At 44.0% G+C, this 72,089-nt stretch overlaps 2 protein-coding genes across 2 annotated transcripts; one reads left to right on the top strand and one right to left on the bottom strand.

Moving 5' to 3' along the window:
- Positions 1–47,991: 47,991 nt before the first annotated feature.
- On the top strand, positions 47,992–55,272 carry htra4 (HtrA serine peptidase 4; the record flags this gene model as incomplete). The annotated part of the gene is made up of 9 exons (XM_080531536.1): positions 47,992–48,406; positions 51,100–51,199; positions 51,370–51,574; positions 52,668–52,862; positions 53,075–53,107; positions 53,764–53,878; positions 54,041–54,098; positions 54,278–54,373; positions 55,107–55,272. 9 exons carry the CDS (start codon positions 47,992–47,994, stop codon positions 55,270–55,272), a joined length of 1,383 nt encoding a protein of 460 aa, XP_080387662.1.
- Positions 55,273–55,872: 600 nt separating this feature from the next.
- Positions 55,873–59,091, bottom strand: tm2d2 (TM2 domain containing 2). The gene is made up of 4 exons (XM_080532182.1): positions 58,631–59,091; positions 58,357–58,444; positions 58,012–58,127; positions 55,873–57,162 (listed from the first exon to the last, which is right to left on the bottom strand). Exons 1-4 carry the CDS (start codon positions 58,891–58,893, stop codon positions 56,949–56,951), a joined length of 681 nt encoding a protein of 226 aa, XP_080388308.1. The 5' UTR covers positions 58,894–59,091; the 3' UTR covers positions 55,873–56,948.
- Positions 59,092–72,089: the final 12,998 nt, after the last annotated feature.

Raw genomic sequence — 72,089 nt, 5'->3', positions numbered from 1 at the left:
CCACAATGTATCTATGTAATATTGTCATGCCTTAGTCTTAGTGTATAATATTGCAGACCTTGCTTTTAAGGGCAGCTTTGCCTATTCCAATTTGAAATTGAACAATTCCATAAATCACAGTCAAATCAAAACATTCAACTGCCCTTTTGATCTTATTCTTTATGTTTTGACAACACAACCATAATGAACACTATCATTCAACAGTGAGGAAGTACAGTATATGACACAGATGTGCTCAAAGGATTGTACTGAAGAGATGCACCTGTCTAACCATAAAGCCTCTCCATAACATTTCTGACTACTACTCTCAGACTGACCTCGGATTGTTGTTTGAGCTGAATCCATGGGGAAAAGGCCAATTGTATTCTGGCCTGTGTTCTCTGGAAACATGGGGGAGCATGATTACATTTATGAGTAGTGGCCTGGGTGCACACACGTTCTTGCATAGCCTTTCAAACACCCCAGCCAGTGACGTCTGATCTACCCACCGGAGAGCGAGACATTGGGAATGTTTCACCGTGTTTGGTTTATGGATTGCAATTCGGAGATATTGTTCTGCCTTGTTTTTGCATAACCTTCGCAAGCCGCAGACAAGAGGATTGAAATAGCAATGCTGAAATAGCATTGTTTGGTGTTCTAGCGTCACATCGCAGACTGAATAAAAAGATAAGGTGTTCAAATGGCAATGTATCTTTTTTTAGCCAAGAACTCAGCAAAAAAGTGTGCCCTCTATTTAGTGCAGATGCTGTTTCCTCAGCACAACCTCCTTAATGGATCCTTCGAATTGTACTTACTTTACCGTATAGGCAGACACACATAAACCTGCAGGTTCGCTTTACCTGCACATCTGTAGGTTTGATTTACCTGCACATCAGGTTTCAGGCGTTAAGGCAGATTTGCTTTACCTGCACGGAAACAGGAGACAGGAGGACCTTAGTCTTCCTAAAGTCCACCATCATCTCCTTTGTCTTGCTGATGTTGAGTAGCAGGTGGTTCTGCTCACACCACTCCAAAAAACTGTCCACCAGTCCGCTGTACTCGGTCTCTTGGCCTCTACTGACACATTCCACAATAGCAGAGTCGTCCGAGAACGTCTTCTGCAGATGGCAAGTATCTGTGTTGTGCCTGAAGTCTGAGATATAGTGGGTGAAGAGGAAGGGAGCCAGAACTCTCCCCTGGGGGATGCCAGTGCTGCTCACCATTGACACACATCCCTGGCCTGTTGGTCAGGTGGTTTGTAATCCAAGAAACAATGGGGGATCCTCAGCAGCTTATCCACAAGTAGTAAGGGCTGTATGGTGTTAAATGCACTGGAGAAGTCAAATAACATTACCCTCACAGTGCTGCCAGCCTGATGATGGCATCATCCACACCAATGTCTGCCTGGTAGGCAAGACAAGACTTGTCCAGTACCTGAGCAGGGCAAGAGGTCGTGCGAGGGTCATTGCCTGCCTGTAGCTATGGTGTCGATGGGCAGAGTGATGCAGGGCGCTGAGGGGTTGTGAAGTGAGGAAATTGTGGGATTGGAGGAGGAGGTAAATGGAGGGGACATGTGAATGGAGTCAGAGGGGCTGGAGAGAGAGAGGGAAGGAAGAGGGTGCTGGATGGAACAAAGGGGTCGGTGCCCCAAGCAGGTTTGTTTTACCTCCATGTGTGTAGGTTTCAGTAACCTTCAAAGCATGTTTAATTTACCTGCACCTCCGCAGGTTTGCTTAACCTGTAAAACAGCAGGTTTACTAAACCTGCTTTACAACCTTTGCTTTATGTGCAACAACCTTGTAACCTGGAAATAGCAAATATAGGCAGACCCCCCCATTAACATATATTCTGCAGGTTTGCTTCACCTGCACATTTGCAGGTTTTATTTGCCTGCACCTCGTTTGCTTTTCCTGCAACTCACTGCTTTTGAAGCCTACTCCTCAATTTGATGTGCTTTGAATCTTCAGAATGGAAACCTGATTCAACTATATATACACTTATCCATGTGAAATGAGAAATGGGCCAAAGAATGGGCCATCAATAATTGTTGCTTTCTCCATAGAGAAGCATTGCCTGCAGCACTTAGAGAACAAATGCCTGTTTGTGGGTTGGATTGAGCTAGCAAACCGCCCTTTCACACAATCTATTACAAACGTATGCTTAGTTACCACTCAGTCTGTCCCTGCAGTTACTTGTCAATTCCTAGCCACTTCCTGTGCACATAAGAAGTTGAGATTCAACACATGGCATCCCTATAAATTCACAATAGATTGTGTGAAAGGATGGTTTGCTAGCTCAATCCACCACGCAGACAGGCATGGGTTCTCCAAGTGCTGCAGGCAGCGGTTCTCTATGGGAAGGCGGCGGTTCTCTATTGGGTGACCATTGGCCCTCTTTTCCCAGTGAAATGTTAACTAAGTATACACTCGATACACGGGAGAGTCTGCTGAGTGTGTACACAGTTAGTTCTATGTACATAGTTGAATCAGGTTTCTGGCCTCAGCCGTTGTGAATATGTGGTTCAATACACATGGAGTTGAGGGGCAGGCTTCAAAAGAGGCCTACTTAGTTGTCACCATGGTCAGTGACTTCCAGGTGAAGCAGACCTACAGAATACAGGTCTATGGGCGTATGACTATTCATGCTATTTGCAGGTTACATTCATGATGTTGTTACACATAAAGCAATTTGTAAAACCTGCTATTTTACAGGGGTCTCAAACCTGCTGTGGGTCAGGTGCCTCACACCTGTTGTGTGGGTCATGTGACTCAAACCTGCTGTGTGGGTCATGTGACTCAAACCTGCTGTGGGTCATGTGACTCAAACCTGCTGTGTGGGTCATGTGACTCAAACCTGCTGTGTGGGTCATGTGACTCAAACCTGCTGTGAGGGTCAGGTGACTCAAACCTGCTGTGGGTCATGTGACTCAAACCTGCTGTGTGGGTCATGTGACTCAAACCTGCTGTGTGGGTCATGTGACTCAAACCTGCTGTGTGGGTCATGTGACTCAAACCTGCTGTGGGTCATGTGACTCAAACCTGCTGTGGGTCAGGTGACTCAAACCTGCTGTGGGTCAGGTGACTCAAACCTGCAGAGGTGCAGGTAAATTAAACATGCTTTGAAGGTTAATGAAACCTACGCACATGCATTAAAACAAACCTGCTATAGGCTGCTTCTTTTTTTGTTTGTTAATGGTATATTTGTATTTGTACTAGCATAGCAGTATTGCAATTGAGGACGACTTATGTTACAGAGACAATTGTTGATAGTGTATGTATCGGTATGCTTGTATGGATTTGTGTGTGGATATGCAATTCACAATGAGTGTAATTGTGTATGAATCTCCTTTAACCTGTTAAGTTGTGTGTTCTATGTGTTTTGAATGGAGAAAAAAAAAGGCATGCAGGCATGCAGTTGAAGCAAATTTGCTTGCTTAAAGGGAGTGGATGTGCAAGTAAACCTGCTACCTCTTTATATCCACGGACCCTCATGGGGATCCGAAGTGATATAAAGAGTTTACCTCGATCAATTCTCTTCATCGATATCACATTTTTTTCACAACTTTGCATGCTATACGATGCCACCATTTTTTTCCAGAGACGGTAAACACGGCCTAAGTCACATCCAGTTTTCTCCAACTGGAGAATGTGTCATGTCCGGTTTCAACGCCAAATTTCCATACCATTGGTCGGCCAACTCAAAAAAATCCCCCCCCCCAAAAAAATAAGATCTGATACATGAGAAAGGTCAAAGGTCAAAGATGGTGCCAACATATCTCCAAATGGCCTAAACATATAGGTGTCCGCCTAAACATACCTGTACTAAAACAGGTACAAAGTTGCATTTGCTCACATTACTAGCATCAACTTTGGCACAAGTACTAATAAGACCCTGGAGTACTGATTCCTAGATGATTTGGGCTTGGTTATCAGGTTTCCAAGGTGATATTCACTGTAAAAGCTGTTGTTTTTTTAGGCGGAGACTGAATTTGAGATGTTTTATAATGTTCTAGCTCTATTTACTCTGACACAGTAACATAGATTTCGATTCTGACACTTCTACAGCCACCCCACAGGTGTTAGCTTTCATTTGATAACAAGATCATTATGAAGGCCCTTGTGATTGTGGAGATATTCTATATTCACTGTGGGCATGTCATTTCGAGCAGAAAACCAGAAAAATGAGCAGCTTTTTGGAACCTGATGTGCAGGTTTTCTGCAGGTTTATGGAGTCTGCCTATCCGTGCAGTTTGCAGGTTACATTCATGAGGTTACATTGGTTCCCTAGCAATCCAGTAATAAAGTAATATCTAATCAGATATGCTTCATCACATACAGGCCTCCATTAAATCACATTTAGAGAATCCCCCGCTGTACAACTAAATGGCTCTTAGGAATAATTGTTACCATGTCTTACAAATTTAAGAAATACGTTTAGTTGGTTCCTCTTGACTAATGGGACTATTAGTATCTACTTTTAGTAGATCTCCAGGCAGTAGGCAGCCAGTACAGCATCTCCTGGAGGAATGGGACAGTCGTCCTCTCCTCAACTCACTGGCAGCTTTACACGTCTCACAACTTAACACTAGAAGAGCCGTGAGGGGTCACGGTGACCCCTGTGAGTAGAAAAAAATTCTATCTTTGCACTCGATCAAATTTCAGGACCCTCCTTTCATGACTTTTCCTAGATATGTGCGTTCTACCACCCAGTATCCTTACATTTTCAAAATCTCTTCAGGATAAGCTAGTATAAAGCTGTTTTGCAGTTTTTCTGTGTAGGAGGCAGGCTAAAAAAAGAAGCGCCCTCTAGTGATGTGTGTAATCTGTGTGTAAATAGCAGATTTAGATTCTAAAAAGGGGGTCTATTTGACCCCCAAGGCAGCTCTACTAGTAGGTAAAATAGGCACGGCTGTTGTAGTGTTCATGTAACACCATGTAATACTGTCAAGACATTCTCACACTGAGGAAGTCTGTCTGTGGAAGATTATATAGTGTGGTATATACCTATACTCAGAGAGGATGTACAGTGGATTACAGTTTAACTCCTTTTCTAATTGCTTAGGTGTTTACGTGGCACGATTATGAACCGTATGTTGGTCAAAATAGATGGATTTATATGCTAATGAAATCCTGTGTTTTTAAATTGAAATTAATGATGTGTGTATGACATCAATCTCAACAATGGAACAGACTAGATAACCTAAGCTGCTTCTGTCATTTATCAAAATGACTTAATTAGCTTAAGTATCATAATTAGTCATTTGACAGATGAAGTGGATATAAAATATGTGTTCAATATTTGTGTATCACCCAAATAAGTCTCATCCATATTTCTAACACTGAACTAGTCAAGTTATTCTGGGGAGAGCACCAACTGATATTGGCTTTTTATTGTATTTTCTGTAGGCTTTTGACATTTCAGAGAAAGCAAGCAATGATTGAAAAGGCTCAAATGTACTAAGACACATATCAACAGGCAACTGAAGACCAACATCAAAAGTGCATATTTCTTGAGAATGTACACTGAACATCAAAGACAGTGACTCACTAAAAGAGAAATTATTCTTTGGCCTCTCTATAGATTCCCTTGTGTTGATCAAAGATACAAGCAAGTTCTCATATTACATACATAAAAGAAATGGGTATATTTTTCTTCTTGCTTTTGTGAGCGTTGGTGAAATCTCAGCACCTAAAGCCTTGGAGATTTACCCAAGTAAAGAAGAATAATACATACAGTATTCTACCCTGCATTACATAAACAATCCTAGATATCGTCCTCAGTATCAAATGATAATGATAATACCGTCAACCTTACCTCTTGTATCAATAACATGAAACAACTCAAAATATGCAAACATCTGATCTCATTCATGCACAATATCAACATTATACATGAATCCCTCAAAGTTAGTTGAATAATGGGAAATCTTGAAATGTCTTTCACAGTTTAATAATCTCATATAAGGAGGTAATAATGATGATGAAGGGATACACTTAGACTTAACATATCACACATGATCATAAGACCAAAGAAATAAATCATTATCCCTCCAAAGCGGAATGAGACCGTTGGGTTCTCTCTAAGATTTAAGAGTATTTTTTTCTGAGTGGGGCAGTCCCACTCATATTTTTCATTTTATTGGACAGATATAGTGAAGACAAACAGGAAAGTAAGGAGGAGAGAGGAGAGAGGGCATGTCAGCAGGGCATGGGCAAGATTCGAACCCATACCGACATGGGCATATGTGTGCACTGTCGACCGCAGTGCTAGACCACTGGACCACCCCAAGCCACTCGCTTTGAGATTCGGATGAACCAAGCCAAACGGATTTCCGAGATGATTTAAAAATCGATTATAAAAAAATAAAAAAAGGGGGGGGAAAGTGGCAACTCCCTTGTTATCACGTCAGTGAATGTGCTGTTTACTATTTACTCGCATGCAGGGAAATATGGACGAGCTTGAATGTGACAGAATCTGAAATTCCCCAGCCCCTCTCAAGGTCTCATTTCACAGTCAGCTGCCGGGGAGCGCAGGAACGTGAAGACGGATCGTCTCTCAACAGCCTTTGGGGAAACGGCTACAGGGTTTGTGCCCCATGTAATTTATCTGAATTCAGTCAGACTAAATTGGATGGAAGCTTTATCCCTTCACAATGTATCTAAAAGACTAAAAGAAAAACACCCCAAAACTCCAACAGTGAAGTCAATTTACTCTCAAGTACCATACCATTAAAAGCAACAGAGAATGAATTAAAGCTCAGAATGAATTACCCCACCCCTTGATTGTGAAGAGAGCTTGTTGTGGATGTGTTGGATGACCTGTCACACTACAGTATTCATATGCTCAATCACAACAGCAATGATCCATATGTACTGTAGCTGCTACAAGTCACAGGCTCTCCAGAAGAGATCATAGCCTTGCTAACTATTGGATAACTCTCCATAGTCTTACAACTGGGAGAGAACACAGAGCACCAATGTGCTTTAGATTAGATTAGATTCAACTTTGTCATTGCAGAGTACAAGTACCAGACAACGAAATGCAGTTTAGCATCTAACCAGAAGTGCAAATAGTGAAAACACAATATAAAACATGACCGTGATAGGTACAGTATGGCAAGTAGAGTAGTTTATACAGTTATGAGCTAGGCCTATAGGTGTGAAGCAAGGCTGCGTGATGTCAGGCTTTTTGTTCCTACTAGTTGTAGACTGGATAATGAGGAGAACACTGAGTGGAGGAAAGACAGGGATCAGGTGGCAAATGATGAACATGTTAGAAGATCTAGATTATGCAGATGATATAGTATTGTTAGCAGAATCATGGAGTCATGCACAACAAAAGCTTGACCGTCTGAATGAATATGGTCTACAAACAGGGCTAAGGATCAATGCAAACAAAACGGAATCGATGAGGATGAACGCCAAGAAAAGCACAGCCTTCACAGTGTATGAGAAAGATCTCAAGGACGTCAACACCTTCACATATCTCGGTGCAACAATGACAACGTCAGGTGGTGCTTCTGAAGACATGAAGATTCGTATAGGAAAAGCAAGGAACGCCTACCATCGTTTAAAGAAGTTGTGGAACAGCAGTCAGTATCGGAGGAAGACCAAGATGAAAATCTTTCAGTCAAATGTAATCTCAGTGTTGTTATATGGTTGTGAGACATGGAAGATGACAGCGGCTGACGAACAGTGCCTAGACACATTTGTCCACAAATGCCTAAGAAGGATGCTGAGAATATTCTGGCCTACACGGGTGTCAAACGAAGAAGTGAGAAAACTTGCTGGTATAGAGTTGGTAAGCACGCAGATCAGTAAGAGAAGATGGAAGTACATCGGCCACGTGTTGAGGAAAAGCCCGGATGACCATCAACGCATAGCCCTCAGATGGACCCCTGATGGACGAAGAAAAAGGGGACGCCCCAAAGAAACCTGGAGAAGAACCGTCGAGAGGGAGCGTGACATGCTGGGTCTAAGATCCTGGGAGGCGGCGGCTGCTGTGGCGAGGGACAGAGACCGGTGGCGTAAACTCGTTGGAGGCCCTACTCTTCACACCCGAAGAAAAAGGACCTAAGTCAAGTCAAGAGCTAGGCCTATGTACAGTTAAGGTAAGCTATGTGGTAGGATGTATAAATAGAGGCAATATCAAAAAGATCAATGTACAATATGTGGTATGTTTACTAGTGGTGTTTCAACAGCAGTTGCATCATGAAGTAAACAAAAAAACAAAACAAAAAAGTGAAGGAGTGATTCATTAATAATAATAATAATAATAATAATATTCAATAGCACAGTACTTGTACTAATTAGAGGCTTGTCAAATATGAATGGCCATCCAACTCATGCAGCGCAGTACATGTAACACAGTGTACATGTAACACAGGGTACATGTAACACAGGGTACATGTAACACAGTACATGTAACAGTGTACATGTAACAGTGTACATGTAAAAAAGGGTACATGTAATACAGGGTACATGTAATACAGTGTACATGTAACACAGGGTACATGTAACACAGGGTACATGTAATACAGTGTCTATGTAACACAGGGTACATGTAACACAGTACATGTAACAGTGTACATGTAACACAGGGTACATGTAACACAGGGTACTTGTAATACAGTGTACATGTAACACAGGGTACATGTAACAGTGTACATGTAACACAGTGTACATGTAACACAGGGTACATGTAATACAGTATTAAAAACATGATCTTCAGTGTTAGCATAATGACATTTACATTTAACAACATGTTGACAGCTTCTCATTTGTAAGCAAGAAAATCCATCAACTATTAAAAACAGCAGTTGCATTTCGATGGCCGTGTGGGAAATCTGAGTGGAGTGTGATTCCCCTGACACAGCCCTAATGAGAGGCCTGCTCCACTCTTAACTGAGCTTGATCTACATAACCATTTATAAATTGAAGTTGTTTTGTGTGTGATTTGTGTATCCCTTAGTCAAAACACCACTGGTTTTCCTGATCTACATATTGATTCCTGTCTGGTGTGTGAGCAGGTTAATTAAATATGAATAGTTAGGCAGATACATAATATAGAGCATGGAGGACAGAGGAGAAGAGACAGTCCTTTAGGTGTTACAATAGCAGTCAACAAAGCGGGATATTTGCTGAATTTATTGAACGTAACAGTGGGCTTTATTTGAGAGCCCTATTTTCTGAACTCATACATTTAGAACAATTGGTACTCTGATACTAATTGGCCCATAGAGCAGTGCTTGAGTCAGTTAATCTAATAGTAGCAGTGAGTGTAATTAATATGCAATTATGGGAAGATAATGGTTTTATCCAGTACTTGTAAGTTCCTACTTAATACAGATTATAAATAATGGTGTTTGGTATTTAATTTTATTGATTTAACATGTATGTATTCAGCGAAACACATTCAGACCAAGGTAGCTGTTTACAAATCCGATATAAAAGAAAATATACACAAATCAAGCATAGATATATACTGAATATAATAGTGGTGGGCACCAATATGGATAATTCAATATGATTTGGATATTAGTCGAGATCGATAAAACAATGGGATATCGCAATATCACTTCCTTTCAACTCTATCCTGTATGGCGGGCTAGGACACGTGACTGAACTGGCAACTTCCACTGTGAAACAAAGCCAATAACAGCCTGACAGTAGAGAGAAAATCTAAGTTGATCTCCATGAGATCAAAATAAGACTGCCCTCATGTTATTCATACTAGACCTAGGTATTGTAAAATTGGACATTGCTAGAAGCACTAAGACACTAAGCAAACCAGAGCAGGAGGCTATTCCACGAACGTTGATTAGTATATCGGCGATAAAAATAAATCCTGCGATCAGGCAACTCGGGATTGGAATTCAAGCCTCAGGTGATTCCTCAAACGAGGATCAGGCTTGTGTCATGAGTGTTCACAGAACACCGGCTTAGAAATCCTCGATATGGGCGCGTGCACGCAGACATAAAGAGCCCCGAAGAGTCAAACTGTCGAAATGAAGATTGATCTTTATGAAGACGACAAATAAGATGTAAAATAGTGTAATAATGCCGCAATTAACAAGGCGAGGGAAATGGTTTGGCAAGAAATTGCTGACCGATTAAATGCGTAGGTCATACTAGCCCCAGTTATTGTTATATGTTCATAGTTTAATAAATGAATATGTACTACTGTGGTGATACCAGCAGCAGGCTACAAAGTGTCATATCGTCACGATGGCCTGGCCTTGTGGTAGGCCTATTGGCCGCTGCCATGGTATTTATTCGTCATTTTAAGACGGTGGTTCAAATCCCTCTTCAGACACACTTTTTATTGCATTTCATTGTGAATCTCATCTAAAAAAGTATATAGGCTATAAAATGATGGTGCAGGCTAATTTACAATAACTGACACGATTACAATGGTGTTTGAAGCCTTTCTGAGTAGTAAATTATGTTCTTCTAACTGGACCCTGGATTTGGCATAGATTTTTTTTCTTATGATTACTGATGGATAGATATATATATATATATATATATATATATATTGTAAATCGATTTGCATGAAGGCTTCGGTTAAATGTAAAAACGTCAAGTTAAATAAAGTCTCGAACCCGCAGCCTTTGGAACTATAGCTGGCTGCCTTAACCCCTGCGCCAGCCACATCACTAAAATGACAGTAATGCAAGTTGATAGACATACATTTTTTATTTGATTTTTTACACTTTTTAATGTATTTATCTATCGATCTATCTATCTATCACACTTTCAAAATATCAAGTTATCTATCTATCTATCTCATGTGAAGTGGGAACTAATATTTCCTAAAAGACACTTGAGGAACTGTCGTTCGGGATGTAGTTTCCGCCTGTGAGCCTTTTTTGACGCACGCATTACCTGCTCGGGACCAGAATTACTCAGAAGGATTGGTTGCATAGCAACCAAGCAGCGAATTATTTGAGCCACATTGATGGAACCGACCGCAAGCTTATTTAAACCTGGATCAGAGTTAATCGCCTGGATCAGAGTTAATCTCACTTAGTGGAACAGGCCCCAGCTCTATCACAATCAGTTGTATATATACACATTCTTCCATACACACTGTCCTAAACCATGTTGCAAAGAGGGGTCCCAGCTTTCTAGCAAGCCCAAATGTGATGCGCTCTAGTGTTTTGGTCCGCATGTCAGCAACAAATCAAAGTGTTGGGACTTGAAACACAGTGTTGAAACACAGAAATACATTTCAACGTTGTTGACAATCACAACACAGACTCTCGTCAAGCCAAAATACTGCAACTGCAATGGATTGGGTGAGTAATCCCCACTGCTACCAAGTTAACTATAACACTACTTTACTGTGTTAGTTGACTAGCCACGTGTCATTGACTTTCAACAACGCGGAAATGTATTCACATTTTTCGAAAGATCATTACATCAGATTCCGATATGAGGACCAAAGCATTACGACGTGTCACATACAGTACATATTCTATGGATGGTAGTCGATGACACATTCACATCTACCTCCTGGAGAGTGTTCCTGATCTGTGGGAGGTTTTTTTCTTAATTATGGTGAGCATTCTTCAGTCATCCACTGTAGAAGTCTTCCATGGCCTACCAGCCTGTTCACGATTGCTTCACCTTCACCTCAGTGCTTTCTTTATTTTGTATTGATGTTACAAACAGTTGATTTTGGAAAGTCTGAGGTTTTGGCTATATTTCTGATATTTCATTACTGCCATCATTGATGTCGCTTTGGTCCTCATGTTGACACCAATAGCAGACTCCAAAGGCAAATGCAAAGCCTAGAATCGATACTAGACAGCCTACATTTTGGCATAAAATACATAGTGGTCGGTGCAAAACATTTCACCAGTAATAAAATGAATCGCACTGGTGCAGTCTAGAGGATTGAGCTCAGTAGTGGGTGCATGCATATTGATAATATCCCTGTAATCAAAGATTGGCAGTAACATGGTTTGTATGATTATTTTCCTATTGTAATAAACCTGGCAAGAAAGGGCTCTTTCGGTTACCAAGAGAACACACCACACACTCTGAACTTCCACGCTAGCGAAGTTGAGACGCCCACAGCACCCTCCCGATGTTCCCCGGTTATTAAAACCTTACTGTGGGGAGCATGGCGCGTTCTGGCCTGCAGAGGGAGCCAGACTGTCGTTGGAGGGGGATAATGAGCTGATTGCGGACAGGTGTCAGTGATCAGACTCGTTATCCTACTGTTCTATTTAACCTGTGTGTGTTTGTTCCCCCGGGAGAGAAAGGAGGAGGCAGGAAATACCTGCCGCACAGGGACACAGGGCGAGAGACAGAGACAGAGACAGAGACAGAGACACAGACACAGAGCGAGAGAGCGAGAGAGCGCGAGCGAGAGCGCGAGAGAGAGAGAGAGAGAGAGAGAGAGAGAGAGAGACGGCAGCAGCAGCAGCAGCAGATCCCGAAAGGGGGTGTGTAGCGGAGACACCGCGGAGAACTATGCCGGAAGCGTCCTAGCGATTCCCACCCGAGTTGGGGTAGACCACGCCAACTTCTGGAATATGTAGGGGTGTTTTTTTTTTTTTTTTTCAAACACAAACACAATCACTGACACACAAGAATAGGCGCGCGTTCCAGGGCCCACAGGGCAATGAGAGCCGCGCCCGGCCGCGGCGAACATTGACCGTTGGCCCGCGGCACACTCAGCGCCGCCGAGTTGCATACAGAGATGGGTAACCTATATCTAATCGTGCACCCCGTGTTACGTCACAAGCTAAAATCCAATGGGGTTGCGGAACGACCTGCGGGGCGGAAGAACAAGATACAGAGAACACCCCTACATATTCCAGAAGTTGGCGTGGTCTACCCCAACTCGGGTGGGAATCGTTAGGACGCATCCCGGAAGGGGAACAGCTGGGCGGGACGCGCAGGAGCGGCCGCGCGCCAGCGGAGTTCGAGCGGACATTATTATTATTATTTTGGAACATCACTCTCTCCAGCACGCCTGTGACATTGACTAGTCTGTGCAACTCAATAAATACGTTCCTCTGTGTCGACCTCCCTCTGTGCCTAGAGACCTTTACACTTACACAATATACAGGGGTAGGGAAGGAACACACAAATCACACACACACTAAACATGGAATAAGAAAGAGTTGAAACTTAACTCGCCCAATCGGCGAGACCCTCCCCCGGGGTCTGAGCTGATGACACAATCCGACTCCCCGGGGAAACGAGCACTGTACCCGGACCGCAAGCAGCACACGGCAGCAGGCCGAGCACTGAACTCCAGGCTGGAGAATAGCGAAGAGCATGTACGGCCCTAAAGTTCCCGGCCCTCTCTGCCTAAAGGAGGCACCTAGTCTTTCTGTATTCATCGCCAGCAGCACTAAAAGCATGCGAACGTCCCCCTCCCACCATGGCGTACCAGCTCACCGCAAGACGCATCAGAGACTATATACACTTATATATATAGTGTATATAGTGTATACGTATAGACTATTCTCTAGCAACCCTGAATGAACGCTTCACTCTTCCTTTTAACCTCCATGAGTCCCAGGGTTTCCAGCCACAAATATCCCTCCCACAACAGGTTCATCACACTATTATCCAGAGAGAAACTGGACTGTAAAAGAATCTACTGTAAGTTTAAATGTTTTGGTTAGGCCATCCACATGTGTTTTAATACACAGACGGTGATCAATTATACATTTGAGAAAATGCTTGTTGTATGTGTATACACAGACACAGCAAGCAAATAGTGCAGAAAAATCACACAGTGCAAGATGTGCAGATTAGTGCAAATTATCACGCTCACGCATGCAATTGGTAATGGGTAGGACCCAGGGCTGGACTTAGGGGGGTGGGGGCCCCTGGGCTTGAGTCATTGTTCGGGCCCCTACCTACACTAAAAATGATAAGCTACAACTACACCAACCAGAACCTATGACCAGAAACACACGTATCCCAATGGAGTATGTTATTGGCATAAAGCACATGAAGAAAAAGCAAGTGTTAGGCCTGAACCAAGCGGTCAAATGTGGCAGAACCCCAGAACAGACGGACACAGAGACAAGGGTGACAATAATAACATGTTTATTTAATAAAGACAGACAAAATAACAAACCTACACTAACAGGGCCTACGTGGGGGGAGTGTGTGGGTGCCTGAGACGAAATGTAAGTGAGGTGTGTATTGGACAGCTACAGTATGTGTCTGGGCGCGAGTGTCTGAACTCATGAAGCATCTACGACTGGTTTGAAAAACCCAGTACGTTTTGGAGTTTTTCTCAGTGTCTCCCTTTCGCGTTCCACTTTTTCATTTTTCATTTTTCTTTTTTGCGCTCCACTCTCGTAATTCCTCCTGTCCGCCATGATCATGACATTGACAATCGCTCCACCAAAGATGATGCCCCTGCCCTGCGCGTGACGCGTCAATGTAAACCTCTCCATTGGCCTAAATATACAGTATAATTAAACAAATTAAAACACGTCATTCATCAGAGCGTCCAGTAGGAATAGTGATAGGGGCTGTATTTCCATGGGAGGGGGGGGGGGGCTGTATTTCCGTGACCTGCGCTGCGACAAAACAATTTTTTCCAATTTGAACGTAATTTATGAATTCAAAATCAAAGAGCAAATATTTATTCATACATTTGGATTTATTTTGGGGCCCCTTGTAGCCCGGGGCCCCTGGGCTCAAGCCCAGGGTAGCCCATGTATAAGTCCGGCCCTGGTAGGACCTAAAAAGAATAACCCTCCCACCAGAATGCCACTTTACACAGATCTTTACACAGATCTAAAAACCTAGTAGGCTAGGTAGCACACGGTTAGCATACGCAGCTACCAGATGGTGTGACAGAACAAGAAATACTAAACTGGGACCAGCATTAAGCTACTACGCTGAAGGATTAGAGGCAAAACTGGGATTCAGAGACAGCAGGTTTTGCAGGAGGCAAAACAGCAGCTAGTGTTCTGATCAACCTATAAAGCCTATTAACAGGGTTCCCGCGCTGGTCTTAAAAAGCCAGTCTAAAATCCAGCAATCCGATTTATAAGGCCTAAAAAGGTCTTAAGTTTCAGTTATTAGGTCAGAAAAATTAGGTGCTAGGTCAAAATGAGATCCTGCAATGAAATCAGTCCGACCACATCTATTTACGCGAAATTAATCAAGCTGGAACCAAAAAAATGCCAATTCGCTTCCTTTTTTGTCTGTATGGCAGTGAAATCCCTAATTTCATCACCTCGAGGATGACAAAACGCTATCATATGGTTTCGCGAATAGGTCTACATTTCTTCTAAAAAAAGGTCTAAAAAGGTCTTAAATTTGACTTGTTGACCCTGTATTAAGGGCAATCCTAAAATACCGTATGCTTGTGTTACCTTTGTCAGTTGCATGCACCACGACCATCCACCGTACCTCAGCAGTGGGAACCAGGCATGCAGCACTGCTGCACACCAGCCTAGTGATCATGTTATGTTCGACGCAGTAGTCACGACACGGCGTCGATCTTCCGACGCAATGTGCGTCGATACAAATGTATCGATGCTTGTGTCAATTTGGCAAAAACCACGTGATTACTCGAACGAAGCTCCGTACGTCACACAAGCACCTCTGACCGATGTGTCAATCATTCCGCAAACGAGGCAGTGTTCCAAGTTTCGTACTGCATAAAATGACGTGGAACTCACTCATATTCGAGGGTTGTAGTCCGAGTGGAGACATACGGACGCTAGACAGAATCAATTTATTGACAGAGATAGAAATACACAGGAGATCGGTAGATATTGATAGATAGAACATGCAAAGATAGTCATAGATTCATAATTGCAACACAAAGACTAGCCAGATAGATACACAAACAACTTTGCCTTTTCATGTACACAAGCAATCAGGGTTCGAGTTATAAGCTGATCTCTGTGGGGGTCTCCAAAATAACAGTGCGAAATGTTCTCATGCACACGCGAATCATGCCCACACAGCGATGGGACTTACAAGTTTTAATTAGCTATAGGCAGTAGCGGATTAAGGTGGTCAGTGGCCCTATTGATTGATTGATTGAAAACTTTATTAGAATGTTTGCAGAAGTAGGTACATGAAAGTACATATTACATACAAGGTCAACTAAAAGGATAAAAACCCAAGAAAGCCACTGGCTTATTTCAATTGGGGTCCTTGTCTAGGCTACTCCTTTGTGTGAGGACCCCCCGCCCCCATACACAAGCCTCCCGGCTCCACAAAATATACAACTCACGAGCACCCTGCACACACACACCACTCATAATGCTTTACCATAAAACACTTAAACACTTTAATAACACAATAACACAACAGTGTTAATAATGCAAAGAATAAAAAAAAGGTTCAGTGCATTCAGTTCTGTCTCTATTGCTCTCCTCTCCCGTTGTCTCTCTGTTACTGTCCTGTTGTCCGTCTCTCTGTTGCTCCCCTCAGCTCTAAATGACAGAAATGAATTAGCTAATTAGTTGGCATGTAAACATATAGTTAGGGTTGGGTACAGTTTGGGTTTTATTCGATACCGGTGACAAATCGATACTTTAAAAACGGTACCGGTACCGAAACATCATCCTCATCCTCATCCTCCTCCTCAAATACCAACATATCCTGACGCTACAGCTGCAGGCTACTCATTTCACCACATCAACAGCCCCACATGAAACAACAGCTATAAAAGCGATAGTCACACATGTATCTCGGCCAATAATTGTGTTCTTTTTGCTATACAGAAGGAGCGAAAAATACATGTACACTAGGTTAGTAAAAAGTAAAAGCCACCTTACCTTTACGGAGACAAGATAGACCAAAGTGGTCTGTTTTCAATAGGCTGCGGTCGCGGTCCTGGAACCCATGATGCTGACGTCCGAAGTCCTTTCTTTATCCAAGATTGGATGAACGGGAGAGGGTCAAAAAACGGCCTTTTTTGGGGCGGCATGGTAGCTACTGTATGTATATACTCCTGTATAGCTAATGAATGAATGTTTGCTTCTCAATAATAGGCTAGGTGCACGATCTCACTACTTCCTGAAAGGCAACTGGTATATGAACATATCCTGTCTCACTCTATTGGTTTAATTGATTAATCAGCTGTGCACTGTGTGTTCCAACGGTTTACCGCACAGCTGATTAATCAACCTTTTGCTGTTGCACAATATTCTACTGCGCCCCATGGTGTCTTGGTGGTGAAGTGTAGGCAGTCAAAGGCCTACTGTCATTCACAGGAGATTAATGGTGCGCGTAGCTCTTTTGGAAAACGTGTTTATTTTACAGTATTTATAATATAAATTAAATAATATTCATTACATTGACATTTTGATCAAATAATAGTTGTGGTAATGTATTATTAGCGACCCCCACAGATTTTTGATTTTACTGCCTTCATGGGAGCTCAGAGAGTCTCAGACCATCTCTATGGGAGCTCAGCTCCCATTGGCTCCCACATAACTCGAACCCTGCAAGCAATACATATTTTATTGTTCACATAAGCACATCTCTGTCCAGTTCCCACAACGTAGCCTTGTTTTGCACTCCTTCCCTGTTCCACGAGCACGTCCCAACAATGTTGGCCCTGTTATGACATGTTGACCATTTATATCTGCTCCATTTGTCAAACAGCCATGTCCCACACATGCCGAAATGTCATTCCGATTTGTATCTTTACATGTCAAGGGAATAGTGAATTGGACTGGTGATCAGAAGGTTGTGAGTTTAAATCCTGCCTGAAACACCACCACTAGTGTGCCCTTGAGTAAAGCCCTAAATTACAACAGAACTTCTCCAGAATTTAGTTAATTGAGTCTTCTCTTACAAGCGAGTTCGTTTAATCTCAACGAGACGTCCTTGATATAACTTTAAAATGATTAAATCAAATACTAGGCACCACTACTGAACTGTTCTTTAAGAGAATATTTATTCGAGCACATCAGCAAGCAATAACATATCTTTCCATGGAAAGGGGTCCTATCTAGTTTCACCTCCGCAGGCCAGTATCAGCTAGTCGTCAATAGGTTAACTGTAGAAGCTTCACCAGACAAGAGCGCCCAGTTCTAGGATGTCCAGACACTTTTATACCGTCCCTCATTCCCCTCGGCCATGTTTGTCGTCATCTTTGGGTGTATTCTATGTGCGTTCTAAAGCACTAAATGGCCAGTTGTTTGATCATCAGATCCATTCCCTGGGGTTATGACTAGGTCAGTATGTTCTTTATCAAAATAGCTTGTGAAAGCATAAGTGTAGGTGATGGATAAGTGTAGGTGATGGTCAGGCGTATGTTTTTACAGAGTCTTCATTGTCTGCAGTTTCCGGTCACACAGCAGCCACAAGACTCAGCTCCTGCTTCTGAGTCCCATTACTTGGGACTGCTGACTTAAGGCTGACCGCCGCACCACCAGCACCCGGCCAGTTCATAAAACAGCACATTTAACAATAGACCACCCCAACTCATTAGTATAACAGTAATTCATTAGTATTCCAATATCTAAACAGTACAGAAAATTGTTAACATGACATTACAATAATTAGTTAACCTGATACAAGACAAGTTAAAATACAGCATAGAAGAATAGACTTATCATTAATCATTAGATTTTTGTATAAAATCTGTGCAGGAAAATAGAATATCATTACAGCGGGTGCATAAGTTTGTTTAGCTAGTAGTTCGTTTGTTTAGCACATAGTACATGACTCAGCACTTATTATTATGTTATTTCAATGCTTAATTCTCAACACTTTTGGATTAAAAGCGTTTGCTAAATGGCAAATTATATTCTATTCATATCAGAAATGGACACAACAGTTGCATTTATTTATTTATTCATATATGTATTTATTATAGTCTACTAGACACACCAACATTTAAGACTACATATATGGCCAGATACACAGACAGTTTGTCATAGCACCTTTATTGAACAAGACATCACAGATGACGGTGGGCTTACGCCGGGTGCACACAGGGCCATTGCGTTGCGTTGCACAGGAAGTCATTCATCTCAATGGGGCCGTTGCGTTGATCAGTTGCGTTGCTCTGCATTGCGTTTCTTGACCGTCAGGGTGCGGCAATCAGTAAAAAAAATCTGCTTTTTGCGTTGCGTTGGATCCGTCAAAACAACCCGAAGTAGTTTCTTGCCCTGGAGCTCTCGCCTCAGATTTTAAATCCTCAATTTTGGCCGCCATTGGCTAAAATCTGTAATTTGGCTCTACAAGTGTTAATGTCATTTTATGAAGTTTTTATGTTTTCAGGCGAGAAAGTAACCATATATATTCACAAAATGTGTCCAGTTTATCAAAATAACCCGTTTATATATCTGATCTGACGTTTTTTTCCCCACTTCTGTGGGAAACTTCGCTAGCAACACGAGTAGAGCTTACCGTTGAAGTACGTCAAGTCCATCCCACCAGGTTGCGCAACGCAACGCAACGGCCTTGTGTGCACCCGGCGTTATTGTATTTTGACTTGTGAATCAGTCGATACAGCCGCCATACCATGACCTGACCAGCAGATAGCATTATGGAGCTGCTGTATCGACTGCATCGATAGATCGACACTTTTTCCAACACAATTGTGTTGAATGTGTCAATGCTTCGAAAGCTTCGTTTCCCCCATCACTACACCAGCCTACTAATACCTAGTGGTGATAAAATACAAGGTTGTAGCAGCAACTAGCCTAATACATCTTAGGGAGCAATAACAACAACAACATACCTCTAGCCTGAATGGGAAGGGGCTGAGAGCTTGGACCAGCAGGGAGTCAGATGAGCAAAGAGGTAGGACACTGGGTACACACAGGTTAAGTAGAGAATCACTAATCACTAATTGTTTACCAGGTGGTGGATGTCACGCCCCTTTGGATCCCAGTGGCTGTCTTGCCTTTCAGTGAAAGTCAGTGGCTGTCCTACCTGTCACACTAAAAACACACAACTACACGTAATTAGATGATCACACAGTCCTTGCTATTGAACGCGTCCTAAAACATACATTTATTTACAAGTCACTAAATCACTAACCCAACAGTGTGAAGAGGGAGAGGAATTCACAAATTATAAGTATTTAGTGATCCTAAAACTGTTGTTTGTTATACTGAGTGGGCTCTTCAACACTCACTTTCTTTCGTAATATAAAAAAAAACAGAAATCAATATATATGTATTTTTAAAAATAAGCTTTTTGGTCATTTGCGCGACTTGAGAATTGCCGACACGCAGACCTTTTAACCAGAACGTGTCATAAACAACCAATACAATATCTGCCTTAAATCTCTGCTACGCATTAAAGCTTGACTTGAACTCCTTTGTCTGGTTAAAAAGCAATGACATTGCACTTAAATTGTTTGCTGTTTTGAAGAATATGTTTTCCGGAAACCACTCTCAGCATGGTGGGGTGTCCATAATATCTGAGGTTTCTATCTGAGGTGCAGGGCATGATATATCAAAACCACAACCAAGCATATCAGTCATGTGATTTCTGAGACATCAACAGGACTTTGAGCCTGTGAAATTCAAGCTATTGCCATCAGCAGTCTGTGATAAAAGAAGCCTCACCAGACAGTGATGGGTATTGATGTTGAAAGTGAATTCCAGCTTTAAGCTGTCTCGCATATTCTATGACATGTAACAGACAAGTGGAGGGCTCTTACAGTAAGATGTACTGACCAAGATAAGTGTTGCAGGTTGGAAAAGGAAATCTAAAACAGGCCTTTCATCGTCCATCACTAACAAATCCATATGAGTGAGAGGCATAATGATCCAATCTGGAGGGTTTTTTGGATTTGGGTGAAAACAGCCCTTACATATTGTAACTCAAACTGTGCCTACAGCACTTTGACAAGACAGTCTAAAAAAAAACGTAGGTTATTAGGGTGTACAGACCCAGAACGGTTACATAGTGCTCCCGCTGGAATAGAAACCAATCCCCGCATGGCAGGTGAAAAATCACCTATCAATATCACCTGTAATTTGCGTCCACTGTGCAGCATCAAACAGAAGGGATCATGACAAGTTTAAATATGGTGCCCGTCTTGTGGGAGGGAGGTTATCGCTTCAATGAAACCCTCAACTGCTGCCTTCAGTGTCTGGCGCCGAAAAAAGAACAGTCGCTGCGCATCCGTCTTATTCATCAGCGCCAGAGACGCTCACGCTGAGCAAAGTAATACATCCGTGAGTGCTGCTGATTCACCTGAGAAGATTCACTGGGTGCCGGTATTGATCCGTAGCCTAGGCCTGTACCCGGGAATATCATTCCCCCCCCGTCAGGAGGGGAGACAGCAGGGCGTCACCGGGGTGGCTGGCTCACAGCCGTCACAAAGAGAGAACACTTTGATTAGGAGATTAAAAAAAGAACAAGCTGGGATCCTCAAAGGAAACAGGGATTTAGATTTGTTGGAAACAAGGCGCTCTTTTTTCTTTACACAATTTAGAACAACAAACACCGGTCTTATGCGGTCTTATCCAGATCATGCTGTGTGTTATTAGGTGGGGGGCTGTGCATAAATGCTCATTCCTCAAACAATGTGGATAATTCCTCATTGAATTTGTTCAATTGATTCAATAACTAACATGACCTACGTTTCTTCTGCTAACCTCTACACAACAGAGGCATACTCTGTGTTATGTTGGCATGAGCCGTTGTGTTCAACTGCAGCAGAATGTGGAAATATCTCAAATTCAGATAAGACTGCAAGAAAGGGGCATTGTCTACGGTAATTATAATCTTCTACCTAGCTCTGTGTTTCTGTTTAACAGGTGCAGTTACAGTAAGTAAAAGTGGGCCTTCTATCATCTTCCATCAAGACACTCTGAACACCTCCTGAAGAGGTACCGCTTTTCGCTACCACTAAGTAAGCACTAAATAAATAAATAGTATAAAATAACAATGTAAATAAATAATATAAAATAACAATGTAAATAAATAATATAAAATAACAAAGTAAATAAATTATAAAGGGGTGTAACTTTGAGGGGGCCCAACTGTTGGGGGGGCCCACCTTGACAATTGAATTCTTATGGGGGAGCTTTGATTTGTTATTGAAAACCATGGTAGCACAACAACAACCCACAGTTCTCACTGAGAGAGAGCAAAGTCATCTTTCTAGAGTGAGAAAGTTTCACTTACTTCACTTACTCACTTACAGTACACTACATGAGTAGAAACAATCGAGTGCTCACTGACCCCCCCTGACCCTGTTGGTCCTAACTAAGAGGAGGGCTATCTGGAAGCCTTTTTTCCTTGAGCAATGCAGTATCCTGGGACATGTGTGCCCGAATGATAATGGAAACCAACCCACTCAGAAGATGCCCTCTCTCTTCCTTCTAAATCTTCAGGAGCCTTCATAAACGAATAACCTTTTCAGTAATGTCCTTATTGCCGTATGACACACGTGTGTTTCATGTATCGAGCTTGTAAAGCTGAGATAAATAAGAGCAGGTGTAAACACCATCAAACACAAGCATCTTATCTCTTCTCATCTCCTACTTCTATTCCTGCACGTAGTGTTAGCACTATGCTGCTGTATTATAAGTGTTAGCACTATGCTGCTGTATTATAAGTGTTAGCACTATGCTGCTGTATTATAAGTGTTAGCACTATGCTGCTGTATTATAAGTGTTAGCACTATGCTGCTGTATTATAAGTGTTAGCACTAGGCTGTATTATAAGTGTTAGCACTAGGCTGTATTATAAGTGTTAGCACTATGCTGTATTATAAGTGTTAGCACTAGGCTGTATTATAAGTGTTAGCACTAGGCTGTATTATAAGTGTTAGCACTATGCTGTATTATAAGTGTTAGCACTATGCTGCTGTATTATAAGTGTTAGCACTATGCTGTATTATAAGTGTTAGCACTATGCTGTATTATAAGTGTTAGCACTAGGCTGTATTATAAGTGTTAGCACTATGCTGTATTATAAGTGTTAGCACTATGCTGTATTATAAGTGTTAGCACTATGCTGTATTATAAGTGTTAGCACTATGCTGCTGTATTATAAGTGTTAGCACTATGCTGCTGTATTATACGTGTTAGCACTATGCTGTATTATAAGTGTTAGCACTATTCTGTATTATAAGTGTTATTAGCACTATGCTGTATTATAAGTGTTATTAGCACTAGGCTGTATTATAAGTGTTAGCACTATGCTGTATTATAAGTGTTAGCACTATTCTGTATTATAAGTGTTAGCACTATGCTGTATTATAAGTGTTAGCACTATGCTGTATTATAAGTGTTAGCACTATGCTGTATTATAAGTGTTAGCACTATGCTGTATTATAAGTGTTAGCACTATGCTGTATTATAAGTGTTAGCACTATGCTGCTGTATTATAAGTGTTAGCACTATGCTGCTGTATTATAAGTGTAAGCACTATGCTGCTGTATTATAAGTGTTAGCACTATGCTGTATTATAAGTGTTAGCACTATGCTGTATTATAAGTGTTAGCACTATGCTGTATTATAAGTGTTAGCACTATGCTGTATTATAAGTGTTAGCACTATGCTGTATTATAAGTGTTAGCACTATGCTGTATTATAAGTGTTAGCACTATGCTGTATTATAAGTGTTAGCACTATGCTGCTGTATTATAAGTGTTAGCACTATGCTGCTGTATTATAAGTGTTAGCACTAGGCTGTATTATAAGTGTTAGCACTAGGCTGTATTATAAGTGTTAGCACTATGCTGTATTATAAGTGTTAGCACTATGCTGTATTATAAGTGTTAGCACTAGGCTGTATTATAAGTGTTAGCACTAGGCTGTATTATAAGTGTTATCACTAGGCTGTATTATAAGTGTTAGCACTATGCTGTATTATAAGTGTTAGCACTATGCTGTATTATAAGTGTTAGCACTATGCTGTATTATAAGTGTTAGCACTATGCTGTATTATAAGTGTTAGCACTAGGCTGTATTATAAGTGTTAGCACTATGCTGTATTATAAGTGTTAGCACTATGCTGTATTATAAGTGTTAGCACTAGGCTGTATTATAAGTGTTAGCACTAGGCTGTATTATAAGTGTTAGCACTATGCTGTATTATAAGTGTTAGCACTATGCTGTATTATAATGAATGAATGAATGAATGAATGAATGAATGAATGAATGAATGAATGAATGGACTTTATTGTCATTGCTACAGTACAGGTACCAAACAACGAAATTTAGGAGGGGTGGCTCCCCTGGTGTTAGGAAAAGGGGGAAAAAAAAACTTTAAAAAAAAAAATCACAAGAAGGGAAGGAGCTGGTTTACATAAATAAAGGCTATGTACACAATCCACTGTACTATACTGTACAGATAGACGACTAGGGTTGTCATATTGCACAATAGTATTGTTTCACGTTATTTAAAGTGTCACAGTTTGCAGGCTTGAAATGTACATGTTTGTGCCTCAGCACTACACCTGATTTTTTTCAGTCCAGCAGCTGCCATACAATCCGTCCAGACTGTCCAGGGCCCAGAACTTAGGTCTTTGCTGTGTTTAGGGCCTGGACGGCCCTGTGGTAGAAGCTGTTCTTCAGTCTGTTAGTCTTAGCGGCCAGGGTCCTGAACCGCCTTTTCGAGGGCAGCCTGGTAAAGTGTACGTACCCAGGGTGGGTCGGGTCCCTGGAGATCTTGGAGGCCTTCCTGAGACAGCGTGTGTTGTACAGCTCTTCCAGAGAGGGGAGGGGGGCGCCGGTGATCTTCTGTGCTGTTCTCACGACTCTCTGTAGCGTATTTCTCTCCGCTGTTGTGCAGCTGGAGAACCAGTTGCAGATGCCGTAGGTGAGGATGCTCTCCACTGCGCCGCGGTAAAAGGTCACCAGTATCTCCTGCTTGCTGTGTTCCTTCCTGAGGCATCTCAGGGTGTATAGCCGCTGTTGTGCCCTCTTGATGGTGCCTTTTGTGTTGTCCTTCCAGGTCAGGTCATCCCGCATGTGCGTCCCCAGGAATCGGATGGTTGAGACTCTCTCCACGCTCTCTCCGTCGATGAGCAGGGGCTGGATCTCGGACTTTTTCCTCCTGAAGTCTACGATGATTTCCTGGGTCTTTGACTTGTTCAGCAGCAGGTTGTTAACCTTGCACAGCTTGCTCAGTTGCTCTACCTCATCCCTGTACGCCGCCTCGTCCCCCCCCGAGATACATCCCACCACGGTGGTGTCGTCTGCAAACTTTACGATGGAGTTGCTGGGGTGGAGAAGTCGTAGGTGTAGAGGTTGTAGAGGATGGGGCTTAGCACGCAGCCCTGGGGGGACCCAGTGCTGAGTCTGAGGGCTGTGGAGGTGTGGGGGCCCACCCGCACCCTCTGGGGGCGGTCGGTCAGGAAGTCCTTGATCCACGCACATATAGAGTGTGATAGACCCAGGTCTAGTAGTTTGGTCACTAGTGTCATGGTTTCTTAGGTTTTCATTTTAGAGACATCTAGTGGACATTTTATGACATTACATTTGTTACTGCCTTTATTCAGTTTCGGTTTTGATTAGTCACATGACGAACATTAGTCACATGACGTGAGCACACTGTTCAGACGTGATAGCTCGTAGCAGCAGCTAGTTGAGAGGAAAAGCTCCGGAGAATCTCTTTGTTTACATTCTTGCCCTGGAAAAGGCTTTGCTTGTAAGTTGCCTTTTCTTTTCTTGTTTAACTACAATGTATACTGTATATGTTTATAAATGCATAGCTTATATTATTTAAGTATAACTATTTGTATTGCTATATTGATATTATATGTTGGCTACATACTGTTGATGTTGAAAGTGTAACAGTATAGTTTTGAGCATTACAGTAATTGTACTCTTATGTTTATTTACAGTTTTACAAAATAACCAAACGACCACTCATGTTTCTGAGGGTTGAGTAAAGAACTAAACTTTGCTCCAGCGTCTGAGGATTCATTTGTGTGTCAGTGTGTGTTCGCTATCTGTGGAAGTTGCGCCCTGGTTACGCGCAGTGGGAACAGAATAGTAAAAAAGCAACCACTCAGCGGGCGGATCGACTCAAGGAGAGAGATCTTCAGCACTGCTCCCCATCATCCTTGCTCACGCCAAGCACACAGCAATATTCATGATGGAAGAGTTGAGCAATGCTGAGACAAGGTCAGTGGCCTCTAGCACATCTAGGTCTTTTAAATCAACAGCCAGTAGGGCAGCTGTCAATGCACGTGTCAAAGTGGAAGTAGCACGCACACGTGCTGGCTATGCAAAAATGGAAGCAGAGATTATGATCGAAAAAGCCCAAATGGAAGCAAAATTAAAGAACTTGCTGCATGAGAAAGAAGTGGCAGAAGCCATCGCTGAAGCTAATGTTCTCGAAGCAGCAGCGGAGGAAGAAAACAACGGTATCGAAGCTGTCATTCATGCCACTGTTGACCGCACACGCCAGTACGTAGAACAACAGTCACAGCTACCACTATCTGCCGAAGATGTTAAGGACTCTATAGCCAATCTGGAACCGATAGTCCATAGGCTGAGATCCTCCTCACCACCCAGACAGCGTCTGGCTGTTTCATACGAGAGACAGCACTCCTCCACCGTGAAGCATGAGCACAGCTCTCCATCACTGCGACCTAGTAGGCCAAAGACATCAGAGCAGCTCACACCCAGCAGGCCCAAGGGTTCACCATACAAACCAACAGGAAGCGGTGACACAACCGACATCAGTGATGTGGCTCGGTACCTAGCACGCAGAGACCTCGTAACCTCCGGTCTCACCAAGTTCGATGATCACCCAGAAAATTACTGGGCATGGAAGTCGTCCTTCAAGAACGCCATTGACGGACTACTACTCAGTGCTAATGAAGAGATGGACCTCATGATTAAGTGGTTAGGGAGTGAATCTGCAAAGCACGTGAAACGAATAAGAGCAGTACATGTAGGTCATTCATCTCAAGGTCTATGCAAAGCTTGGGAACGCTTAGAAGAGTGCTTCGGGTCTCCAGAGGTAATTGAAAAGTCCCTCTTCGACAGGCTGGAGAACTTCCCAAAGATCAGCAATAAAGATCCTGTGAAGCTGAGAGAGCTAAGTGACCTTCTCCAAGAGTTGGAAGCAGCCATGTTCGAAGGTTACCTGCCTGGTTTGAGCTGGACACTTCACGCTGCATTTTGCCCATCGTAGACAAGTTGCCCTACAACATCCAAGAGAAATGGATATCACAGGGTTCCAGATACAAAGCTGAGCGACAGGTAGTTTTTCCCCCATTCACATTCTTCTGCGAGTTCATCACCAAAGAGGCACGAGCTCGCAATGACCCAAGCTTCAGGCTATCGATGAGTAACACAGCCCAGATGAAGTCAGAGCAGCCATTCAAGAGACAAAGTAAGAGCATGGTCTCTGCACATAAGACAGATGTCTCTCACGAGAAAGACACACGAGACGGTTCAGGCCGAACATCAGTGGACATAAAAAAACTATGCCCTCTCCATAAGAAGCCACACCCCCTAACACGCTGCAGAGGTTTCAGAAGCAAGCCCCTCGAGGAGCGCAAGGCCTTCCTCAAAGACAACGGTGTCTGCTTCAGATGTTGTTCCACAACTACTCATCTAGCCAAGAACTGCACCACAGCCATCAAGTGCATGGAATGTGAGAGTAACAGCCACACCACGGCTCTTCATCCAGGACCTCCGCCTCCAGCCCCATCTGAGGATGGCGGGGAGGGAGAAGGAGGATCAGACCAATCTGCAGTCACCTCAAATTGCACAGAAGTCTGTGGAGAGGGTCAAAGCGGCAGATCCTGCTCGAAGATTTGCCTGGTGAATATATTCCCAGAAGCACACCCAGAGAGAGCAACCAGAGCATATGTTGTGCTGGATGACCAAAGCAACAGGTCGCTTGCAAGGTCTGAATTCTTTGATATGTTCCACATCAAGGGGTCAGATTCAGCATTCACACTTCGTACATGTGCAGGTACAACTCAGATGACAGGAAGGAGAGCCACAGGCTTTGTGGTGGAATCTGTGGATGGAGCTACAACAGTGACACTACCTACACTAATAGAGTGTAACAACATTCCCACCGAAAGAGCTGAGATACCTACGCCAGAAGCAGCGTTGCATCATTCCCACCTCAAGCCCATAGCATATGGTATACCACCTTTGGATTCTAAAGCACAGATCCTTCTCTTGCTAGGCCGAGACATCCTTAGAGTTCATAAAGTGCGGGAGCAACGGAACGGTCCACATGACGCCCCCTACGCACAACGACTCGACCTGGGATGGGTCATCATAGGAGAAGTCTGCCTAGAGGCAGCCCACAAGCCTTCAGACATCCAAAGCTACCGCACCAATGTGCTTGAGAACCAACGCCCTTCATTCTTCAGCCCATGTCCGAACAGGATCCAGGTGAAGGAGCAATATGTTCCGAAGCCAGCACATCAGATTGCCCCAGCGCAAGGCACCCACAGTATCCGGGAATGCAACTTAGGGAGCACCATCTTCAACACGTCCGAGGATGACAACAAGATTGGACTCTCTATTGAAGACAGACTGTTCTTAAAGGTCATGGACAAAGAAATGTATATGGATGACTGCAACAGCTGGGTGGCACCATTGCCATTCAGAACACCACGTCAGCAACTCCCTCACAGCCGAGGCCAGGCCCTCACACGACTTACCTCTCTTCAAAACACACTGGAGAAAAGGCCCGAGATGAAGAGGCACTTCATCGCGTTCATGCAGAACATCTTCGACCGTGATCATGCTGAGCTGGCTCCTACATTGGAGAACGGACAAGAATGTTGGTACTTACCTATCTTCTGGGTTTATCACCCTCAGAAGCCAGGCCAGATTCGAGTCGTCTTCGATTCCAGTGCAAAATGGAAAGGCGTGTCACTGAACGATGTTCTCCTTTCTGGTCCGGACTTAAATAACAGCCTCTTAGGAGTACTGGTGCGATTCAGACGAGAACCGATCGCTGTCACTGTGGACATAGAACAAATGTTTCACAGCTTCGTTGTGAAAGAAGACCACAGGAACTTTCTCCGCTTTCTGTGGTACGAGGACAACGATCCTAGGAACGACATATGTGAGTACCGCATGAAGGTTCACGTATTCGGGAACAGTCCCTCTCCTGCGGTGGCAATCTATGGTCTCAGACGTGCTGCAGCTCATGGTGAAGAAGAATTTGGGTCTGACGCCAAACAGTTCATCGAAAGAGAGTTCTACGTTGACGACGGACTCCTGTCAAGGCCCACAGCACGTGAAGCCATCGACCTACTGAAGCGGACACAGGAGATGCTTGCTGCGTCGAACCTGCGACTTCACAAAGTTGCTTCCAACAGCCAGGAGGTTATGGAAGCATTCTCTGCTGAGGACCGAGCAAAGGGACTCAAAGACCTAAACTTGGATGTCGATCCCACTCCTATTCAACGGAGCCTTGGAGTGAGTTGGGATCTGAAGAAAGATGTCTTCACGTTTCAAGTAGCAGAATCCACAAAGCTTTTCACACGTAGGGGTGTTCTAGCTACTGTCAACGGCCTCTTCGATCCACTTGGATTCGTTGCGCCAGTTACGATACAGGGAAAGATCCTGTTACGAGAGCTCACAAACGAAGCCTCCGACTGGGACTCTCCTCTTCCTCCAGAAAGGGAAGATGAGTGGAACGCTTGGAGAAGCTCTCTTCAAGACCTCAGGCAGTTGGAGATCCCAATAACCTATTCTGCTTCTACAATCTCAACAGCCATAAGAAAGGAGCTACACGTGTTCTCAGACGCTTCAGTGAAGGCTATTGCAGCAGTCGCCTATCTCCAAGTAATTGATGTTGAGCAAAAATGTCAAGTAGGATTTGTCCTTGGAAAAGCTAAGTTAACTCCACAGTCGGCTCACACTATCCCAAGATTGGAGTTGGGAGCTGCCGTGTTGGGTGTGGAAGTCGCTGAGCTAGTCACAAGCGAGCTAGATATAGCTCTGGATGCTGTCAAGTTCTATACAGATAGCCGAGTTGTCCTAGGATACATTAGCAACCAGACAAGAAGGTTCTATGTATATGTGAGCAACAGAGTGCAGCGTATACGGCGGTCTTCTGAACCAACCCAGTGGCACTACATCTCCACAAGCCATAACCCAGCTGACCTTGGCACACGTTCTGTGCCTGCAGCTATGCTAGGTGAGACAACCTGGCTTAGAGGACCAACGTTTCTGCTACAAGTAGAGGAACCATCATCACCTGAAGTCTTTGACCTCATCAACCCGGACTCAGACATAGAGGTGCGGGCACACATCACCAACCTGCCCAACGACAGAACACACCTTGGATCTCACAGATTCGAGCGTTTTTCCTCATGGAAGCGACTTGTGAGAGCAACAAGTTCACTCATCCACATCGTGGAATCCTGTAAGGCTACCAGCAAAGATCAGGATCAAACTTGCAGTTCATGGCATCACTGCAAGCAGCCTCGCACAGCTGAAGAACTGACAAAAGCTGAACTCATCATCATCAAATGCGTGCAAGGAGAGGCTTACAAGGACGAACTTGCGTGCATAGCAAGTGGAAAGGACATCTCAAGAAGTAGTCCTCTGAAGAAACTCAATCCCTATTGCGACGAAGAAGGCCTCCTGAGAATAGGGGGACGGCTCAGACATTCAGATCTCGCCTACAAGGAAAAACACCCTCTTGTTATTCCGGGACGGAAACACATCGCAAAGCTACTTGTGGAACACCATCACCAAAGGGTGATGCACCAAGGCCGAGTCTTTACCGAAGGCGCTGTCCGCACTGCAGGGTACTGGATCATGGGAGCAAGACGACTGATCAAAGGCATCCTTCACGACTGTGTAACCTGCAAGAAGCTCAGAGGCAGAGTGACGGAACAGAGGATGGCCGACCTACCTGTTGATCGCCTGAGTACTGAACCCCCATTCACCTACGTGGGACTGGACGTCTTCGGCCCCTGGCATGTAAGCACAAGACGCACAAGAGGAGGACAGGCAAACAGTAAAAGATGGGCTGTTCTTTTCACATGTCTAAGTATGCGCGCTGTCCACATCGAATTGATTGAGTCAATGGACACATCATGCTTTATCAATGCGCTACGCAGGTTCTTTAGTCTAAGAGGACCTGCCAAACAGATCAGATCAGATTGTGGAACAAATTTCACAGGCGCATGCCGAGAGCTGAACATTCTGCTGACCGACCCCAACATGCCTAGCATTCGAAAGTACCTGGGAGAAGAGGGCTGCTCATGGGTCTTCAACCCACCTCATTCATCCCACATGGGAGGCTCCTGGGAAAGGATGATAGGGATATCAAGGCGCATACTTGACTCCATGTTGCTCAAGGCTTGCCCTTCTCGCCTGACTCATGAAGTTCTCTCCACCCTGATGGCAGAGGTTACAGCCATAATCAACGCCAGACCTCTCACCCCCATCTCAATGGATCCAGACTCTCCTTTTCTTCTAACACCAGCTATGCTTCTTACGCAGAAGATGTGCACTCCACTTCCTCCTCCGGGAAATTTTAGTGATATGGACCTCCACAGACAGCAGTGGAAACAGGTTCAACACCTTGCAAATACTTTCTGGAGCCGATGGAGACATGAATACCTCACGACACTACAGAGTCGCAGCAAGTGGCAAGAGGAACGTCCGAACCTTAAAGTAGGGGATTTGGTCTTTCTCAAAGATGCTCAAGCTAAGCGCAACGACTGGCCCTTAGGACTAGTCAGCCAGACATTCCCTGACAAGGACGGGAAGATCAGAAGAATCGAAGTGAAGATCACCAAACATGGGACGGCTAAAACGTTCTTGAGACCAATATCTGAGACAGTGCTTCTCATGTCGCCAAAGGACTGAGTATCCCTGAGTTAGTTTTGATTGATTGAAAACCTTTATTGTCCCCAATGGGGAAATTTTGTTGTCAAACAGCTCAGTTAGGGCAGAAAACATTCAGTACAGAAAACAGAAAAACATTCAATAAAAAACATAAAACAGTGCAGGCTCAATAAGTAAAAAGTTCCAAAAGTTCCATCTCCAGGTCTCCCCCACCCTGCAGGGCCTGGTTGTAGAGTCGGAGTGCAGCTGGAATAAAGGACTGTCCAAATCTTTTTGTACTTTGACGGGGAGAACAAATCTGTGGCTGAACTTGCTCCTCATCCCTGCCAGCTCGCAGTACATCGGGTGGGAGGGATTGGCCAGCATGGCCGCCAGTTTTTTCCCCATCCTCTGTTCTGCCACCACCTCTAGGCTGTCCAGCCCGGTCCCCACCACAGAGCTGGCCTTCTTCACCAGTTTGTTTAGCTTCGCAGCATCCCTGGCACAGATGTTTCCACCCCAGCAGGCCACGGCGAAGAACAGAACGCTGGCAACCACCGACTGGTAAAACATTTGCAGCAGCTTGTTGCAGACACCGAAAGACCTCAGCCTTCTCAGGAAAAACAGTCTGCTCTGCCCTTTCCTGAGAAGAGCCTCGGTGTTGTCAGTCCAGTCCAGTTTGTTATTAATTTGTACTCCCAGGTACCTGTAGGAGTCCACCCTCTCGACTTCCACCCCCTTGATGGTGATGGGGGCTGGGGTCCTTCTCTTCCTCCTAAAATCCACCACCAACTCCTTTGTTTTGCTGGTGTTAAGCAAAAGGTAGTTGGTGTCGCACCACTGCACGAAGCTCTCCACCAGGGCCCTGTACTCCTCATCCCTGTCGTCTGTGATGTAACCGACGATAGAGGAGTCATCCGAAAACTTCTGCAGGTGGCACTGGTCGGAGCTAAACTGGAAGTCTGAGGTATAGAGGGTGAAGAGAAAGGGTGACAGAACAGTTCCCTGGGGGGCACCGGTGTTGCACACCACCACCTCAGACTGACAGCCCTGCAGTCTCACATACTGACGCCTGTCTGTGAGGTAGTTGTGGATCCAAGCCGTCAGGGAGTCCTCCACACACATCACTGCTAGTTTGTCAGCCAGCAGTGATGGCTTGATAGTGTTAAATGCACTGGAGAAGTCGAAGAACATGGTCCTCACCATGCTCTGTGGCCTCTCCAGGTGTGTGTAGGCCCTGTGCAGCATGTAAATGATGGCGTCCTCCACCCCCATGCTCTCCTGGTATGCAAACTGCCGGGGGTCCAGGAAGTCCTTCACCTGGGGCTTAAGGTGTTGCAGCACTAGCCTCTCCAGGATCTTCATGACCTGTGGTGTCAGGGCGACAGGTCTGTAGTCGTTTGGGGTGCTGGGCCGTCCCTTCTTTGGCACTGGGACGATGCAAGAGGTCTTCCAGAGCTGTGGCACCCTCCTCAGTCTTAGAGATAGACTGAAGAGATGTTGGAATGTGTCCGCCAGCTCTCCAGCACACACCTTCAGAACCCTGGGGTTGATGTTGTCTGGACCTCTGGACTTGTTCACATTCACCCTGGAAAGCTGCCTTCTCACCTGCTCAGATGTTATAAAGCTGTGAGTACCGGTGTCTCCAGGTGTGAAGCATGCTCCCTGGCTCCTGGTGTTGGTAAGGGGAGGCAGTTGCTGTTGGGGTGCTGCTGGGGTGTCAGGGGGAGTGGGGGCTACTGTTGCCAGGGGTGCGGTACATTGGAGAGGGGAGGAGAGGGTCGGGGGCTGTGGGGGGTGACAGGGGGATGGGGGGGGTGACAGGGTCGGGGGCTGGGTCGGGGGCTGGGTCGGGGGCTGGGTCGGGGGCTGGGTCGGGGGCTGTGACAGGGTCGGGGGCTGGGTCGGGGGCTGGGTCGGGGGCTGGGTCGGGGGCTGGGTCGGGGGCTGTGACAGGGTCGGGGGCTGGGTCGGGGGCTGTGACAGGGTCGGGGGCTGGGTCGGGGGCTGTGACAGGGTCGGGGGCTGTGTCGGGGGCTGTGACAGGGTCGGGGGCTGGGTCGGGGGCTGTGACAGGGTCGGGGGCTGTGACAGGGTCGGGGGCTGTGGGGGGTGGCAGGGGGATGGTTGGTCAAACCTGTTAAAGAAGCAGTTCAGGTCATCTGCCTGCTCTCGTTCATAGTGGTATTTCCTCCATACCAGACGGGGAGTGTCATGGTTTCTTAGGTTTTCATTTCAGAGACATCTAGTGGACATTTTATGACATTACATTTGTTACTGCCTTTATTCAGTTTCGGTTTTGATTAGTCACATGACGAACATTAGTCACATGACGTGAGCACACTGTTCAGACGTGATAGCTCGTAGCAGCAGCTAGTTGAGAGGAAAAGCTCCGGAGAATCTCTTTGTTTACATTCTTGCCCTGGAAAAGGCTTTGCTTGTAAGTTGCCTTTTCCTTTCTTGTTTAACTACAATGTATACTGTATATGTTTATAAATGCATAGCTTATATTATTTAAGTATAACTATTTGTATTGCTATATTGATATTATATGTTGGCTACATACTGTTGATGTTGAAAGTGTAACAGTATAGTTTTGAGCATTACAGTAATTGTACTCTTATGTTTATTTACAGTTTTACAAAATAACCAAACGACCACTCATGTTTCTGAGGGTTGAGTAAAGAACTAAACTTTGCTCCAGCGTCTGAGGATTCATTTGTGTGTCAGTGTGTGTTCGCTATCTGTGGAAGTTGCGCCCTGGTTACGCGCAGTGGGAACAGAATAACTAGCCTGTCTGGAAGGATGGTGTTGAAGGCGGAGCTGAAGTCCACGAAGAGCAGTCTCGCGTAGCTGTTTCCCCTCTCCAGGTGGGATAGAGTGGCGTGGAGAGTCGTCGCGATGGCGTCCTCTGTGGACCTGTGGGCTCTGTAGGCGAACTGGTATGGATCCAGGTTGGGCGGGAGGCGTGTGAGTATGTGGGCCCGGACTAGTTTCTCGAAGCACTTCATGATGATTGGTGTGAGTGCCACCGGGCGGTAGTCGTTTAGGCAGCTCACCGTGCTTTTCTTCGGGACTGGGATGATAGTTGAGGTTTTCAGGCAGGGTGGGACGGTGGCCTGGGACAGGGACTGGTTAAAGATGTTGGTGAAAACCCCGGCCAGCTGGTCGGCGCAGTCTCTCAGCACCCGTCCCAGGACGCCATCCGGCCCCGAGGCTTTCCTGGGGTCCACCGCCTTCAGTACGCGTCTCACTTCATGCTCTGTGAGGGTGAGGCTGCTGAGAGCTGGAGAGAGTGGTGTTTGTGTTGCGGTTACCTCCGTTCGCCCCTCGTCGAACCGGGCGTAGAAGGTGTTCAGCTTTCCCGCCAGCAGGGGGTCGTCCTCTGCGGCTGAAGTTTGTCATCTGCTGAACCCCCTGCCACATCCGCCTGGAGTTGTTGCTCAGGAGGCATTCCTCAATCTTCTCTCTGTGCTCTGCCTTGGCCGCTTTGATTCCGCGCTTTAGGTTGGCCCTGGTGGAGCTGTACAGCGGTGTGCTCTTCCCTGCGAAGAAGGCGTTGTCCCTCTCGTTGATCAGTTTTTGGACCTTCCCAGTCATCCATGGCTTCGTGTTGGGGTAGACCCGGACCCGTTTGTCCACGGTGACTGAGTTGGGGCAGTTCACTATGTGGTTCAGAACCGACGACGTGTACTGTTCCAGGTCCTCATGCTCATATTCCTGCCATAGGGTGTCATTTAGGCAGATCTGCAGTGGAGCGGACCCTTCTGGCCAGGTTCTGACAGTCTTAGTGGTGATGGGAGCACTTTTCCCCATGGTAGTGTATGCAGGGATCAGGAGGATGGACACATGGTCAGACATGCCTAGATGAGTGTTAGCACTATGCTGTATTATAAGTGTTAGCACTATGCTGCTGTATTATAAGTGTTAGCACTAGGCTGTATTATAAGTGTTAGCACTATGCTGCTGTATTATAAGTGTTAGCACTAGGCTGTATTATAAGTGTTAGCACTAGGCTGTATTATAAGTGTTAGCACTATGCTGTATTATAAGTGTTAGCACTAGGCTGTATTATAAGTGTTAGCACTAGGCTGTATTATAAGTGGGAGCACTATGCAGGAGTAGAAGTTGACAGGTGAGGCCTTAATAACAGAGACACCTCTGATGAGACCAAATAAGGGAGTCAGAATGTGTTAGGGGGCAACTGTAAAACTGTTCACAATAATCCCCCTCACAATACACCAATGAATTGCAATACATCTATATGCAAATATGTGGCCTGGGAGACTAAATAGCCAGTAGGTATTAGGTAATAAGTGCATCTTAAATACAATATCCCTCTCTGTTTGCTGGCTTGGGCTTTTATGTAGCGGTTCCTCTCCCAAGGCTACTAACTATTAAAATATGATGCTACTCTCTTAGTTGAATGTGATTGAATATTCAAATGAATAACCTTTCAAACTATTACAATTATGTTTTCATGTAATGTACTGCATTATGTGACGTGAGCGGTATTTCTAATTACAATTATACTATTTTCACCATGACCACATAATTGATATTGCTGTGGGCAAATCACCCTTCGGCAAGATCCTGTTATATGTCCTTAACCACATGGATAATGAGGGAATGACCGTCTCTTCACTCCTGCTTGTGTGACACGAATAGAAAAACCTCAAGGTTGGAGAAGAGGAATGGGAATCCTATGAAGGCAACATCCAACGCTCAGAGACACAAGGTGCCAAATCCAACATATTTCTGCTTATCAGTCTAATTAAACCGTCTCGAGCAGGGCTGCATCTCTAAATCACCTCCCATCTGTTGAGGCTGTGTCAGCGCCATTACTGCCTCCTCCACCCCCGTCTCAGTAGACACGCTGCCACCCATCAATCAGGAAGTGTTGCTCTCTCTCTCTCTCCCCCTAACTCTCTCAATCAGACGGCGCTGTGCACACTCCACTAAATCATGAGCGGGACACAGCGTGCCAGAGGAGTGTCGCTGTTCCCTCATTACTTGAATACATACATCCACCATAGTCTTCAGAGTGATCGGAGGTACACTCGACCTGCCCTGAGTTTTTTCAGAATAGACCGAGGATATACCTTCATAATGTGTATTGCAACTAGAGCAGCTGTGGACTGTAAACGTCTAGTAAAAGTAAGAACAAGATGTCAATTCTCAACCTCTGTGCAGGGTAATTAAGGTCCCAGCAATAGACAGAGTGGGATCTAGACAGACAGACAGAGTAAGGGCAGCTCCCTCACCTAAACACACAGACACAACCCAAACCACACGTACAGGTGGATAGAAGAAAGAGAGAGAGGGGGGTGGGGGGGGGGGGAGAGAACCGTAACACTGCACCTGCTGTGTCTAACGATGGGGGGGGCGAGGGACATCTCTACACCTACCACAGCCAAATTGGTGTTTGTCACTGTTGCTAAATATACACTGTAACAGTTGTTAAAAAACGGTCCACTTGTTAACCTTGATTGATGGTCAGTGGTGTGGTGTGAGTCCAGAACACCCATTTCGGTAAAACATGGCGTACCCTCCCTCCCAGACCTGGAACAGACCGCTCTGTTTTGTTGAGACGCTATATGTACATAGCAGGGGAGTGTTTTTGATATAATAGGGTTGGGTTGCTTTGGGGGGGGGTTTATTCTTGGAAACAGTATGTGATTTCACTAAGCTCACCTCCTCCAGTCCAGTGCATGCCTGGGGCTGGACTCTGTGCTTGCACATACATTATATGCCACAATGCCTGACGGTTTGTCTTATTCACCAAGAACAACATGTCACCTCAACCTCGTAAAACAAACAAAAAACAACCCTTCCGAGATGAGTTAGGGTTAGGGTTTATGTACATGTAATTGTATGTGTTCATTTCAGAGCGGTCCTCGTCATGTGAAGACCATCTCATTTCATGCTGTGATTCGACGATGTCTTCGAAACCGACTTGAATCCTCCTCACTGGCACCACACCTGCGTACTGTAGGACTCAGCCCCGGCCCATTTGTCTTCCCATTTTTCCGACCGCAAACACCGTCTCAAGCACCTCTCTCTGCATTAGATGTGCTCTCTGCACGCAGAGACAGAAAGGTAAAACAGCTGGTTTTTCTTGGTTCGGCAGAGAGCAGCAGTGTAAGAGAGACATGAAATATTCATGACGTGCCGTACCGAGCTGTGCCTCTCCGTGGAGCCTTATGGCAGCCTGTTGATGGCTACTTGGGTTTAAGGAGCGCTCAGAGGTCTCGGGGAATTCAGGATCCTCCCTCTCCGAACCCCCATCCCTGTAAACCAGCTTGTTCCTCCCATTTTAAATTGCTTGTTTGGTGCCCACTGCATGCTGTTGCTCGGTGCACGCACACACACACACACACACACACACACACACACGCACGCACGCACACACACGCGCGCGCGCACGCACACACACTACATCACCACAGCCATATCACACACATTCACACCAACATGGTGTACGCACCCACGCATTCACACACACACACACACACACACACACACACACACACACACACACACACTGCGACATGTGGATAGATTTGTCAGTGGTATGTGGAGTCAATGCCCTGGTTGGTAGTACGGTTCCAGTACCCCACCGTCACCACTTCAGACAGCCATGCGGAGTGACTGGAGGGCCGTTGACGGTCGTCATGGCAGACTCTAGTTAGCAGGCAGATTGTGGCGGGAGCGCAGCTCGACGAGGGGTCAGAGTGAAAATACTGATCCATCTCCCACATATGCACTAAGAAAAATAACTGTGGCTTAATCAGATTTCTCTCTGGCTCGTGCATATGTTGCGCATATGCTGTCACGCTTTATTTAGGTAAATAGTCCAATTTAAATCCTCATCTATATTTATGAAGTGCCGGATGAAATTTGCTGCTATTAGTGAAAAAGAAAACGGACTTAAAAAATGGGGCAGGAAAAAGTTGTAATTGCTTTCCGAGACGCAGGAATAATGGCTGGCATTGTGTAGCATAGCACAGTGTAATTGGCCGGTTCTCTAGGGGAAGTTTTGTTAAAGGGGCAATCTGGAATTGGTACATTTATTTTGTTACTTTAATTCAGGATATACAGTATATAGCCATTGATTCGTGAATAATGTTACTTAAAAATGCCTCTAGGGCTTAGTTCAACTGTCATATCCATCAGAACCCCAAATATAAGCAATGTCATTGTAAACAAACACTGTATAGCTTCAGAACATGGTTAGCAATGTATGTTTAACATCTCATGAATAGTCCGTTCTTGCATCCGTAGCTCCATGTATGAATTTGAGAGTGGTTACATTCCTCCAGCCCCATGCCTCAGCTGTTTACCAAAACAAGTGGCGGGGAGAACGCTTTGTTGTTGTTTGAATCTCATATTACCCCCTTAAGAATATCATATTACCCCTTTAAGAATCTCATATTACCCCTTTAAGAATCTCATATTACCTCATATTAATCTCATATTACCCCTTTAACCCTAACCCTCCGATTCCTGGGGATGCACATGCGGGATGACCTGACCTGGAAGGACAACACAAAAGACACCATCAAGAAGGCACAACAGCGGCTATACATCCTGAGAGTCCTCAGGAAGGAACACAGCAAGCAGGAGATACTGGTGACCTTCTACCGCGGCGCAGTGGAGAGCATCCTCACCTACAGCATCTGCAACTGGTTCTCCAGCTGCACTACCGCGGAGAGAAATGCGCTACAGAGAGTCGTGAGAACAGCACAGAAGATCACCGGCGCCCCCCTCCCCTCTCTGGAAGAGCTGTACAACACACGCTGTCTCAGGAAGGCCTCCAAGATCTCCAGGGACCCAACCCACCCTGGGTACGAACACTTTACCCGGCTGCCCTCGAAAAGGCGGTTCAGGACCTTGGCCGCAAGGACAAACAGACTGAAGAACAGCTTCTACCCCAGGGCCATCCAGGCCCTGAACACAGCAAAGACCTAGGTTCTGGGCCCTGGACAGTCTGGACGGATTGTTGGCAGCTGCTGGACTGAAAAAATCAGGTGTAGTGCTGAGGCACAAATATGTACATTTCAGGCCTGCAAACTGCGACACGTTAAATAAATGTGCAATAACACTAGTGTTTCTTTTTTTTTCTTTCCTAACACCAGGGGAGCCACCCCTCCTAAATGTCGTTGTTTGGTACCTGTACTGTAGCAATGACAATAAAGACCATTCATTCATTCATTCATTCATTCATTCATTCATTCATTAAGGAATCACAAGTCAGGTGTTTTTGCTTTTACCCCCCTCCAACAGTAGACTGCCTGCCTGTCTGTCTGTCTGTCTGTCTGCCTGCCTGCCTACCTGCCTGTCTGCCTGCCTGTCTGACTGTCTGCCTGCCTGCCTGCCTGCCTGCCTACCTGTCTGCTTGTCTGCCTGCCTGCCTGCCTGTCTGCTTGTCTGCCTGCCTGCCTGTCTGCCTACCTGTCTGCCTGCCTGCCTGTCTGCTTGTCTGCCTGCCTGCCTGTCTGCCTACCTGTCTGCCTGTCTGCCTGTCTGCCTACCTGTCTGCCTGTCTGCCTGTCTGCCTACCTGTCTGCCTGCCTGCCTGCCTGCCTGCCTACCTGCCTGTCTGCCTGCTTGTCTGCCTGTCTGCCTACCTGTCTGCTTGTCTGCCTGTCTGCCTGTCTGCCTACCTGTCTGCCTGTCTGCCTGTCTGCCTACCTGTCTGCCTGTCTGCCTGTCTGCCTACCTGTCTGCTTGTCTGCCTGTCTGCCTACCTGTCTGCCTGCCTGCCTGCCTGCCTACCTGTCTGCCTGCCTGCCTGTCTGCCTGTCTGCCTGTCTGCTTGTCTGTCTGCCTGCCTGTCTGCTTGTCTGCCTGTCTGCCTGCCTGTCTGCTTGTCTGTCTGCCTGCCTGTCTGCTTGTCTGCCTGTCTGCCTGCCTGTCTGCTTGTCTGCCTGTCTGCCTGCCTGTCTGCTTGTCTGCCTGTCTGCCTGCCTGCCTGCCTACCTGTCTGCTTGTCTGCCTGCCTGCCTGCCTGTCTGCCTCAAACCTCCCCCAGCTCCTGACACTACACACGTATGGGACACTTGCTCTTGTCCTTTTACAGCTGTCAGTGTTGCCAAGTCCCAAAGAGTAATTGCGGCTCAAAATCATTATCGCTAGCCCTTATCAAACAGCTACGCAAGTCCAGGAGCCAACAGTTCAGAACCCCTTTCACATAAAATGAAGCGAAATCCAATAAGCTACGGAACAACAGAGATGAATCTTCAGTCAGCCCCTTGTCAGATAAAAATGATTTCAGCCATAAATTCTGCCTGTTGGACCTCAAGGTTTTCCCAGTAAATTTCCAAAGGCACCCTACAGAACAAGTTGCTTGGCCAGTAATTCTCCCATCAGAACCTTAGCCTGAGAGAAATAAAACAGACCTCATACTTAGCCTCTCGGGAGACAAACGACGGGATAAACAAAGATTAGCGAACGGAGGGTGAGTGTCACCACAAAACAACAAGCTAAAGGTCTGAACGCTGATTCAACTTTTTGTTACGAGGCGGTTGGTTTTACAGTACTACAGTATAGGGGGGACCTAGAGGATGGAGATGTTGACTGTCTGCCTGCTGACTATCAACCATCCACTGAAAGACTCTTCACAGTGTAGTATGTACTCCTCTGGGAACTCAAAGCTTCCCTAGCAATGTTTTCAAAAAGCCTCCCTTCTCTTGTCTTCGCCAGTTGTTAGTTGTTAGAGCTTTAAAGAGCCTGCTGACACCATGAAAGGTAAATCCCCTGCCTCGACTCGAGACACATCGCAGACACAAACGCAGAATCCTCTTACAGTTCTGTAAGTGTGCGTCATCGTCCCCCACAACAATACAGAGAGAGGATATGAACTCAATACTCATGCCTAAGGTTATTCATCTCGCTGTTTTTTTTTTGTTCCTGACAGCTAACACTGGAGAGTGGTGTCCTGACACAAGGCATTACCACCACGTAACGTGCTAATCCTCAACAGGAGATGAGACTTAATGACGTGTGATATCACAGGTTCTATTCACACCAGACAGCTCCGAAATCCGAGGAACATAGAGCTCAGAGGATGGAACCAGAGGGGCTGTCATATTGGTTTTTCCTGGGTGTCACCGCAAACACATAGGCAATTAGCCGTGTGGCAGCAGAGAGCAGGAGAAGAGAGAGATGGTCCCCAGATGGCTGGCCAGGGGGGCAGTAGCCCTTCCTTCTTGCATCTGTGCCTGCAGAGGCACTGCCTTGTAGAGGTCAAAGGCATTCTTCTCCACTGCACCTTGTCCCCAAAATCTAAAATGAATGAATCACCATGAGAGAGAAAGAAAAGCATTGAAATATGGACTACTTCTGCCCCCTATTGGTCATTTGAGAAATGCACTGACTGAAAGTCAAAGCGCTTTCCGTACCAGAGGTATGTGCAGTACATGCGGGTGTGATCTCAGGACAAGCTAGGCTGCTCAAAGTCACTTGAGGAGTCAAAGTACTTTAGCAGAAGAGAAGAAAAAAAAATCATTGAAGTTGTTCTTGACTTTTAGAACTAGGCCACTTCTGATCAGGAAATTGCACAGGGCTCTTTTTAATTCACAACTTCTATAATGAGATTATGAATTATGAGTTTTCCAGAGGAAATAATGGATTTGTATGCAGAACGAGCAGGCAGAATGACAGCGGCTATAAATGAAAAAATGACTTATGCAGTTACACTCAGCCATTATGGAAATGTCATGTCATTTTTTTCCCTAAGACATTAAGGTTCTTAACTATGCGATTTAAATTGCAATCCATTTGCGTTGTAGACATACTGTAATTACAATCATAACAAAATAATCATAAAAAAGAATTCCACCGCAGTATGCTTTTATGCTGTCTCATTGTGGTCATTATAAGCGCTCAAAACCATTTTAGATTTGTAAATCATGATAGTAGAATAGTGTAGTGGGTGAAATGCGTATCTAAGTGACTAGAGAATGATGCAGTCAGGTCAGATTGACTTCAGTTCCAATCAGACCCAACAATCAAACACAAAACCAAAAAGGTTGTTCTGTTCACCTGCTGTTGGCTAATTGAATACATCTAAATTCCCAAAAGGAAGTTGGAAGCCTTTTTTGTAAAGAATGTATTCTTTGGTCTACAGAAACGAGGCACGGCCTGTGTCTTATCAACTGCAACAAACACTATGAATTATTAAAGAGAAGATTATGTTGTGCTATGACAAGCAGCAGAGACATTTCCAAAGAGAAACCCAACCAAAATCAGACAAGGACATAAGAAACACTGAAGTGTTTTTGAAGTGCTTTCCTGCTAATGGGTTGATTTCATTTCATTTCCACGGAGCATGCCTTTGTCATCAACAACACAATAGACATTGGTTGAGCAGAAAATATTGTGCTATGTTAAGGTCTTACATCTTAGGTCTTAACAATGTCCCTGTTACAAAGGTGAAGCCATTATATATATATATATATATATATATATATATATATATATATATATATATATATATATATATATATATATATAAAGAAGAGAATAAGATGTTGTGATGTGGTCTCAAGGACAAGCAGATACTATATATTTTTTCATGGAACAACCAACTTATTGTGGAACAAGCAAGGAAAAACTGCTGAACTATTGTTGTGGCAAAGGGTATTGGAAGGGCAGTATGACAGCCAAAAGTTGCTGCTGCATCAAATCTCGATAGCCTTTTCAAGTTCATAGCCTTTCATATCCACCTCCTTTAACAAACGACAGGATGTGATCAAAGACCTGGGATTCAGTTTGGGCCCTTACCAGCACTTCTCAGAGATCATCTGGTCAGTATGTATTAGTGTTTACTATGTTAAAAAAAGGAAAGAAAAAAGAAAAGTCATCAAACAAGTGCCAAGAATGTGTCAGATGGAGGTGGTGCCTTCTGATCAATCTAGTGTCGATGTGGCTACTAACACAGGCCTCTTTCCTGTCGATAAACATATAAAGGGGTCATTCCCACAGTGTTAACAAGCCGAGACAGCTAATCTGATGACTAAAGCCCCAAACAGAAACAAAGAGGATGAACCAGGGGTAGCTTTAAGGAGAAATTGAATATATGGCTAGTGGATGATACTGCCTCTGACCTGTGGGAATAATGCCTCTACTTCAGTCAAGAAAAGAATGGGAGTTTGGAAAATAACTCCATCGACTGCACATAATAAGCTTTCTAAATGCTTTTGAACAGCGGGCTGGGGTTATTTAGTGAACACTGACTTTCGAGTTTGTTTGTAAATACTCTCTTGGTGAATTTCAATGGACAGACCCGGATTGTAAAGTAGCACACATGTGTTATCTCTCTCTTTTGTTCCTCATTCAAAAAGTATTCATGACCAAAAAATGCCTAACTCTGCAAAGTTAGAGCTGCTATTTATAGTGCCAAACGTACACAATTCACATGTATAGCCTATTATCAACTGCCTTTGCCATAAGTGTTTGTCTGGTACTGATGAAAGTAACACCTGCTCTTCATCGCCATGCACTTCAACTAAACATGATGATCAACTTTGTAAATCACGAGGTTATTATTGAGTGTTTCATTCTGCAGTGGATACCTATCTATGATAGGTATCTATACCTATGTTCTTCAAAATCATACAGAGACATAGAGTGCATTGCTTCACACATGTATGGAAACTCGTATTCAATGCCAAACAAGGCTAACTCTAACTTTGTTCTGACTTGACCCGTTGAAAAAGCAGGCCATGCTGTATTGTCGCTGAAACATTTTAATCCAACCATCCATATGTGACCGGCTTCAGCATGACCCAACTAGCACACCACTGCTGGGACTAAGCCATTTATCTCCTGGTCACAGCACACTCACTTTAGACAGTAATAGAGGCATGCTCCTAAGCTCTTTCTGGGCTCTGATATCATGAGGGGAATGTAAACGCAGCATTTAAGTAATCACTTAATGACATGGGGAGCTTGGGGGGGATTGGTCTGCACTCTGGTACCCCTTTTAACCTATTTAGGCGCTATGCAGTATCACCAGCAATTCTGCACTATCTCTATCTCATGCCACCAGTAATGTAGGCCTAATAAGGCTCATTTGCTTCTACTCTTGCTAAATCCCAGATTGTTGGGTGACTACCGGCTCTGAACACATTCACACATCTAGCCTCTAGATGCTGACGAGGGGTTTGATTGTTTGGAGTTTTAATTGGGCTAGTTCAGGTGCACCACTGGAAGTTATCTGGCTGAATGCAGACCATGTATTACCCTTCTTTTTGGTCATGTCTACAACAAGGTAGATATCACTATTCAGCACTTCAGTTGGTGAAGTTCCGAGCGCTCATTTTTATTTCCTGACGGGTGGATTTCCCAAAATGTGTAATATTAATTTGGATTAATGGCTAATTTTGAAAACATGTATTACTGTCTGATAACACTTTCATCAAATATGAAGCAAGAACACACTTCTGTCTGTCTGTCCAGCCCTGATTTTAAAGTGGTTGGAGGGGGGGGGGGGGGATCAAGACCAGACAGGCTCTTTGCTATGCTCTGAACAGAGGCAGGTTTTTGACATGTGGTAGGAGCGGAGCAGCGTGATCTGTTTAGCCCAGGGCTTTGACTGTACGTCCCTGACTATCCCCAATACTACATCTGCCTTTAGCTGTTTGTGTAAATGGAAAAAACATAATTTGGCGAACATCCTGAACTAAGCTGACCATTTCCCTACGGCACCATTTGGGCAGAATTTGGAGCAAATCACATATCAGTATTAGCATGATGGAAGCTTTAATAATTTCCTATATTTGCAAGATTGGAGACTAAAGACAACATGACACGACCGGCTAAATCTGATGAACATTCATCTTTCACCATCATTTTGATTCTACCTCCTGTCTACCTGCGGCTATAGTCAATCTCACTTTTAGCTGAGTCTGGGAATGTTTTGAAGCACCTGATATTAGACTGCAACGAGGACATTGGAGTTATCATGCTGTAACTCTACCTGACTTACAGACAGAGAAGAGCAGATGGAAGATGTGAATCAGGAAACTCATATCAGCTGAGCATAGTCTGGTGGAAGTGAAAGACTCTCTGTCATCCAAGTTCATCCTGTCCCATGCATTCTTTCTTATTTTACAATCGTAAAGGGGACATGACATGCCATTAAATAATTTTCGGCGACACATAGTCTAAAAGATATGTCCAAATGGAACGCATCTCTCACAGACGGGACAAAAAACCTTGCTGTGTCCCCATCCATCTGTTCCAATAATGACATGCTTGGGATACGCCATGTGGATTTCCCTTTGCATTCAACTCCTCAAGACTGCCTCCTTTTATTGCTGAATATAGGGGTCTCCTCCTTTACACAGAAGGACATTTTCCACATCTATCTTCATATAAGCAGCAGCTGCCAAGGAAATAGAGCTGGGATGGCAATGCAGACTAGGTTAACATGGAAGTTCTTATTTAGTCGGATATATTCATATTTTTGGTGATTAATCACTCTTTTTTTTCATTTACTATCAGGTGACAGATTATGATAAGATATTCAGTTTGTAGTGAAATCTGATCGATGTAATCAGATGTGGAGAATGAGGGCAACAGAGTATATTTAAATATATATTGAACATGGTCCTCCTATCATTTTTAAAGTTAATGATATTGTAATATCACTTTATTTTGTTGCATCTACGTCCAGGAACCATTACATGTAGGGGAGAGCGCGGTGATTTGAACCTGTTCAGGAGTTGAGCCACTTGTTTCTAGGCAACCAGAGACGTTTGGTCATGTGACCATACATTGAAGAGTCATCCATTTTAGTCATCCTGTGATGGAGAGAGGCCCATGGAATACGTGGTAAGCACAATTAAGCACAAAAAAAGTTTTTACCGTTCCAAGTGATATTTTTATGATCAAGGAGTCATGATTCTTGTGTCTGCAGCATATAGCATGACTTTTAGCTCTAAACTATGGGCAGAGATCTGTGCCACTAGAATCTGAATCTGAATTACTGACTTTGAATTTGAATTACTGAATAACTTTAGATGGAATACTGTAAATTGCCTACCTTGTTATTACCAGGCAGTGACAGTCTATGGCTGCAAAAGGCATGGTCGCCCCTAAGCTTTAGCAAATATATTGTGGTTTACTTAATACTGTTCAGCACTTGAGGTTACATTCAATGCATCATTGATCGACAACGACACTATATAATTGTTTGCCTGACTGGCCATCGGATTTGGGCAGTCTGGGGATTTACACGGCAAATCAAATGAAGAACTACAAATCCCTGATGACAGGGAGATGACGTATGACTGATCTGATGAATCAACCCCTATTTCATTAATTTTCTCTATATAACGACGTCGATCATTGATCGGCAACGACACTATATAATAGTTTGCCTAACTGGCCATCGGATTTGGGCTCCTAATATCTAAAAAGCACTACGGTTTTCTTATTTTATCGGATTAAAGTAGCGAAGACCAGAAATTCCCATTGACCACCAGTCAAACGTCTACACTTCTATCACCCAAAAAGGGGCGTGATCATTCTGATGACAGGCAGATGACGCGCAATTGCTCTGATGAATACGTTCCACTAAAATCTGAATCTGAATTACTGACTTTGAATTTGAATTACTGACTTTGAATTTGAATTGCTCAATTTGAATTTAAAAAATGACTTTGAATCACATAATTTGAATTTGTATTGTTTAACTTGAATAACTGAATTGAAAAACTGAATCAAGTTAAACAATACAAATTCAAATTATGTGATTCAAAGTAAAACATTTTATTCAAATTGAGCAATTCAAATTCAAAGTCAGTAATTCAAATTCAAAGTCAGTAATTCAGATTCAGATTCTAGTGGCACAGATCTCTGCCCATACAACTCACCCCGCTCTCCCCTAACCCTTAACATCATTTAATTTATTTTAACTGCCCCCCTAAAATGCACATAATAACTTGCATAATAGTTGCCTACCTCAAGTGACACTCCCTGTGCAAAGGAGGTCTTCTCTGGGTCTCTGCTCTCCATAAACCCATGCAGTTGCATACCAAAGATACCAAAGATACCTGGTGGACCAAAGGACTGAGCAACTTCGAAGAGAGCATAACATCAGCAAGCTTCTACTGGAACATAATTACAATGGCATTTAGACAAACCCGCCAAGAAAGGTAAACCGGGGTGTCAAGTCGAACTGCACCTTGTCATATAGATGACACAGATAAGCAACAAGGACAGGGCGATTCGTTTGCTTATTTTCGATCATGCTTATTACTAATTGACGAGGGGTAATCAAAAAAGTTTGCACCATGATTAAGTTGGTGGCTTGCATTATTCTCGCCTCTGCAATTCATGCGCGACTACTTCGAAAGAGACAAACTTGTCCGGAGGTCTGCAATGCTTCCCGTTGCCCTGCATCACCCGGACCGTGTTATTATGGTGGAGTAAAAGACAGTTGTGGATGCTGCACGGTGTGCGCCTCTGGAGAGGGCGACCTTTGCGGGGAACGTGGCCACGCCGTTTGCGGTGAGGGGATGACATGTGATTATCCACCGGGTAAGCGCAGAATTCGCGGTTCCTGTATTTGCACTTCTAATGAAACAGTATGCGGGAGTGATGGAAGGATTTACCCCACTATCTGCCGACTAAGAGCTGAAAACAGAAGAGCAGAACTCAATGGAGCTCCCTCGGTCATCTTCATACAGAAGGGCAACTGTGATTCAGGTGAGTGTGTAAAGATTGTGGTTGGCGGTCAAAGCGCCTTACATGTGCTACTCAAATCAATCCAAATGTTATAGGCTAAGTAGGCCTAACCAATTGATATCTGTCGTTTGGTATTCATTATACATCTTCCTCAACCTTATATTGGTCTCATAAATAAGGGACGAAAGCATTATTATATTTCTCGAAACATAATTCCCCTAAACTCTGTAACATGTCAAATTACGCACAGGCGACGCACACACTCATGCGCGCAAACACACACACACACACACACACACACACACACACACACACACACACACACGGAAGGATGGCTTGTTGAATAACTGGATTGTACAATCCTAATTGCTTGTCAAGATGTCCCTACATGGGTATTTCTGCTCTGAGATGTGTACACCATACCTCCATGTCCTGTCAGGGATTGTAATTAGCCTATTTCAGACTAAAGTATGATGGCTATACCGCTCCTCAACAGTCAAACTGGCTACAGCACTTTCATTGTGGTAGAACTTTTTGTTCCCCGGGGAACTCACCTGTTACAGGCAGAACGTTGCAACAACACAACACCCACAATAAAGGAACGAAATAGAGTAAAGGAACAGCCTAAGACATTGCAAGCTAAACTAGAAGATGATAAATGTTTTTCACTTTCTGTTTGACAGTAATAGTATACACTTCCATTTATCATAATGCTAGTAAAGGTGGCACACACTGTTTTTTGGGGGGGGTATTATTATTTCTGTCGATAGCATTGTAACAAAGGAATGTAGGGGTAGAACAGCGTGCTATATATTATTTTAAGCAGTTACTTATCATTGCTAACCAAACAAGATTGTGGATGGGAGAATTCATCATGCATTAGGTCTCCTCCTGGTTTCACAGGAAAGCAGGTGTGGAAACCACATGGCTCCCAATTACTCTGCACTTCTCCAGGGTGTCGCATTATGTTTAACGGACTGGCGCAACAATGGGTTGATTGGACTAGGAGTGATCACCTAAATAGGATGCAGTCTGTAAGGAGCTTGGATAGTGTGGAGGGGTTAAGAGAGCACTCTGAGAAGCGTCCTTAGGTGGGTTCAGCGCATGACTGGACTCCACACGGGCCCTAGTGTCACCTGCATACAGAACAGAGCTGTCTTCCTTTGCAACAACTGTCGACCCTGATGTGAGTGTATAGGCGAGGAGGATGATGTGAGTGTATAGGCGAGGAGGATGCCACCGGCACATTATTTCATCACCCCTCTTGGCATTTCTTAGTAATCACAGCTTATAAAATACCCATGCTGAAATTGTTGACAGCTGTTGTCTCTCTCTCTTTATTTATTTCTCTCGCTCTCTTCTCTCTAGCTGTCTCTATTTCTCGATATTATGTCTTTCTCTGTATGGCCATATACTGTATACCCCCAGAGGTGCCAATTCCCTTGTAAGGTTAGCTTAGCATTGCAACTTGGCACATTTATTGACTCAATATATAGAAAATACAAATATACAATCCTAAAAAGCCTTTTTTGTAATCTTATCAAGAGCAGTCCAGTCCTCATCTTAAAACCACATTTCACAGTGATGTGCAGCCACCAGTATCTCACATATTTAGGAGGCCTCCCAAACACTGCACATCCATCAGGGTTTGACGGTGGAGCCTTAGGGGATGGGACTGGCTCAGAGGGAGCAGTGTTTTCTATGGCCTCCTTCCCCACCATGACTCTGACAGGACCAGGGGAAAAGAGACGTTTTCCACACATTAACTATTGATAGTCATAATAAGCAATGTTAAACAATTTAGTCTGGTTGTAAAATGCCTTAGGTGTCAATAGGTGTCTTCTACGAGCTCAGAACATATTTTAGGGGTGGGGATGCTATGGCAGGAGATGGTTTTCTGCCAAGGCAGTTCTTGGCTTAAGGAGCACAGACACACATTTTCATTTAGGGATGTTTCCACAAGGATGACTCTATTTTGGTGCTGCTAAAACTTTTGGAATGCACAAAGGAACTTGGGGACGCACAGTGGCTTCAGGAATCATTCATGTGACAAAGCATACGTGAGATAAAAGTAGATGAGAACGAATGCAACCAGGGGAGGGGATACTGTCACTACAGGGGAATATTTTGGGGGGCAAACATTTTCATTTCCCTTGAAATAATGGAGAGTCATACATTTCCTTTGAACAGAGGGTGGCTACCGATAACGCAGCCCCATCAGCTGCCAGTCATGCTGGTACAAGCTGTGTTAGCTGCATGCACACCTTTACTTGCCTTGTGGGCAAACGAGCCTGCACTCAGCTGGCACCGGCTCGGTAGTAACTACCTGATATCATTTTGGAATGTGAAAAAAGACATGACAAACCATCCCGGCACACGCAGGTATGGAACCTCAATGGAGCCAAAGCGTATACGTAAACATGTATGGTCACGTTGTGTGATGTTAGTGGTGATTAAAGTTATTTGTTTTTCTTTGCTATGGCATTTGAATCTTAAAAACATGCAAATGCAATGATGCGCCAGTACATGCTTGAAATTAGTCTTGGCATTATATCCAGCAATTATTCTTTAGATGAATAGTGCACCGACGCAACCTCTCAAAATATTTTGACCCATAAAATATTTATCAGGCTCAATGAAAATGTAATCCTATACTATTTTGTCCAACAAAATATATACAGTAAAGTTATCACACTTACATTCTGTCCCTACAGGTTCCCAGAACCCAGGAAGTATGCGTTACAAATTCAACTTCATTGCAGATGTGGTGGATAAGATTGTCCCAGCAGTTGTACATCTTGAGCTTTTCAGAAGGTAAAACTCAGAGAGCAAGTATTGCAATCCTATTCCTTTCCATGCTTTAATTACTTGCTAAATACAATAGTAGACCTCCTATGATTGTTCTAGTTGTTACAACTAGAATTATTAGTTTTTTCCATGAAGTTACACAAATTACATTATGATTGGTGAGTCTTTTCACGCAGGTTACCATTTTCAAACCAGGAAGTCCCGGTGTCGAGCGGGTCAGGGTTCATTGTGTCCGAGGATGGCTGGATCGTCACCAACGCCCATGTCCTCAATAACAAGCAGCGAATCAAAGTGGAGCTGAAGAGCGGCGTACATTATGACGCCTCCGTCAAGGACGTGGACCAGAAGCTCGACATCGCACTCATCAAAATTGATTCTGACGTGAGCGTTCCCCTAAAAGACACTTTTCTCCTCGTCACTTTTCTTCCCAGAGATTCCTCCCACTAAATGTTGTTTTGTGTTTTACACTGGCTTATTGTTGGCTTGTCATCAATGACTAACATCAAAGTGGCAGAGAGTGAATTAGTCCAGCAGATGTTGAAGGGGAGAAAGTCAGCAAGAGCCGTCGCCCACTGAAATTAGATTCTACTCCTTGACATGGTCAATTTGTCCTCAGATGCTCTCTAGGAGGCTATTGGTTCTGGTCTTATAAATCCACAGCTTCAGCTTTTGCAAGTGTTTTTTAGCTTTATTATTTGCAAGTGTTGCTATAAATGAAACATTATAGCTGTTACAGCTAGGACATTGGCTTGTGTAGACAGCTCCTCTGTGCAGCAGCATTGAAGGGATCCCTGACCCCCCAAAAACCTACATTCCAGGACCAAACTTCGCAGTAAAAATTCCTAACGTAACATTTTGACCTCGGACCTAGTATTGAGTTAATCATCTGATGGAAAGGAACGTCCTCATACTGTATGTAGTGTACAGTAGTAGCAGACCCTAAAAGTGATCTGTAAAGTGACGCTGTGAAGGAATGAGGCTTTATGCCCTAGGAGGGGTGGGTAGGTCGCAATAAACCATAGGCCAAGAGTCATATTGCAGCAATAAAAAAAAGTTGACGTGAAAAAGCAGGTGGAGACAGGCTGAGGCTAAGTCTGAGTGCCTTTCTTCCGTGACTGGTGACTCAGGGCTGCCGTCCATTGATGTGACCAATGTAAGAGCTGTGTCAATGCTCCCCCATTTCTAACATTTGGGTCTATTCGTATTCGTATACTTTTTTTAAAGAAAAGGCTTCCAAAAAATGTCTTCGGCTACCCTGTCGGAGAACCCTTTTGAAGAATCCTTATGGGTTCCATGTAGGACTCGTTAGGGTTCCATTTTGAACATTCTGTTGAACATTCTGTTTTGGGTCCCATGTCGAACATTCTGTGTCCAAAGGATTGGAACCTGGTCCTAAGCAGTGTACAGGACCAGTGATGCCTATGAAGTGTGATCAGTGAAACCGTATTTGTTGCTTGTCTCTGTCTGGTTCTAGGGGCCCCTGCCTGTGCTCCTGTTGGGCCGCTCCTCTGACATTCGGCCGGGGGAGTTCGTGGTGGCGGTGGGAAGCCCTTTCTCTCTCCAGAACACGGTCACCACAGGCATCGTAAGCACCACTCAGAGGAACGGCCTTGAGCTAGGCCTCAAGGACTCTGACATGGAGTACATCCAGACTGATGCCATCATCAACGTGAGTTATGTCTGCTAACCCAGCAGCACGTGAGGACATTCTTGTGTTACTGAATGTTGCTGTGCACAGATCTCTTGATCTGCATTGTATTACACACTGTAAGTACTGTATCTCTCCTCCTCTCCGTTCTTTTTTTGAAGTGAACATGGCATGGTGACACAATGACTATCTATGGCCAATAACTTTTGTTTATCGCTCCTTTCCCTCCGCAGTACGGCAACTCTGGGGGACCACTCGTTAACTTGGTAAGGGGATTTATTGTGCGACGCCGTGTTTAAAAAGATTATGATGCGTAATCAGCATATTTGTCAGAGCGAATGTTATGCAGACTATCATTCTTGTTTCATTTAGGGAAGAGAAGTACAAGGTCATAGTTCATTTTGTTACATGCTTAATGCTCATGGTCCTTGTTCTGTGTTTTACTGCAGGATCTCTGTTGTTTTTAAACCGCCTCTGGAAAACATTCTTTGAATATATTATCTGCAGCTTTTATACAAATGGTGATGACTTATGTCTGACTATTGATCTCAATAGGAAAGAAATACTCCCACTGCCGCCCTTGACAAAGCTTACGGCTAAGCTCACTCCCCTATATTTGTTCATCCAAGTACTTGAGGAATATAATAGTAAGACTTCGGGAGAACATTGCCATGGCCTGCAACATTGTGTTGTAAAAAAGGCACTTCCTACAATGGAAACAAGGTGCCCGGGACAGAATATATACAGCATCCCATCTATTTACTGTAGCTTCACACAGTTAGAACTACTAACATGCTTATTGTCGTCACACATTGATTAAATATAATTGGAACAACATGAGATCACAGTCTCCTATAAAACAAGGCAGCTAACACTGACACAGTCATAAGTCCTGTATGTTTGCTTTTTGCCGCGTTTCAAGGATGGGGAGGTCATTGGCATAAATACCCTGAAGGTAACCGCAGGAATATCCTTTGCTATTCCTGCTGACAGACTACGTCAGTTCCTGGCAGACTCCTACGATAGACAAATGAAGGGTTTGTAGGGCTTCATACTTTACAATTGAAAATAAATCAATATTAAATATTAAATTCAATGTTATCATATACATAGTTCAGACTGATACACATCCGGATATTTGGTATATCTGTAAAAAGTATTTATAAAAAACCTATTTGCTGTTATTGTGCTATCATCAGGAACGACACTGCCAAAAAAGAAATACGTGGGTGTACGAATGCTCCAACTCTCGCCTGCGTAAGTAGCTTTGGTTGGAAACCACGTTTCAATGTCAGTACTGATGACCAATTTATATTGAAGTTGACAGTCAATTTGTTGCCTTAGCTCTGAATTTTGTTGGATAAACATAAATCATTGGTGACCATTTCCAAGCCTTGTCAAACTGGGATAATCCAATATCCTCTCTGTCTTCTCAGTTTGATTCGAGATCTGAAGGAGAGGGAAAGTGACTTCCCAGATGTTAGCTCAGGGGTGTACATTTATGAAGTGATCCCAGGAACAGCTGCCTCCAGGTAAGAGTCAAGTCAAGACTTCTCCCCTCATCAAGGTTAGAGTGGAAACACGCACTCCCTCAGCAGTCCCAATTAAAGGATCGTAGAAGGGGATTATTCACAAATGTCAACATTCTGTGCTTATGTAACTAATGTGAACGACATACTGATATGAATTGATTAGCCATTGGGCTTTGCCAACTGGATTAGCAGCGCTGTGCAGATAGGGCTGGGAGGCATCAGGCTAGTCTCAAAGGACTGGAATAAGAACATCCTTGTACTTGTTATTCTCAAAGCCAGATTCAACGTCAGGCACTTATGACACTCCTGCCGCACACATGAGTCAGATTTCTCATGAGTTTCTCACCTTACCCCATGCTGACGAAGTAGACTAGTCAGGATCTCTTATCCACCTGACTGGCTCCATACAGATTGCATTCAGTAGGAGACGGCACCCACGGCATTGGAACACAAGCCAGTAACTGCATGTGGCAGTATTCTCGAATAAAAGCTTCATGAACACCATCATGGACAAAGTAGACACAAATGATGCTCCACTTAGCCTGCCAACATCTCACAATTTGACTTGATGCAGCTGGTTAATGTCAATGCTCTCTCTTTGATCAAGAAAGAGCTTGTCTAAAAGGTCACTGTTGTTTTCTTAATAAGATGGGACGTCAGAGGGAGGCTGGATTGTGTGCAAATGACAGAGAAACTGGGAGTGTGTGATTCTATGTTATGTGTGTCCCCCCAGCGCTGGCATGATCAGCAATGATGTGATAGTCAGCATCAACGGGCAGCCCATCCACACCACTGAGGAGGTGAGTGAGGCTGTCCAGTCAAGCAGTTCCCTCTCGATAGTGGTGCGTCGTGCTAACGAAGACGTCATGCTAACAGTTGTCCCTGAAGAAATCAATTGAGTGGCTGTTTCTCTCCGCTCATTGTATATCATTGGATGTTGGTCCAAACAATAGTTCACATTCAGTACGCACAATGTTGATGCTGATGTAGGCTGCTGACAATATTACCAAGGTACAACATAATTGTGACGGAGTCGCCTATCAACAGTGCCAGACCTTCTACATCCAAATGTATTGAATTATAAATATAATCCTCCCAATGTATTTAGAGGAAACATTCAGCTCTGGGTGAAACTGTTATCTTACGCAGCTTAGAAGAACAGAGAAGTTGTTCTTCATTCATAATATGTACAATTGTTGTTGCTCCCTTTCTGAATATGGTACATATCAATGTGGACATCAAATGTCGCCAAATATAAAATATTTTATTTTTTTAAATGAATCTGTTTTTATCTTCCACTGTGTACTGTACAACTAATTATGCGGTGGTGGCAATATTTTGACTGGTGCCTTGTGAGTGACTGAGGGGGATGAAGAGGAGATAAATGATGGAAACAAAGTCTCTTTTTAGTAGAAACAGAAACAGACTCAACCACATTTGACCAGAAATATTGTATTGAACCACAAACACTTGGTCGACAGGGTAAATGTAAGGTGGTATAGTCTGCGTTCCACATTGTCCCAATGCTCATGGGAAGGTGTGTATTTTCTTAACTGCCATGTATCATGAAATCGCAACATACACTATACAGTCAAATGGATTCACGTCATTTTGGCATTCTGCTCACGTTTACAGAAAACTGTTATTTGACTCAAACATAGTTTATGTAACATGTAGAAATGAATGCAAAAAACAAACCCATATAAATAAAACTATGTACATCACTTTACAACTGTCAAAGAACTCAGGCTTTAGTTTATTAATATGAATTACAGAATATGGAATTTACATTTAAATTCAGAGCTATCTCACTGCCCACTGCATTTGTAATCATTAACAATCATTACAATTTCATAGTAGGATAGCTCAAAGGTGACAGTTTGAACATATATTAAAACTTTGTTGATGTTTGCTTCAAACACTTATATAATCACTGTGAAATGTTAAATTCTCTGTTTGTACTTGCTATTAAATGTAACACTCACAGGCCTGTGTTTACTGTGCACACAATCAATGTTCCAAACCAAATAATTCTGTTTTTTTATTTGATTCTTTGGGAACACGTGCAAGTCTTGAGTAAGTATCTTCATATGTGTGTTACTAGAAATGTACAGCAACTGGAAAAACAGATGAAGTGAGTATGTATAAGGAACATGTTGATAACAGGATGTTATCAGATGGGATAGACACAATGAAGTGTGAGAAACAAAAAAATCAAAACATTTATTGTAAAAACTTTGATAACACATATCATCAGATGCTTGGACGGAGAGACAGTTCTAAGATTTGGTGTAAAAACATACCATACACATACAGTAGTTATCCCATGGTGACACGTACAGTATAACATAGATTAGACTTTAGATTAGATCATACAGACAGTACCTGTTTACATGACTGGAACTGTTCGCTAGTCCACCTATGAAACCATAAAGCAAAAAGCATTGAAAGGATATTGAACATGGCCACACTCCTGGACAGCACAGTGCTCTTGTGCTGCTCTAGCTGATCCATAGTGACTCCAGAGTAAAGACTGAAGGGTCTTCCATTCCCTCCGTGCGTTGCTGGCTGGGCCTCAGTAGAAGGTACACCAGTTGCTGTTGTCACTGGGTATCAGCCCCCCCGTGATGAGGAGAATCAGGTCCACGAACCACCAGATGCCCAGCCCCCCCAGGGTCAGCAGCTTGCCCACGGCCGTGCCTGTGTGCCCCAGGCAGAAGCGATCCACTCCGAAGCAGCCCAGGAAGAAGGAGTACAGCAGAGTAGTAATGAAGTAGTGCCCTGTATATCTGAAGACAGAACCGCAGGAGGAAAGAGTGAGGTAAAAGCAGGGTTCCCACACCTTCTGAAACATCCAATTCAAGCACCTTTCAAGTACCTTTCAAGGACTTTCAAGACTCAATTCCCTCAAATTCAAGGACCCAACACGGAATAGTTTGAGACAGAACTAGTTGACGAGCTAAGTAAAACTTTTTTTTTGGGGGGGGGGGGGGGGGAGAGAGAGAGAGAGGGGGGAATTCAAGCACTTTCAATGACCCATGTTTCTTTTCAAAAACTTTTAAGACCTTGATTTCTTTTTCTCAAATTCAAGGATTTCAAGGACCCGTGGGAACCCTGTAAAAGTGATGCACAACTTATCTCTTCTCTACAGTTGGATAAGAGGAGTTTGTGCTGCAAGCACAACAATGCACTGTTTCATAAAACCTGTTTATTTTTTTACATTTACATAGAGACTTCAAGGATTTGTGCAATTCCTTTTAAACTACTGCCCTCTAGTGGTTAAGAAATGTTAACCTCCAAATCCACCTACATTTTACTCTGACCTTTGCAGAGATTCGAATGGATTTTTTTTATTTCTTCATAATCCTGTAACTGTAAACCGGATCCGTCTAACTGCAAGACAATTTCAAATCCAATGCCTAGGCCTAACTTTTTTTAAATAAATGTCCATTGAAGGCTGGAATGTTCGATCATTGGCAAAAAAAAACCTGTACGTGTCCAAATAAGACAGGCCAGGCTAAAACTCTTAAGTTTCAGTAGATTGCATTACGGTTGAAGACAAATGAGGTACAATCCCCCACAAGCCCTTCATCACACCAATAACACTTGTGCCATTTCTACAATATGCCCTCGCTTACTTGATGCAAGGCACATTTCCTCTCAGGAACTCCCGAGGACCTGCACATTCAATATCATCCAGGGCAGTGCAGACCACTGGTGTGTGGTTCACATCCTTGTGTACCTGGCCTCCAAACTGAACAGCAAGAGCAATTGTTCATTTCCATGTCAGAACACACACACACACACACACACACACACACACTCTTGCAACATTGCATGTCATTAATCTAATCTGAGCACTAACAATGCATTGCATGTAGGCATAACTTTCTCATCTGCTCATGATGAGACCTTGTCATCCATGGCGAGCTTTGTAATATTATAGGCAGACACTGTTGTAGGGATGTGTGGCATTCTCATACCGACAGACAACCGTGCCCAAGCTCCTGCAGGGCTGTGCTGTTCTCAGCCAGGTCCAATGGTTCTTGACAGTGTATGAACTCCTCGGGCCTTCAAACGATGACAAAAAGGTGACACATATTAGATCAAACATACTTCAGTTATAGGCTAGATAATGGCACAACTAAAAAGCACAATAGAGAAACACTCACATGACTGATCTACAGACTCAGGCTAACAGTGATAGTTGAATGTGGGGGGGGGGGTTACAGAACCACCACGAATAGGACTACTTACAAGTAACTGCAGAGCACCACTGGTGATGGGGGTCTGTATTCATACTGGTCAGTAGAATTCACTCGATCCACTGGGATTACATGATATGTCCCGTTCTCCTGCGGTGGCTCACTGAACGCAGCTGTGGTGGTTGCTCTGTGTCCAGGCGTGTCCGATGAATTCTGAGAGTGAATCCCTTCCAAACATTGCAAAAGCAACACAGTCAACAGTAAGAGGATTTGCCCGCATATAAGAATGTAGTTCAGGGAAATCCTCAAGGCCATGTCTCCTTCTCCTCACCTAGCTAGCCACCTAGCTTACATTAGATACGCGTACGCTTGCTTGCTAACTGTTTGAATTGTCAAAAACAAATATATCGTCTGCCTGCTATACTACTACCAAAAAAAGTTGTTCAATAGTGTGACCTAAATGTATCTCTCATAATATAGATACATGTTTGATAGAGACTGTTGACAGTCTGGCCTTGGCTGGGTTGGGATTTGTTGTGGATATGACGTCAAAACAAATCGCCGTTCTTCTTTTTCAGGCTCTGTAACTCAGCAATAACACAATGCCGCCACCTAGTGGTTAAGTAAAACATGCAGGACAGTGTGCGCATAATAATAATAATAATAATAATAATAACGTTTTATTTGTATAGCGCTTTTCCTGCAAACGTTGCAGCTCAAAGTGCTCCAATCATTATATAATCATAATTTAATTATTTAGTCATTTAAAGGCAATATTTAAAAAATGGGTTTTTAGTCTTGACTTGAACATATTTACTGAGGTTGCATCCCTAATGTAAACTGGCAGTGCATTCCACAATTTGGGTGCATAACATGAGAATGCAGCCTCACCAAATCTCTTCTTTTGTACATGTGGTACACAGAGAAAACCAGCGTCAGAGGCCGCCTTTCAGAACACCCAAGGACACCTCACAGGGCAATACACAGTAAAATACAGTCAGGTTAAAAACAGAGGAGGTGACAAGGTGTCAAACAGACTGAAGCTCAGCTTCTACCCCAGGGCCATCCAGGCCCTGAACACAGCAAAGACCTAGGTTCTGGGCCCTGTACAGTCTAGACGGATTGATGGCAGCTGCTGGATTGAAAAAATCAGGTGTAGTGCTGAGGCACAAATGTGTACATTTCAAGCCTGCAAACTGCGACACTTTAAATGAATGTGCAATAACACTATGTGCAATATGACAACCCTAGTCGTCTTATCTGTACAGTATAGTATAGTGGATAGTGTACATAGCCTTTATTTATGTAAACCAGCTCCTTTCCCTTCTTGTTTTTTTAGTTTTGTTTTTCTTTCCTAGCACCAGGGGAGCCACCCCTCCCAAATGTCGTTGTTTGGTACCTGTACTATAGCAATGACAATAAAGACCATTCATTCATTCATTCATTCATTCATTCATTCATTCATTCATTCAAACACAGTTAAAACTAAACAGAAAGAAAAGAAACAGCAGAAAACAAACCAAAAGAACAACAAACAACAGGAGGTGAAGTAGCTTACAAGGACACAGGATACAGATTAAAGTGAGTATGCCAGTGTGAACAGGTAGTTTTGAGTGCACCCATGGTGCTGAGGCGTGAACTGGGGACAGTGAGTAATCCAACAGAGGAAGAGCGGAGGGTGCGAGAGGGGGTGTACTCCTGGAGGAGGTCAGCGATGGAGGTGGGGGCTAGATTGTGGAGAGCTTTGAAGGTGAGTAGAAGGTTTTTATAGTCAGTCCGGTGGCGCACAGGAAGCCAGTGTAGTTGGATGAGAATGAGGGTGATGTGGTCGGATGAGTTGGTGCGGGTGATGATCCGGGCAGCAGAGTTCTGGATTATTTGGAGTCTATTGAGGAGTTTGGTGGGGAGGCCAGTGAGGAGAGCGTTGCAGTAGTCGATGCGAGATGTGACAAATGCGTGAACCAGTATTTCAGTGGTAGATTGGGACAGAGATGAGCGGAGTCTGGAGATGTTGCGAAGATGGAAGAAGGCAGTCCGGGTGATGTGTTTGATGTCCGGTGCAAATGAGAGGCCTACACTGTTAAAAACTGATCTAAATAACGGCCTTCCTAATAACCATGAAATGGCAGGCTCATTTAGACAGTGGAAATGTGGAACACAAATGTGCAGTAAACATTTTCTTCACCAAGAAAGATCTAGTAGAAGTGTGCGTGACGAACGGACTCCATCCGTTGCCCTGACTTCATCCGTTCCCCTGATTTCATCCATTCTCCTGATTTCATCGTGGGGGACAATAACATTGATCATGTATTATGTGATTACAGCTACCTCTTTCAAAAATATATATCACATGTTTATTTTTACTGGCTGACACCAAGTTGTCACCCGGATTTATAAAAGAGGGAAATACATTTCAAGTTTGGGAACATTCTTGCTGAAATATTCTTTTTCGAATATGTTATAATTACTATTCAACAGATATAATAGTTGGGATTTTTTTTTACTTTGATAGCAGTCACTAAAGCTAAAATGTATGAGGGGCGGGGCAGGTCTGGGGCCAGGGGCAGGGGCCAGGCCAGGGGCAGGTCTGGGGCCAGGGGCAGGTCTGGGGCCAGGGGCAGGTTTGGGGCCAGGGGCAGGTCTGGAGCCAGGGGCAGGTCTGGGGCCAGAAGCTGAGGCAGGGCCAGGGCCAGAAGCTGGTGATTCATTATACAGGGCATCCATGAAGGAATGAAACTGGTCCTGGGTGTTACAGCTTGAAATCCCATTTAGTACGTCATCCCACGTCGCCTGACAAGACAAAACACAAATGCACATTCATGGCGTCTGATTCTGTTACACAATCACATCATGTATTAACAGTGACTGCATCTTCAATTAGGGACTGAATACTAAACAATACAACATTGTAGCCAATAGAGTGACAGTTAGAGAAGAGAGGAGGCTAGAAGTGTTTACCTGATATTCCGGGGAACAATGTTCATCAGCAGAGTCTGCATCAGAAGCAGGGCCAGGGCTGTGACAGACCTAATCCAGGAGGTCATCCATGAAGGTGGTGTCAGCCTGGGGGACGGTGCTAGGACCAGGGTGGGGGACATGGGGGTCAGGGCCAGAGTGGGTCTGGTACTCAGGCTCAGAGTAGGTCTGGTACTCAGGCTCAGAGTAGGTCTGGTACTCAGGCTCAGAGTAGGTCTGGTACTGAGACTCAGAGTAGGTCTGGTACTGAGGCTCAGAGTAGGTCTGGTACTGAGGTCCAGAGTAGGTCTGGTACTCAGGCTCAGACTGGGTCTGGTTCTCAGGCTCAGAGTGGGTCTGGTACTGAGAATCAGAGTGGGTCTGGTACTGAGGCTCAGAGTGGGTCTGGTACTCAGGCTCAGAGTAGGTCTGGTTCTCAGGCTCAGAGTGGGTCTGGTACTGAGACTCAGAGTAGGTCTGGTACTCAGGCTCAGACTGGGTCTGGTACTGAGACTCAGAGTGGGTCTGGTACTGAGACTCAGAGTAGGTCTGGTACTGAGGCTCAGAGTAGGTCTGGTACTCAGGCTCAGACTGGGTCTGGTACTGAGACTCAGAGTAGGTCTGGTACTGAGGCTCAGAGTAGGTCTGGTACTGAGGCTCAGAGTAGGTCTGGTACTGAGACTCAGAGTGGGTCTGGTACTGAGACTCAGAGTAGGTCTGGTACTGAGGCTCAGAGTAGGTCTGGTACTGAGACTCAGAGTGGGTCTGGTACTGAGACTCAGAGTAGGTCTGGTACTGAGGCTCAGAGTGGGTCTGGTACTGAGGCTCAGACTGGGTCTGGTACTGAGGCTCAGAGTGGGTCTGGTACTGAGGCTCAGAGTAGGTCTGGTACTGAGGCTCAGAGTAGGTCTGGTAGGCCCAAAGCCATAGTCAAAGTGGGGTTCCAGTGGGGTCGAGTGTGACGTCCTCTCACTCCATGTGTTGTGACACACTTCCCCCAAGGAGTTCATCTTCAACCCAGTGTATTGTAGGTAGACGTCCCTCAGCTGCAAAGAACACAGTATCTACCAATCAGATACCTCCATCCGCTACACAACAATGAAACACTAGCCAATCAGAGCTCAGAACAATGGGGGGCATTTACCTGGACGTCCGCCAAATACCAATATTGGGAGGTCTCCTCCAAGCAGTACGATATCCACTGCTGGACTCTCCCGCCCATGATCTACAAAGGGAGGAAAGAGAGAGGAACTCCACTAATATCTTTAAAACACAGGTAGTTATGTATCTATAGTAAATCAATGCTCACCAGACTAGAAACCAAACCATTGGTTAAAAGACAATAAGAGGTCAGTATAAAGTATAAAACAGGAGTGTGCTCCTACCTGAATGCCAGTACACATACACTGTGTATATATAGCATATATTCTAACAATATATTGTTTCTCCTGTAGGATATATGTCCCCTCACCCTTCCCCCATGGGCGTCCCTGAGCATGCCTCCAGCCCGATGTCTGGGGGTGGTCCCACGCCCCCCCAGATGCCCCCTGCCCAGTCGAGCCCCATGATGCCCATGGACCCCCAGACATCCATCCCCATGGGTCAACAGCGTGGCTCTTCCTCCTTCAGTCCGGTCCAGCTACAGCAGCTTCGGGCCCAGATCCTGGCCTATAAGATCCTGGGTCGTGGGCAGCCTCTACCAGAGAACCTCCAGCTGGCTGTGCAGGGCAAGAGGAGCCTGCCCACCATGCAGCAACATCAGCAGCAGCAGTCGGCCAGCGGCAGCCCCTTCAACAGGCCTCCGGGTAAGTGTCTGTCGCTGAGGGGAACAGACATTTTACCCAAGAGGGCACATCTGAGGTACCATCTGGGGTCAGTGGTGCATAGGAGAAACAGAAACTGAAGAAGAAAAGTGAACAGGACTTTCTGCAGACGGTCACCATGTTTATCCAAATAATACAAATTATATTAAAAGGTGCAACGACTTGGCCACCTTTCTCAAGATAAAGGCAAAGCAAAAGCTTGTTTCTGAGGAACTTAGACAGGTCTAGACCTCATTTGACTATACAATGAGTACAAGAGCTGAGCCAATGCAAAGGTACAGATCAGTAGGGTTGGGTGATATAAACATTACTTATACTTATAACTTATACAAACGTTAACCTGCGCTTAGCGGGTGTGTATTGGCAGTGTATGTATTGAGTGGCTAGACAGAGCAGAGCCAAATCATGGCTTGAATGGGAGTTAATTAGTCAAAAAAGAAAATGATCCAAATAACTAAATCGGCTTATTTGTAGCCTGACACAAGCTACTGAAGCTGCAAAAGTAAATTAAAACTGAAACTAGCTTAGAAGCACAACCAACTTTAGAGTAACGGTTGACTCTGTTGGAAAGCGTGAGCAGCAAAGATGTGTGTCTGAGAGTGTGTGCAAAAGAGGAGAGGCAGAACAGCAGAGAGGAGAGAAAAAGATAGCAGGGCTTGACATTAAGCGTTTTCAGGTACTTGTCCTTTGGACAACTGAATTTATCTTTTACTTGTCCGAGAGCTCAAGTTACTTGTCCAAATACAAAGATTTTGAAAAAGCAATATATGTTAGTGCAAATAACACATTTGACTACTATTGATTTGATAAGGATGTATCATTTATTAAAAACAAACAAACAATAATATAAAACAATATAAAACAAATAAAATATTAAACAATATTTTCTAATTATGAAAAATTACGGGGTAATCAGTGATTTCTTTTAGATTAAATTTGGCCACAATAGACATGAATATTTACGAATATTGACCAAAAATGCTTTGGGTAAGTATTCCACCCCTCCCTCCCCAATGGAAGCAATCTTATTTGCTAGCTTTTGGATAGTATCCAGAGGTGTCAAAAGTATTCACATTCATTACTCAAGTAGAAGTATAGATACTATGGTTTAAAAAGACTTCTGTAGAAGTTGAAGTATCAACTCAAGCTTTTTACTCAAGTAAAAGTATAAAAGTACTGGTTTCAAAACTACTTAAAGTATAAAAGTAAAAGTAATGTAAGGGGGAAAAAATGCCATTAAGGACAAAAGCTTAGGCCACGCCACAGGGGCCTATAGTGCACTACCCCACCTCCCCCCAAAAAAACATTTTTCTAAAGGCCATAATGACTATTATGTTATTATTAAAATGTTAATGTTGAAAAATTTGGGATGCACTTATTTCAGACGCATTTATGCCCATTGAAAATGAACACATTTTAGTACAATGCAAATACATTAAAGAACCATATATGTGTACTACTGAGCATTAACATGTGAACACGGAAGATATGATGACTAGTTGCCTAAGTATTGTAATGGTGCAAAAAGTCAAACGTCAAAAGTCAAAAGTCAATAGCCTTTATTGGAACTGTGAGGGCAAAACCATAACAAAGTAGTGATTCAATATTTCCTGAAAAAACACACACATACACACAATCTACATCAGCATCAGAGTTACCAATAAGCTTTGTTCAGCCGCAAAAGCAGCAGGTTCTCAAAATTCTTTGAGCCAATGCATGCTCTTTTTGGCCTGAAGATCAGCCCTGCGACACTAAACAGTCTTTCACAGGCTGCTGAGGCAGGGAGTCCCGTATTAAGTTTGAGTGATAGCTGGCACACAGCTGGGAAGGTCTTCAGTACCTCTACTGTGTCTCCTGGGCACCCCAGGTACGCATCCAACTGCTGGGACGTTTCAAGAGGGCCGGTCTTCTTCAAGGAGGAAAAGAAGTCCTCTTCCTCAGACGATTGGGAGCCCTCACTGAAGTGTTTCTCGTCCTGACAGTCCAAGTGGCTTCTGATATAGTGAAGGCCTGTGGAATAAAAAACAAAAATCATGACAATTTAGACTATATGGCAGTATTGTAACTGTGTATTGGATAGTGTTGTGTGTGTGTGTCATTAAATGTAATTTCAAACTAATTTCACTGTCTTCATAGAAATTACACATATTAAGCGGAAGTGAGACACTTACCAAGTTTGAGGATATTTTCGTCACTTGTCCAACAGGTCTTAAATTTGGGAACTAGAATGGCTGCGGCTATCAGTTCTGGATCTGCAAGCATCTCTCCGAAGCGTTTCTCAAGGCCTGAAAGAAGTGCAGCAATCAAAGGCTCACAGAACTTGGAGGCGACTTGAAGGTGCTGTAGCTTGGTCCTTAGCAGAGTTATGGTGGGGACCAACCATCCCATCTGCACACTGGTTTCTCCCTGAAGAACATCCAGTGCCTTTGCAACTGGGCTCATTGTCTTCGCATATTCTGCAAGAAATGCAAGTTCCACTGGAGTAAACCTGTACAAAGAAGAAGAGAAAAACACAACATGGAACATTAAGTCTACTTGATGTAGCACCTTCAACTGGAGGAACTGATCATTAAAAAGGAAAAATATTGTCATCTGAGACTTTTAGAAATGAAGTTGTGTTGCTACAAATCACATTCATAGTAAATATGGGGACTGCATATTGGCATAGTGCATACGTGTTCTACAGTATTCCAAGTATAAAACTGTGACTTAATCTATTGTTAATCACTTCATTAACTGTAAGGCAGAAAAACAAGCACTTACTTGGGTGTATCTAGTTCACTGCAGACAGCTGCAAGGGCTCCCTCGCCTTGTTCTCGTGTTATTCTCACTATTCTTTCTACGGCTGAGAAGAGTGAATTCCACCTTGTAGCAACAGGCCTTACGAGTTGGAGTTTGCAGTGGTCTTCAATTACTTCAGATGCGGTGGTTGATCTTGAACTTTTATTCCACAGGCTAGAGCATTTGGCAAATGTGGACCTTGACACGCGCTTGTACAGTGGGTTGACCTCTGCTTTTGAAGCATCAACTGTGGACACTAAATTGAGGAGGTGGCAGGCGCAGCGATGGTGCTTGGGTAGCTGGTATTCTAAGTAGTCATCTTCTTCCAACAGGGCTCCGGCATCAACAAATTCAACACCCTCAAGGCTTTCCTCTTCTTCATCGTTATCATCATTTTGGCCACAATCATCCTCTTCTCCATCACCCTCTCCTACAGGTTCAGCGTTGTTGTTCTCGTCAGTCTGCCCATAAACTCTGAAGGCTTTCAGGAAGTTTGATCCGTTGTCAGTTGTAGTGCGAACAATCTTCTCTCTGACATTGAATTCTGTGTGAATATCATTTAGGGCACCAGCCAGGGCAGAAAAGGTATGTGACCCTTTAAGTTGCTTGCATGCCAGGGCAGCACAGGATCTCTGCATGGTCTGGGGGTTAAACCAGTGCGCAGTGACACCAATGAAACCGCGACGGTGTGCCGTCCAGCAGTCTGTTGTTGTTGCTATGAACTCAATTTCACTAAGGGCAGCTTTCAGTTTTCTTTTCATTTCAACAGAGGCCTTTGTGACTTTGTTAACAACAGTATTACGCGTCATGACATTCGTATTTGGCTGAAGATGTTGCACAAGCTCAATGAAGCCCTGTTGCTGAACAATGTGTGGTGGGTGCAAGCCTTGGACAATGAATTTGAGGACTACTTCATCCACACTTGCCTGGGACACTCTTCGAGCCTCCCACAGCTTGGTTTGTTTGGAGGGTGGGGTCAAAGAACCTTCAGTGGATGACTTCCTTTTGAGGGCTGTTGAAGAAAGTTGCGTGTACCTCTCTAGACGAGTGGGGTGTTTCTTCTGTGGAGAAAATGAATGCACAGGCACAGATTGAGATTCATATTATTTCTCTCAAACCACAAGCTGAGACTATCTAGGACTTCCGCTGTATTAAATGTCACGCTGGAAGTTCATGAATGGAGGTCAGACTACAAGTTAGGGAGCAGTTTCACTGGTCTATGCAATTATGTTGAGCAGACCAGAATATTGCCACTTAAAGCTGTTTTAGGACCACAAGCAGCTGCTGGCATGACTGAAAAGTAACATTATTGTTAATGGCACACACCGCGCACATTTCTTCTCCCGTGGGAACATAATTAACTCTTTACAGCAACAAACACGGTAAAACTCCGACCTCAACACATGAAGGATTACAAATGAAACATTGAATCATAGCCTACTGCTAGCAAGCAAACCATGGGATGTTCTTAGCCATAGCAAACATTGCAAATTTACCATTAGTACGTTACTAGGTTACTACAAAATGTCGACTGATAATAACAAACTTTCAGCTTACCTCAATATGCTTTTTCAAATTAGACGGTGAGTTTTTGAAGGCCATTAGCTCGTGGTACTTGGGTGCGCAGAGCTTGCAGCGCATTCGAAAGGAGTTGTTTTTGCATCCAACCATTTCAAAAAATTCTTCCAGGTACGGCCAGGGATGGAGAAGGGTTGGCTGATCTTCCTGGCTATCAACCTGGTTGATGCTGGTGCTTGGTTGGGACATTTCGCTGTTATTTTGAGTCTCTGGCACGGTCACGGACATCTTTGGCTACATACATCTGCTTTCCTTGCTGGAGTGTGATTTGTGTCATGTGCAGCAGATGGAATGCATCTCGTACAAACCAATAGGGTGTCGGAATGGTATAATGTTTATACTTCTTGTCACAGCTCCGCCCCTGGCTCATCAGACATCAATCAGTGGACGATTAAGAGCGCCCCTGGCTCATCAGACGTCGATCAGTGAACGATTAAGAGCGCCCCTGGCTCATCAGACGACTTATCTGGATAGGTTTTTTTTGTGTGTGTTTTTTTTAACGATGAAAAGCTGTAATGAAAACAAGCTGAAATGCAATAGGAGTAACGAGGCTATTTTTAAAATGTAAGGAGTAGAAAGTACAGATAATTGCGTGAAAATGTAAGGAGTAGAAGTAAAAAGTCGGCTGAAAAATAATTACTCCAGTAAAGTATAGATACCCAAAATTTCTACTTAAGTAAGGTAACGAAGTATTTGTACTTCGTTACTTGACACCTCTGATAGTATCCTATATTCAAATTGAGAAATCTTCCTCCAGCACCATCCTAAACCCCCAAGGGTTGACTCCTGCTGACAGTTTCACTGGTGGCCGTTTCTTCCTCAAATTGTCCAACTCAATTGAAACGTTCTCACCCTCTTAGCTTCAAATAACGCCTTTGCTGGTGTTGTGCTGTTTTCCGACTCCCCCTTCGTATTACTTTTTACTTAACTATTACGTATTTAAGTGCTCTCGTAGTTCATTATTGTGGATGTTACAGCGTACATTGTTGGTTAGTGCCATTCTGAAGTTCACGCGAGAGAGAGAGAGAAAGAAAGTTTCAGCCTCAAATGGACACAGGTTTAACTAAAGAAAAACGCATCACAACTTGAATAAGTGAAATTATTCTTTATTTTTTATTTTATTTTTTATTTTATTTTTTCTGATTTTATCCCTTTTTCACCCAATTTGGTATCCAATTGCACCCAACCTAGCATCCAATTATCCCCTGCCTATTGCGTAGGATCCGCCGCACGACCCCGTGGCCGGCAGCCCCAGAGGAGATCGCCAGGCAGACTAGCTGACTGGCTCCTCGAGCCCAGCACCGTTATTCCGGCACCCCGGGGGCGGTGTTGCGCGACGGATCCTTGTCCGGAAATAGTCCTATACCCCCCTTCGGGAGCGGCCGCTCAATATGCCGCTCCCTGTGTGTGCCCCGGCCATATCCGGGTCTGGCGAGACCGGCATTCGATCCCAGTCCCCGGTGGGCAGCTTGCACTAGTGGCTAGTGCTTAGACCGCTACACCACCGCGGGGCTATAATTATTCTTTATTTATAATGTTTTATTTGTATTTTATTTATAAACCCTAAAATGATAAATACTTACCTGATATAAATATATCTTATAACTAACATATTTCTACTAACTATTATATAATTAATACATTAAAATAAATAAATAAAAATAAAGTATAATTAATACATTTAAATTATTCAAAGACAGAACAAATTATTCATTCAGATAGGAAGCCCATCTCCAAAGCCAGGTCCAGAATCCCTGGAATGACCTCCAGTTTCTCCATCTCTTCCTCAGTGAAAAGCAGCTGCTGGTTTGAGCTCACACACTGTTTCTTCTGAGGAGGCACCATCAATTCCTCCTGGGCCTGTCTCTTCCTCAGCTGTGTTACTGTGCTCTTGTTGACCTCTCTCTCCATGGAGCGTACCCGCATAGCGCTGTCCCTCTGCTCTAAGAAGAAGCTGAACATACGCCCCCTTGTCTCCTCAGGCAGGTAGTGGAGAACCATTGGGTCGTGCTGTAACAGCCAGAGGCAGTACTCTTGCTCAGAGATGTAGCGGTGGAACTGGTTCTGCTGGCACTGCTCGATGTAGTCCCCCTCTTGGAGAAAGAGGTCTATGTGCTGCACAGGACCAGGCACTAGAATACACATTCAATATTGGTTAACAAGTTACATTGACTTTACTCAAATTGGTAAAACAATGTTGTTGTTTTTTTTATTAAAATGTGAACAAATCAGTGAAATAAGACATGAAACTATTCCTACTTTCAAAATCAATGTTGTAGAATTTGACACTCACCATTTGATGGTGGCAAAGGAAGATGCTGTCTTCTTTGTGCCATGCGTGGTGCAAGCTGGTGATGTTGCTGGACGTAAAAGCTCATTTCTGAAGATTTATGGAATATAGATTGGAGCAATAAGTTTCAGGTCTAGTCTTAGGGTTGTTACCACCAAAACTGAATGTTGGTGCTTATCAACCAAACATTCTAACTCCAACATTCTAGAATCAATGCCAATTATTTTGAATCAAAACCAACTCTTGACAACCACATTTTTTGAATGTTGGAAGGGTTAATTTGACTTTACTCAAATTGGTAAAACAATGTTGTTGTTTTTTTATTAAAATGTGAACAAATCAGTGAAATAAGACATGAAACTATTCCTACTTTCAAAATCAATGTTGTAGAATTTGACACTCACCATTTGATGGTGGCAAAGGAAGATGCTGTCTTCTTTGTGCCATGCGTGGTGCAAGCTGATGATGTTGCTGGACTCTTGGAGACTCTTGGAGAAAGAGGTCTATGTGCTGCACAGGACCAGGCACTAGAATACACATTCAATATTGGTTAACAAGTTACATTGACTTTACTCAAATTGGTAAAACAATGTTGTTGTTTTTTTATTAAAATGTGAACAAATCAGTGAAATAAGACATGAAACTATTCCTACTTTCAAAATCAATGTTGTAGAATTTGACACTCACCATTTGATGGTGGCAAAGGAAGATGCTGTCTTCTTTGTGCCATGCGTGGTGCAAGCTGATGATGTTGCTGGACGTAAAAGCTCATTTCTGAAGATTTATGGAATATAGCTTGGAGCAATAAGTTTCAGGTCTAGTCTTAGGGTTGTTACCACCAAGACTGAATGTTGGTGCTTATCAACCAAACATTATAACTCCAACATTCTAGAATCAATGCCAATTATTTTGAATCAAAACCAACTCTTGACAACCACATTTTTGGAATGTTGGAAGGGTTAATTTTTGTTTGCTTGTGACATCATCATGTTAAATGTCACTAGGAGAGAGGGAGGGAGAGAGATGGGGGTCAAATACAAGGACAAACAAAGGATTCCCTTAGGAGGGCTGGAGGAGGGTTAAGGCCAATGCACACGGCGTGCGATTTTGTCACACCGCCGAATTCGATTCCATTGTTTTGAATGAGACAATGCACACGGCGTGCGATGCGATATTGTCGCACGACAACATTCGATTCTCAATTCACATTCATTCATTGGTGTGAATTGAGAATCGAATGTTGTCGTGCGACAAAATCGCATGCCGTGTGCATTGGCCTTTACAGTTCGGCCCATGAGAGAGATGTTCTGAGCCTGTTCACTCGTCAGTAATACACCCTGCAAAGAGAATGAACGCCCGCTGCAATATTGTGTGATCATACTGGGGAGATTCTGTGTAACCCAGATTAATGTTTATATTGAGTGACTTTATGATGACGCTACCCAGCCCTGGGAACTACACACACTCACCAGGTGCACCAAAACAAAAGCTATGTCCACCCATTTCTAGTTTTCACTTTCATTTCTAGTTTTTCTGAGGAAACTAAGGCATGTTATTTCATTGTGTGTGTGTGTGTGTGTGTGTGTGTGTGTGTGTGTGTGTGTGTGAGTGTAAGTGTGACTAATGGGGTGGTGTTCACATATTATGTGTGAACACAGTATGTGTGAGTGTGTGTCTGTGTGTCTTCAAGTTCAAAGTGTCTATATCATTATACAGGATACAAGTATACAATATGTCTATATCATTACACAGGATACAAGTATACAATATGTCTATATCATTACACAGGATACAAGTATACAATTTGGTCTCCGTCTTGGAGAGGGGATCAAGCTGAAGGTGAAGACCATACAAACATGCGCTATGACACTGCCGTACATTAACATTTACATAGAGACATGAGACCGTAGAAATAGAATTCTTATGTCATGTGACACTGATCAAATTCTAATTCAATACACGAGACACTCACATATGGGTCGTTCACTGAGTCGACTCTTGTCTGGCTCAACCACATCCAGGTCACGACCCCTGTGACCTCAGAGATGCAGATGCATTTGACTTCTGAGCTCTAAAGGAAAATC

This window comes from Nansenia antarctica (genome assembly GCF_963989245.1).
Source record: "Nansenia antarctica genome assembly, chromosome: 5".
NCBI lineage: Eukaryota > Metazoa > Chordata > Actinopteri > Argentiniformes > Microstomatidae > Nansenia > Nansenia antarctica.
The sequence above is the reverse complement of the archived record's forward strand: the minus strand, read 5'-3'. Positions and strand labels throughout refer to the sequence as shown.

Bases quoted from the DNA above. Each gene is read 5' to 3' on its own strand.
- tm2d2 (XM_080532182.1), bottom strand. From the start codon at position 58,893: ATGGCCTTGAGGATTTCCCTGAACTACATTCTTATATGCGGGCAAATC. The intron at 58,445-58,630 runs GTAAGTAGTCCT...CATCGTTTGAAG, and splicing joins GTGGTGCTCTGCAGTTACTT to GCCCGAGGAGTTCATACACT. The intron at 58,128-58,356 runs GTATGAGAATGC...CTTGCTGTTCAG, and splicing joins TTGGGCACGGTTGTCTGTCG to TTTGGAGGCCAGGTACACAA.